This window comes from Haliotis rubra, unplaced genomic scaffold, assembly GCF_003918875.1.
Source record: "Haliotis rubra isolate DU_JTF1 unplaced genomic scaffold, ASM391887v1 Scf343, whole genome shotgun sequence".
Lineage (NCBI taxonomy): Eukaryota > Metazoa > Mollusca > Gastropoda > Lepetellida > Haliotidae > Haliotis > Haliotis rubra.
In genome coordinates, this window is record NW_025767017.1 from 410,897 (window position 1) to 482,985 (window position 72,089).

The 72,089-nt window shown below is 38.8% G+C and overlaps 1 protein-coding gene and 1 pseudogene across 1 annotated transcript; one reads left to right on the forward strand and one right to left on the reverse strand.

The window, feature by feature from the left end:
• Nucleotides 1-9,429: 9,429 nt before the first annotated feature.
• LOC124284731 lies at nucleotides 9,430-9,530 on the reverse strand (annotated as a pseudogene).
• Nucleotides 9,531-20,317: 10,787 nt separating this feature from the next.
• Nucleotides 20,318-59,467, forward strand: LOC124284713 (cholecystokinin receptor type A-like). Its single transcript, XM_046720819.1, has 3 exons — nucleotides 20,318-20,660; nucleotides 55,883-56,269; nucleotides 58,776-59,467. Exons 1-3 carry the CDS (start codon nucleotides 20,324-20,326, stop codon nucleotides 59,378-59,380), a joined length of 1,329 nt encoding a protein of 442 aa, XP_046576775.1. The 5' UTR covers nucleotides 20,318-20,323; the 3' UTR covers nucleotides 59,381-59,467.
• Nucleotides 59,468-72,089: the final 12,622 nt, after the last annotated feature.

The window sequence follows — 72,089 nt, forward strand, 5'->3', positions numbered from 1 at the left end:
TGTGGGAAAGAAAGTGGGATTAAGATCTCACAGGATTTGCTTGACATTTGCATTGTCAGAAAATGTAATTTCAATATGGTCAGAACACTTTATTCAACACTGTCCCTCATGACAAAAATTGAGGTAGGATTCCATTCCTAGATCAAAAAGAAGATAACACTTTCCAATAATTGTGACACGCATGAGGTATATCAGTGATCTCATGTGTTCAATGACGATCAATTAGCCAGTTCACTTCCTCTGAACTAGAAATACAGGGAAACAGTGAGACCACCTCGTCTCTTTTATATATAGATTCATGCGTAAAGATTAAGAATGACAAAACACTCTCTACAAGACTTTATGACAAAAAGGATCATTTCAACTTTCTAATAGCCAACTTTCCCGTCAGTGTCGTGCGTAGATTGCTACATCGCTTTTCGTAATTGTATTACACAACTGTTGAGGTACACTCGAGCATGCTGTATCCCTCAAAGACACCCATACGACTAATGCTCGTAATTGGATCAAGGCTACAATATTTTAGGCCTCGGTAAAGCTTTCAAAACGCTTTTTGGTGGACGTGTGAGAGATATTTTCAAATATGACATAAATCATTTCCAATGCTTTTCCTTCTTTTGACTTGTACAATCCGTTCCTGTGTTTTTGTTGTTGTTTTAGGTGACCAATTCTCTTGGCTTTGCATGTGGTGGGGATATTTGCAACCGATCGAGAAGAATGCGCTCACCTTTTCGCGAACGCATGTATCACCACTATTTGGTAATGATTCATAAACACACGATTATGTTGTTTTTAATCATTCACTGAACTCTGCATTCCGTAGACAAATCTTATAATTATGGAAATAGTAAACTAGATAACAAAGAAATATATTCAAGGTGCGATACAACCATTTGACTTGGGGCTGATCGCCCACTTCTGAACGTCTATTGCCGGATATTAGGTGCAAACATATCATCAGAGAATTGACATACTTGTGCATGCATGAATGTCACGCGTCTCGGATCGACTTACGTTAAAACATTGTTGAGCATCGTTGCCCATATTGCTCCCACATGCTACAGAATCTCGAGTATCTTCATGTGAATAATTTAATGGATATACCATACTTAAAACCTGTTTTTAATGCAAACTTACTATATATAAACCTACAAACAAAAAATTATAAAATATGTTTTTATGCAAACTTACTATATATAAGGGCACGGGTTTATCGTCGTACTGGAGAACGACAGGCCGCCTGTTGCGTTCAGGAGGTCGTTCCCTATGGAATGGGAAGTGTGATGGTGTGGGGAGGCATTTGTGGAGAACAAAAGACGCCACTGGTCATCGTCAATGGCAACCTGACGGCCAGACGGTATATCGATGACATTCTTCGCCCCACATAACTGCCATTTATGCGCAATCGCCAACAGGGCATCCTGCTTCAGCATGACAATGCAAGACCCCATGTGGCAAGAATTACACAGAACTTCCTTCAAGCAAACAACGTTAATGTTCTTCCGTGGCCAGCATGCTCCCCTGACATGTCACCAATCGAGCACTTGTGGGATGCTCTTGATCGTCGTGTTCGGCGCCGTCAACATCCCCCAACAAACCGTCAAGAACTCGCTGACACCCTCCAAGAAGAATGGCGGAACATTCCACCTGCTGACGTCAGACGACTGACGTCATCAATGCGTAGAAGGGTCTATGCATGTTATGATACATTTATCTTTTGCAGTATTTTATTTACTAATTACCCTGATTGGAGCATAGACAAAACCTGCTGAGCGTCCACAAACAATAAAAGGAAAATCTGAATGTGATTACAAAGCGTTTTAGTTCTGTCATAATGAACATTTGGGATTTTTTAAATTGTTGCTAACAATACTCAAACTATTCAGCTATATGTGACATGGTCAACATGAATTCTCTTTCCTGGAAGAAAGATGCAGTTGTCAATAACGTCTTCCTTGCTCGCTGAATGCACATGGTCGTAGAACGATTGAAAATATGTTTGACAATAACTGGAAAATACAGTGAGATTATGCAATATTCTCTCAGTTGAGTTCATTAAATGAATACGTGTTATGTTGTTACGCACAACATGCAGAAAAGACAAATGCCCTCTTCATAGTTTCACTGGATATAACCTAACGTGTACATATATATTAATGTGCCAGTAACGCACACAAAGTGTATGGTTAAGTGCCAACAATATCATTCTTGGGGAAGTGTAAAAGACCACAATGTCAGATGTACGTGCTTGCAGACTGATCTCGTCAAACCGTATCCGGGCGTCGCCAAGAGGAGTCGACGCGAATCAATACAAGACAGAACATGACACGCTGACCCGACACTTAGACTTCTATAATGACGAAACAGTTGGCACCGGTGGAGCATGATCTGCTCAATGCATCTGTTCTCAGTGAGCGAATGAGTTGATTGAACGCGGCTGAGAACAGTACTTCTGTTGTATTGCAGCGTGTCTGTTTGATAAGTATCAAAAGTGTGATATGGCGGTGTAATTTATTGTTAAACAATTATTGTCTTGAATTGGTTCTGGTAAAGTTCAGTAGGAGTAAAATATCATTGTATTTTCACAATAATTAGTTGTCAAACATTTATGATGTAAACATTGGTTTTGAGGTTACTGATTTTGGAGTCACGTGCAAACAGGTCTCTTCTAGAAGAGAACAAGAAATAGTTCAGACCTTTCTGTAAGGTATTAAGACTGTATACTGTATAATGAAGTACATGCATCTCTTATCTCAAAGTGTACGCTTTACTCTGGAAAATACCTCTTAAAACAATGCACAGTAGTTGGAAAGGGAAATAAAAAAATATATTATTTTTTGTTTGATGGCATATAAAGGCATGAACGTATGGTGATCTTTCACGACAGGTGGGTATGTTTGTACACACATATTGATAATAACGCATATAAACATGGCAAATTTGATAATCGTTTTTCATACACGTAATTCTTTGTTAACCTTGTGGATATCATGACTTCTACACCTAAATATATAGTACGATACTCATAAAGGATTCATTCAGCAGATTATTGTAAGGTCGGCATTTCATGACATGTATATTCTATAAATGTCTAAAAACATAATACGAGCTCCTAACAGTATGCAAGAGGTGAGACGTATGTAAAAATATTATGATATGCATGGAGTCTCTCAACTCACTCACTCAGTCACATGGGTTATCTTTAGACACTTTTTCATCGGATCATTCTGACTAAGATTGTTCTAAGGCTACAATTTTGTTGATGTGATATTCGCAAATAATATGGTTACAGACGATTTGGTAGTCAAAGTGAATGTAATCATTCAATTTTCTTCTGGTTTTTATAGTTTGATGGAATCATTTTAAACTTCTTACAGAAACTCAATGACATAGGAATACAGAAAGAGAGACTCTTCCATGTCTCGTTCTGGTAATGGATGGCCACAGGGATTCTAAGAAGCCTGCTATATATTCAATGAGTTCATGAACGTCTATTCATAAACGTATGAACCAAGCCTCAGCTGTTAGCTTGTAAGTAGTCTCGTAAACATAATTCCAATACATATCAAAGGCAATGTAAGTGTTTAAACGTCCAACAGAATATTTAATATGCTTCCGTTATGCGTCTGACCTCATACATGTATCTTACCAATGTTGGGTATTGATGCTCCTTACCAAACTTACTCTTAACGGAAATTGGATTAAGAAAATAAAGTAGAACCACTTATGATTAACTGCAAGTAATGATATTGATACCAGAATACGATCATAAACTACAGGGGTTCTGTATGTCTTATAACGGCGAAATTACACTGCTATCACCTGAACTGCTACTTTGTTTCAATATCTGGATATATTCTTAAAATACAGTAACTGAAAACATAGGTTAACTTGAAGCAAAGGCAAATGTAAGCCAAGCATGAATCTCTATACCAGAGTTATCGTTTTGGTAATTTGAACATGTTAACCGAATACCAACTGCATGGTTAAAGTATATGTACATGATACAGCAAGAAATATCCCCCTGTAACCATACTGGTAACAGCACAAGCTCCATCGCTGGAATGTCAGTCTAAGCGTAAGGTTTTTCCTCTTCATCTCAACTATCAGCTTAGCTACAATCCTATACGAAATGAAACATTTTGCTGGCTGCATAGACACATTTGATAATAGATGTCATTTTACAATGTAAGTCTAACAAGCTCGGGCGTTTTTTATGGGTTTTATAGCCTTTGGTAATCTTGCTACAGTGAAATTGTCGATATTTTTTATTGTGGAATGGTTATCTTCTTTAGACAGTAGGTCCAATATGTTGAAATTTGAAAAGGAAAACAATTTTTGTCAAAAAGTGCATTGGACGAGTTATCAGAAATCTACAGTGATTGTGCGTGAGGCATGTTGACAATCATCAAGACGCCGCTGTTAATGTCCATCTGTATATTTCTGCTGTTGGACAATTCCTGCTGTCAAATGGACATCCCGAACAGAAAGTAAACGGCATCTTTCGACACAGTCAACGAGTTTAAATTACAGGCACTCGCTATAACAATATATTACTGTCCTCAGGACTGGGAACTTAAAAACTGTCATTCCGTAAAAGGAACGAACTGACACTGCCTGAGCTCTACTTTCCCAGATTAGGTAACTTGGGCATTTCTTTCTGTTGATCGAATACTCCTATTCCTGAACGCTTGTTGTTTTTTTCCTTGGCAAGTCAAGTGAATTTACAAATTTGCTGCATGGCTTACGGAGGAAAATCAAAAAAACGTGTCGGCCCACGTTTTTTTAAAATACTTGATTGCACGGTAGAAAAAGTATGCTATGGAATTTTAAAAGTTGTGAAATCCATACCACACAGAGCTGATAAAGTATTGCTCAAATTAAAGCACAGCTGACTGTTGGAAAGTTTAAGTTATCCCTCTTGTTGGTTTTATTGTCATTCTTAAACTCAGATCTGAATATGAAACATATGTTGAGGATTCACTGGTCTATTTTTTATAGTTCAGGTAAATAAGCGGGAGGGAATCGTCTATTTCGACCATTTGTGAACGATATTATGCAATTCATACCTGAAGCTTAGCCCTGAAGTTAAACTTCTTGACCAAATTCCTGTTTTCTATATTGCCTGAGGATTCTCTGGGCAGCAATTTGGTGTGGATCAACAAAACGGACAAACAAGAAGCGGAGCACAACGGGGATTCACACTAAGTCTTCTTGCCGTAATGTCTTCCCCGAAGTTCGAATAACATGTTCTTTCACTTTTGACAAATTGTCCGGATTCTCTCGAGATACAGAACAAACAAAGAAGATAGGTGCGTTGAAACATGTACCCCAAAGGGCAGTATTGTTAATTAATGACGAATTTGTAGGAAATATAAATAGTAGAATGTTTACTTACAACTTTTAGAGTCTACTGCCTGTCTTGTGCCCTACGGCATTCCTTCCTTTCCGATGACGAACATGAGTTGCAGAATTATAATGAGGTCACCAATGACCTTTATGTCAACGCCGAGGTTGAGAAAATAATGTTTTGGTTTCACTGTCAATTTGTTCAGATCTATCTTCATATTAACATCTATAATGTTGAAAGATGTTTGGGTGTCATACATGGTTTTATACATAAAGACATGCATTCAGTTATAATTTACATACTCAACGTGATAATATGGACAGACATCTTTTTACATGACATATATGGATGGAGATGGAAAACAGAGGGACAATAAGCATGTTTTTGACGATGGATTCGCCCCAGTGATACACAAATGGGCGTGGTTTATTACCCAAGGTGAACACTGCACACAGTGACACGTCCTCAGAAACAGGAAGTTGAACGTCACACGGAATGGCTTATTTAAGTTTGACAGTTTCCACGTGTTCCGGATTCTTGAGGATTTCCATGATAAATGTAATTATGAGGTTTACCATTCCCAAAGCATGCCATACACGATGTTTGGGTTTCTTATCGTACGACAGTTTGCTCTATCGCCTGCGTTCAGAAAAATTAGCTGCTTGCAAACATCTGTAAAAAAACAGTTTAGATCGGCATTGCAAAATTACAGATTCTTTTTAATACGGTGATTTGTTTTATTTCTTCTCTGCCAAATGTAATTTAAACAAGAGTAGTTTATGAAAACACTATTGACATTGAACTATACCTTTGGTTTCAGTTTTCATAGAAGCTGTCTTTGTGCTAGCCGGAAGTTGTCCATAACGAACATCGTTATATGCAGTTGACTGTGAGTGTGAGAGTGAGAGTGTGTGAGGCTTTTAGCAAAATCCCAGTGATGTCATGACAGGAGACATCAAAAAGCTTACAAGATTGTACCAATGTGTGGAATTTAACCCGGACCTTTGGCGGGACGCTTAAACTCTTCGGATACCTTCCCTCTTGACCTTGACTATAATAATAGACTACTGAAACCTCCATTGATATCATCTGAAGGAAAATATTACGATCTCGCTTATTCGGTTTTCAGTAATCATAAAGTGAGTGTCTCTTTACGTCGTTTTAGCAACAGTCCAGACAGCCAGGACGTGTTACACGGGAAATGGGCTTCACACATTGTACCCATGTTGGGAATCGAACAGGGGCTTTCTGTGTGACGAGCGAATACTTCAACCATTCAGCTGTCCAAAATTATTATTATTATTATTTCAATGTATGGACTGTTATAGGGGTGAGGTGAATTAGGTTTTACGCGGCCTTTAGCAATATTCCAGCAATAACACTGCTTGGGATACCAGAAATTGGCTTCACACATTGTACCACGCGGGGAATCGAACCCGGGTTTTCGGCGGGACGAGCGAACGCTTTAAGCACAAGGCTACCGACCCGACTGTTATATATATGAAGCACTGGGACTTTAAATAGAGTCCTCGCAATAAATTAAAGACCTTCGAAGTTCGCGTGACATCGCAAAATCCAAGGATGGATACACACGTACTTTATAAATAAAGGCTTCCACTTTATAGTACTTAACGTGTTATTAATATGTCAGTATCGCAGACAAGGTGTATGGTTAAATGTTTCAGAGATTATTTGGGGAGGCATCAAAGACTACAGTCTCATGTTTACGTGCTTGAAGACAGTTCTTGTCAAACTGAGTCCAGGCATCGTCAAGAGGAGATGAAACGAATCAATACGATTCAGACCACGACATGCTGTCTCGACACTTTCAGAGACAGATAATGATGTACCAGGTAACACTGGAGAACGTGAATCAGCTAAATACAACTGTTTTCAGTGTTTGTTTGTTTGTTTGTTTGTTTGTTTGTTTGTTTGTTTCTTGTTTAACGCCGCACTCAATAATATTACAGCTATATGACGGCGGTCTGTAAATAATCGAATCTGGACCAGACACACCTGTGAAGAACAGCATGAGCACCATATACATAACTGAGATACGATGACATATGTCAACCAAGTCAGCGAGCCTGACTACCCGATCCTGTTAGTCGCCTCTTACGACAAGCGTGGGTTGCTGAAAACCAATTCTAACCCGGATCTTCACGGGTAACTGTTTTCATTGAGTGACCCGATTTGAACAATAGTTCTCTTATATCACGGCGCGTATGCTTGATGCGGATGAAAAAACTTACTTGACTCGCACTTTATTCGGTGGCAGATCTTCCATTGACAAATTCACACCAATAAGAATAATGATAAAATCGATGTGCACTTATAACGGGTTCATCTAATAAAGGATCATGGGATTACATTTGTATTACCACAGCAAATGAATTAGTTAGCGCTCGGATTTCATAATAAGCTAACTAGAAAGTACACATACAGGCTGCCTGTCAAGTGCTAGTGCACTACCAGTAACATTGCCATTTTCTCCTACCGGGTACCCACTCACTGATTTCCATCAACGTCACCTGCATCAGGAGACAGTACAGGCTCTATATATGCCTTGAGTAGTGGCGAAAAGCCCAAGAAACCCGAGGCGTCACTGATCCATCAAAGGACACTCCTTTGTTGATTATTTTCAACTGGTTCATGATCTGTGTGCTATCGCGTTACAAAACTAGCTGCCCTCCATACCTTTCAAAATGATCTGAATATTCAGGCATCTGTGTATGCCTTCCTCTTTCATAAGACATTAACGGTTATGATTAAGAATAGAATGTCCGACACGCTGAACATCGCTACACTAATAAACGCCAGAATCCAAATGCTGCCATATTCATTCAAATTTCACGGAATATGACAAACATATATTATCTATCAGGATACAAATCGGAGTGCTGTATTGATATAATGCTGAATCAATTTCTGTTTAGTAAAAAGCATTCAAATTCATCTTGGAATGCAAAGACCTAGCAAATAAATCTTTGCATAAAAAAAAGTAAGAAGCAACAAAAACTGGGTAAACTTCCTAATTTTATGGAGATGGTAGGTTTCAAGACTTTCCTTTCGATATTTGCCATAAAGATCCATATACACCAGATTCGAATTTCAAAAGTTGCAGGTCCCAAACACAGTGATAAGGATCAAATCGCTCATGATTTTACAACACATTGGAGCAAATCAAACACATTGGAGTACACAAAGAATATCCATTTACTGGAACCAGTCCCGTCAAAGTGTTTGTAATGGATATGAACAATGGCCTCTATGTATTCAAAGAGATATGATTGCTCAAATATGCTAATAGGTTACGACTGGTCGTCATAGTTTAAATATTATGTGAAGTAACTAGTGTTAGCATCCTGTTAAAAGATATTTTAATTATGTAAACGACATCCATTGAATATCTATCTTAACAGTACTATGTTCCTGTTTCTCTTTTGAATTTTCCTGACCATGTCATTATCCGAAAATGTAAGTGTAGCAATCGTTGTGAACGCTGCGTTTATGTGAACAAATCTATATACATTTGATGCACTACATGTTAAGCAATCAAACTGGCTGTCACGTAAGTAGCTGCTGACCTATTTAAACGGTGTGATCTCTTTTTGCTTGCATTTTGATTGGCTATAAGCGGATTATGATTAACAGTCCAGGGCCTAGGTTTTCGAAGCTCTCTTAGCGCTAAGATAGTCGTAAGTTAATGTTAATGTATGGCACTTACGACTATCTTAGCGCTAAGAGAGCTTCGAAAATCGAGGCCCTGAGCATGCACAATTATAGTCTGTTCGAGTAAGTGGAGGTCACTCACCACCAAGTTCACTCACTGACCACACTGAACACAGTTCATAATGATTAGTGAACTCAGTAATTAAAAGTAATCAAATATGACATGAATTTAGTATGCAATGGTGATACGTTAAGAGTGAAATCATCTGACATTTAACGCATATCTGTGTATTTGTTGATGATATTTGAAATAAAATTTTAAATTTCACCATATTTGTCAAATAATTCATATTCGTGCATTTGTTGATGTTACATGCAATAATAGTAAAAGTAACCATTATAGTTAAAGCACGAGGACGCTTGCGTCCTCGTGGTTTGGTAGACTGTCAGTTTTACCTGAAGTCATGGCGATGCATACTATAGAAATGATCCCTAAAAGTATGAAAAGTAAACAATATGGGGCAATATGAACGTCGCATTTCTATTACCAACGTAAGTTTAGATCAGTACATCCAGATGAAGCTGAGTAGTCAAGCGACATTCCACGATTGCATTGCGAACGTTACCGTGTCGCTGAAAACTTGTGAGTGGAATAGAGACATTTAAAACGTCGGAAAACATAAACGTAATGTTTCCACCAGTGACGTTAGCTGCGTGAAGCAACTGCAAACCAAGAAACGGAATGCAACGGAGTAGTTTACTGTAGGAGACTGTACGAGTCGATGGCAACTGACATGCATCGTGACGTCGCTTACATTGTGACGTAATGCAAAATTGTTCGATTACGAGGGGGCAGACTAGAATGGCATTACATTGTGACGTAATGCAAAAAGTGAACATTATCGTCTGATAAAGTACTGTCGGCGCCTTTGATCTCTCACCGAAGCATCTTAGAATTCACTTTAATAGAAGTAATCCAAAATGTCCAGCAGAGTTTTCCCAGTAAACTCAGGTGACATTTTGTGTTATTATTGATACATGATCCCGAATCTTTGAAGACGGACTTGTACCCATTTATATGATCACCAAGTGTAATGAAATGTCCAGTGAATCAAGGAGTTACAAATTTACGAATTTCCTAAGCTATATTATGTTGGTTATTTGCATTCGTAACTACTCGTATCCCTCTCGAAGCCATGTCCGAGAGAAATATTCCCCCAGCCAATCAGAATGCGCGTATGCAGAGAAGAAATTGGGTCAAAATATTTAGTTGAAAAAAAATACATTTCGGCTTGCATAATTGATTCCCAGACACTTCAAGTATACTCAAGGCCAAAAGAAACGCGAATTGTGTGAAATAATGATACTGATAATGAATGAAAACATTGCGTTTTTTCTACTAACTTTACTTTCACAAGAGACAACGATAACTCGAAAGAAAACACTAAGTGTTTTTATTCTCCACATGGCATGAAAATCCAATAAATCAATATGGAAACCACATAGCACATGACTTAAGGAATTGTCCTTTTATAGGGAAACAAACGTAAGCGTCAATAAGCTGCACATCGCCTCCCCATGCTGTTGATGAGACGTCAAATAAACCTCCTGGGAATGTTGATGTAAGCGTCAACAACACTATGTTGCAGTTGCATTCGTAACTACTCGCCTCTTTCCGTGACCTACAAGAAGACTCGTACCCCTATCGTACGCCATTATTGCCAAGAATCGTGGCAAACCAATCAAATCTCGCGTAGTAAAACGCATTTCGAAGCATGAAAATAGCGGCACCGTTGAAGTTTGAAACTTCGCTAAAACTAAGCAAAGCACAATTTAAACATAAGCTTTGAGCTATTTTAAGAAACTTTAAACACTGAAACATATTTTCAAAGGAAATGACTGTATTGCTGTTTTGCCCACGGGATATTGGATATTCTAGTGCCATGTTTGGAAATTCAGAGTTATCTTTCCTTGCTAATAGTACTAGACTATTTTCATCTCCATGCCCGCTTGCGCTTAGACAGGGCCCAGTCGTAAACATGACCACGAGAGGGGTACGAGACGCCATCCGGCTTGCCGGAATGACACGAGTAGTTACGAATGTTGCAGTTGTTGCAAGTTGACTGGACGTACTCGCTGTTCGTGAATTCGCCTTTCAAACTCATCCCAAAGGTGTTCGATGGGGTTCAAAGCCGGACTTAAAGCTGGCCAATCCATGGTCTGGATGTTGTTGTATTGGAGGAATGTCTGTGTCAGTCTTGCTGTGTGTGCTCTCGCGTTATCTTGCCGAAAAGCAAGATGACGTCTTTGAGCAAAGAAATGTGCGAATTACTGGTCTCAACACTTCGTCGATGTAGCGCTGAGCAATAACACTCCTACCACGACCTTGACCATTGTTCTGAAAGATTATATGTTGAACATCCCCAGCTTATGGCACCCCAAAACATGAGTAAAGGCCCTCCCCAACGATCTCTCTCCAAAACACAGGGTTCTGAGAATCTTTCACCTTGACGATGCCATATCTTCACTCTGCCATCTGCTGTATCAAAGCAAAAGCGACTTTCATCTGAGTAGACGATGTTCTGCCAATGTCCATTGCGCCAGTTGCGATGGACTGCTGCCCAGTTCAGTCGAGCACGTCTATGTCGTGGCGTCAAACATGAACCAATGTATGGTCGACGGCAACGTAAACCAGCCTGAGTGAGACGGCGAGGTACAGTGTTGTCGCTGCTGGGTCTTTTGTGTCTTCCTATGGTGTTACGAGATGGTAGCTGGTATGAAGCGAATTTGAGTGAGAGGTCACAATGTAGCGGTCTTGCCGGCATGACGTTACAAGTGGACGCCCGCTACGAGGGTGGTCAACGAAGGTTTTTTGTCTGCTGACAGCGGTCAAGCTGACTGTAGAAGGTGGACTGATGTGTTCCATAATGCCTGGCGACACGTTGGATGCTCCAACCTGCCTCAATATTCCCTATTGCTCTCTGCCGTTCGTTATGGCATGCTCACTGTTGCATTAGAATGCGAATCCAGACGTTTAGCAGTATCCAATTCAATTCTAACTTCACGACCTTTCTTTGCACAAGCAAAATGAAAACCACTTAGTTCACATTTTAGTGATGTGTGACGTCACGTATGCTGCGTTTGTGGTAAACATTTTTCTTTTGCCCTGAAAAACAGTATTCACGTAATCAATTACATATCAGAAACCTAGTTAACACTGTGGATTTACGTCACAGTAGATATTGATGAATATCTCGTTTCTTTTGGCGGTGAGTATATATTTTAATTATTGCATAGTCCTCCTGGGTTTCCTGAATTTTTTTATAACCAGGATATCTTAACATTAGGGTGTAGGAAAGTATCTAAGCATGTTAAACATACCCTTCCTTGGCGTCGATGCCATGTTTGTTTTTCAAGTAAACTAGAGTTACATGCCCTTGAAAATAGTTCGGCGACTAGACTATTTCTTGCTCTCTGCGCTTTTGCGCTCAGACAGAGCCACGTTCAATAAATTGGCTACGAGAGGGGTAAGAGTCTACTTTCAGGTTACGGAAAGGGACGAGTAGTTACGAATGGGTTATTTGTTTACATCCATGTTGAAAAATGAAACGTTTTTACTTGATTCTACTTCGTTCATTTTTATATTTTACAAAAATGGTACTGACTTGGTCCACTCCGTTTGACATTTTGGGGTCACGATTGGTCCAGTGGTCCAAGCGGTCGTTGTGCAGAGTTTTGCCAGATACCAGTCAACCGATTGAAGTTCAAGGTTTGTCTGCATCGTAAATCCGTCACGTGGGTTTTACTAAAGAACCGCATCACTTTGATCTTGCCTCACACATCAAGTAGTCCCGTCGCGATGTAAGTGGAATGCTGTTCAAAGCGGTTTTAAACCAAACTCAGTCACTCAATCTGACAGACATTCATAAGGTTTACTTTCTGTCATGGTCCATGGTTTTCGACGTTTCGACAGCATCCATAATGCTTTTAAGGTTAGTCGTAATAGGTAGCATGATGTTTTAGTCCATATCTGAAAAATTGACGAAGGTTTTGCATACCTTCTACTGACTGTGGTAACTGCATCTGAGCCCCGTCCTGCGACACATTTCGATGGACACTTCAAAGGGGCTCTCCAGTGAATTATCAAATATCTTAGAAATCAGACATCGTCTTTACATGTTATATAATTCCACCCACAGCAGAAAAACTATTCTCTTTCGTTTTTATATGTCACAATAAATTTTGCCCTGGAGTAAATTAATTAGCAATTTCAAAGGATTCTGTAATGGGTAATACATGTTAATTTCGTTTTACACCGGTCCGAGATATTCCGTCAACCAGTTGCCTGCAGCACATTCTACGGCATTCAACATTGATTGCATCAAAGACATCATGACTACCATCGAATATTTGCCTATTTCACATTTCTTTACTTGTTAACGTTAGAGGCTCAACAACTTCCTGATCTGAATGTTTGGATAATTGTTTCGGCAACCTCGAAGCCAGCTGTCCTCATTTACTCTGTAAATCAAGATTTGCCTGACTGATCGCATCTTTGTCCAACCCCGCTGGGTTTATTTTACTTCCTTCTGTAGTTTTGTCTTACCAGATGGAGTGTCTTTAAATAGTTATTTCCTGTTAAGGGCATATGAGGTATGTCGGAAGATAAATATGGATCTCAGTTTACGTATATTTCACCAATGTGCGTCATATATTTAACCCCAGATCACTTGCAATTATTATTTATTCTGTATCAGTGAGAAGCCTATTTATGGTGTCGCATACAATAATCTTGTCAATCGTATATCAGCTTATTACAGACAAAGCAAAGACCCATATGTCATTTAGACCATCTTAACGTGATCTGTTATGCAATTTACACGAACCACTGATTTCAATGCCTGCAATATTAAATTTATTGTAAGGGCTGATTCTAAAGAATTTCTATGATGAGGCTCTTGAGATCCTGGTATTATTTCATCTAGACTGTGATGTCTACTAGACGGGCGTAAACCAGGAAGGGGACTCCTGTCCAGTCGTATAAGGCATATATGCCTAAATTCCATCTGCTTATGATGCACTCCTCCACCAAGCACAATCAACTTTATAAACGTCTCCTCCGTGTAAACTTCCCCCTTTCATTTGTACATCTCTGAATCTATGCCTTCCCCTCTTTGTCAACTCACTGGCTTTATGAGCTTACTGCCTAGCCAATTACATGTATTTATTTTGTTTTCTTTGTTACAAGCCTCCACTTCATGTTACGTTCATGCCACTCTATTATGAAATGACACTCAAGATGTTACCAAGAAACAGGAATTACAAATTAATTGTCAAGTATTTTAGATGTAGTTTGTTCCTTATATTATACATTTTTCTTTCAGATGAGGTACAAAAACTGCTGATTATCATCTAATTCCACTTGTATCTGTGTTCGATATGGGTAACATATAAGACATACGTGTCATTAAACAAAGTAAATAACATGTCTTCTGGCAATATTGGTCAACCTCAATGCAATTCAACACGAACAACCTCACCTACGGGTATTGTCAGAAAATTCGAAAAAGTCTGTTGGTTTTCTCCTCAACCATTAAAATATCCGTGTTCATATTGGCAACATACCAGAAATACAAATAAAAGGAAATAACTTTTCGATTCCACTGAAACAAGTTCACCTATATGTATTTATCTTGTACATCAACTCTAAATCGTGTCCCAGGAGTTAAATAAACTGATTCCGAAAATGTTCAGGACACGACATGGTTTTGTCACTCTCCGGTTCAGTTGAGTCCTCATCACCCTCTTGTCGCTCATATTCTAATCTCGGGAGAATTACAACGACCATCTGATTCGGATTGCGCCTGTGTTAAAACTGAGAGAACGGAGGTCTGCATGATTCCTCTAAATGCCAAAGGACATACAAGTAACAAAAGCTTGATGACTCCCGATGGAGTGCGTGTCTTTTCTGCCAGTAGTTCCTCTTCATCATTCCCATATTCCGGCACAAGTCTGGCATTGAATAACAAAGAAGATACATAGTTTTGTCTTTAAGTGTTGTACTTATTTCAGCAAAAACACCAAAGGTACGTAGCCACCGTGACGGACTGGAGGTTATGTCGTGTTACTTAATACACGTACCCGGTGGATTTATCGAACCTTTTTCTTCTGATGCGCTTGCATACACTACTGATCACAACAAACCTCCTTCTGGGGACATTTGCCATATTGGTCAGTTTCAGTTTTGTACCTACAAATGTATTTACGATTACATTCTGTACCAAGAACACCGACCCGTGAAGATCCGGGTTAGAACAGGTCTTCAACAAACTATGTTTGTCGTAAGGGGGCGGTGGGGTAGCCTAGTGGTTAAAGCGTTGGCTCGTCACGCCGAATCGCCGGGTTCGAATCCCCACATGGGTACAATGTGTGAAGCCCATTTCTGGTGTCCCCCGCCGTGATGTTGCTGGAATATTGCTAAAAGTGGCGTAAAACCAAACTCAGTCAGTCAGTCGTAGTCGTCAGGGGCAAATAACGGGATCACTGACGTGACTGACACACGTCATTGTATCCCAATTGTGTAGATCGATGCTCATGCTGTTGATGAATGGATTGTCTGGTGCAGAATAGATTATTTACCGACCGCCGCCATATAACTGGAATATTGTTGAGTGCGGCGTTAAACAACAAACCAACCAGGAAAACCAGTTTAAATCGACCCTATTTCTAGTAAATGTGAATGTAATATACTACACAAGTTCTGATGGTGATACTGATATAAGCCATACCATATACGAGCTATGAACAGCAGTTTAAGGAAATAACTTCATAACTAATAATTTGAAAGATGTGGAAATTAAAACAATTAACACGATACGGTGTTTATACCTCTGAGATTTAAAACATATGTGCTGAGCATTCCTTGAGAAGAAAAGCACTCACAATGATGTTCTCTACATCAACTACAAATACATAAGGTAATATACTGAGAAAAAAACACATAAAATAATGTGCTGAGTACCTTTGAGAGGTAAAACACACACAGTGATGTGCTAAACATTCCAGCTACTACAAATACATAACATATGTACCGAACATTCCTTGAGATGTAGAACACATAAAAAATTATTTAGCTGAGCATTCCCGAGATGAAACGCATAAAACGAATTGATAAGTATCCCCGAGATAAAAAAAAGCCACATGAAGTGATGTGCTGAGCATCTTTGAGATTACAAGCACATAAAACGATATGCTGATAATCCCTCTCAGATTACAAACACATAAAATGATGTGGTGAGCATACCCGAAATTAAAAACGCATAACATTGTGTCCAAGGCACCCCCAAGAGTAATAACAATTAAAATAATATGATGAGCATCCAAATAGACGAAAAAAACATATGAATTGATAAGGGTGGCTTGAGTTTCGTACTTTTTAATCGGGATTCATTTCTCGCCAATTAGTACACAGCAGCCACTTTCATCCTTAATGATTCCAAACGTATTTCATTTTCTTGACAATGTCATCACCACTTGCTGTGATTGAACTTGACTTCATTCCGTCAGACCTGCGCTTAAGGGGGCGCCCGTGTTGAACTTTTATCATCTGGGTTTGTCTTAACCCTCGCTGTATCAGTGATTGAAATCGAGAGAATGGTTCCATGGGCAGTTAATCGATGGCGAAAGTGTGATTTGTTTACAAATGCTTCCTCTAATTGACAGAATGAAGCACTCATCGACTCCTGTCGCCACAGTGAGTGATGCATGGCAGTTTTAAGTTAATAGTGACGTCCACATAAAGCTGTAACCGTATTGATGTTCACATTTATAGAGAAAACATAATGGACATAATCTTCTTGAAGAACCTAACAATAATAAAATAATCATATAATTAAAACATGTCTGTGTGTATAAAGAGATTATTTGTGAGTGTGTATTTTATTCCTAGTCTATAAAATTTAAGATACCAAAATACACGAGGTTAATGAATACACAATGCCAGGTGGAAAGTGGTCAAACGCAACACGTGTTATATTTGGAATTACACTATCTCAGTAAAGCAGACCCGGGTTCGATTCCCTACATGGGTACAATGTTTGAGGCCCATTTCTGGTGTCCCTCGCCGTGATATTGCTACGCTATTGCTAAACGCGGAGTAAAATCATACTCACTCACTCTCAGTAAAGTACAGATGTCAGTAAGTTTGTTGGGTTGAGTTCCATCCGGGATTCGAACCCACACTCTCAGAGACAGGCACCTAATCACTCTCAGAGTGTGGGTACTGGAATCTGTATTTTACCGAGAAAATGTAATCCCAAACATAACTTGTTCCACGGGGTTAATGATGCACACACATGCCATGTCAATTAGTGGTTGGATCACAGTAGGTCAGTGTCCCAGAGCGGGCCTAGCACAGAAGAAGCAACATCCGTACATAGCTATACAAGTGAAGTAATCTTAAGCTATTAAACCTCATTTCTCCTCTTTACTCTCAATGAAATAGGTGTTGAATTAGCGCCCTTCATATTCGAGTGTATTTCAAAGATGCTCTGTGTCTAAATATTGTCGTTTAGATGAGGTGAGGTGAAATTGGGTTTAACGTCGTACTTGAGAATATTTCGCTCATATGACGACGTGCATGCGTGTGTATATGTATGTGTGGCTGCTTGTACTAGCCCAGACTTAAGCTGGTTTTGATAGTGCTAACCCACTGAGATACCATACCAATACCCCACTCAGACACATTATACTGACTCCGAGCCGACCAGTCCTTGTTGTACCCATTAATGCCGAGCGCCAGGCAGGGACCAACAAGTACCATATTTTAACGTCTTTTGGTATGACGCGGTCGGGGACTACACCACGGAGGCGGTCTTGTCGTTTAGAAACTCATTTCAAGTATGTAAAGAGTTAATTTTGTTTCTTTTTTGGTTTGTTTGTTTGTTTGTTTATATATTTGTTCGTTTGGCTGGCTGGCTGGCTGGTTGGTTGGTTGGTTTCTTTTTGGGGGGGCAGGGCAGGGGCGGTTTTATTTTAAATTTCATTTCTTAAGTAGAGATTAAAAGATTGACGCTTTTGTCGTTCTTCTTCTTCTTGTGGCTACGATGTTTGTTCCCCAGTCTGATCCTATTTCAAGAATTGTCGGGAACACTTTATAAGATGTTCCGTCCCTTATGGACACTGAATCGCCAGATTGTTGTCACTCATTATTCACTGGTGTTGAAGTTTTGAAATCACCGCGTCCTGAGCACCATTCAATATTATCGCATTTTACAAACAAGCAATTTAACGTTTTGTGGATCGGTTTTGATCCAAGTACCAATTGGGATAGAGCGGCGACATATGGCATATAAAGATATTGTTAATTAACTGAAGCAAATAATGCAAATTATCATGCAAATTATTAACTTCACTAAAATATTCTGGGTCAAAGTGTGTTGCATTTAGAGCTAAATAGGCGAAAGCCTTAAGGATATTTCTACCTAACTATCCACATTACGCCTCAACAAATAACTGCATCTATCAGCATTTATATTTAAAACCTATGGAAAACTCAGGAAAAGCAACTATATTTTAACTAAAAATCACTACAATTGGAAATAATGTATAATTAAATCAGGACCCAAGGTGATCGTTATACATATAATCATGTCCTGTTAAATTTTGTAAAACAAAACACCCTGATGTATTTCATCAAACATATTTACGCAAAAACCTTTTGTAAATATTTGTTTTCAGGAAACCCTCCTAAATCCTCACGAACAGCCACAGGCGTAAACGCCTATCCAATCACATCATCTCCGTCGCCTATTTTTGACTTTCCGCCGACGAAAACAAATCAGATTGATTTGCTGAAAGATTGTTGAAAACATCTAATCCCCAAATTGACCGCTAACCACTGACTTAACCAATTACGAGTATGATCAAACGTTAACAAAACAAAAAAATGAATAACTCAACAAAAATACAGCAATAAGTAAAGAAAAACTGTGCTCTTACGACTGTTTCTGGTTTTAAGGTTTTCAGTACAGTCGGCTGCAGTTGCGTAATCGGATCAATGTCTCTGACTGAGGTGTTAGTGGAGCGAGTTTCTATTGAAAGCTATTAACTAATAGAACGCTATATGTTTTCTATCGTTTGATCTCCCTTATCACGTACATCACAACGGATATTGAAGATCACATATCATCCGAAGCATGGATACACTTCCGTCCTGTTTCACCTGTTTTCGCTTTAAAAATTAAACAGTGAAAATTTAAATGTTCTTTTAAGTAATGTATTTGCCAAACACAACAAGCAAATCCTATCATGAACAGTTGCAACAAATTGCATTCTAGTGTATCATTTTTTTTCCGTCATTGAAACTAAACTAGACGCAATCATCCTGCAATAGCCAAAACATTGCCTCACATAAATCAATATTCTGTTATTTCCTTGGACCCCTCGAGCAACACCTCCTTATTGAATTCAAATCATCATTTAGTCTTTGAAGTACAGACGCGCATCATATGAACTTCGGATGATGCGCCTTAAAGTAGCTCAATCACATTTTTTAAGGAAGTGGATTGTTGAAATTGGCAGAGACTTGTTTCATGGAGCAGGTACAAGCTGGGAAAAAGTTTTTATTCCACGTGAAGTAAATTATTCGTCTTCTAATGTGTCGTATTAAAATAACGATATGGCGAAGTGTTTCTCCACCAATCCTTGTCGATGTTAATGATGTATGTTTGTTGGGGAGACAATTGCCCAGAGGTCCAATGGTTTGAGGCAATAAGTGACATTTCTTCTGTCCAAGAAAACATGCCGTCTTATAACCCTGAACAAAGACTAAAGACTAAAGACTGTTTACTGTCTTCTGAGAAGTAACTTTTCCATCGGCGCTGCTCAAGGGTTATGTCCCGGAAGATATTTTCCCATCACGTCCTTTCATATACTTACTGTCTAATTGACACATCCTATTAACTCTAGTCCTTAATTGAAACGGCATTGTTCCACGACTCGGGGCGGAAGCAAGCTTTTGATAGAAGAAACCCGCCTTTACCTTCCCTCCCAAGGAGGCCTGCGGTAGAAGGAAGGCTAGGGAGGTGATTAGACACAGTCACCAGAGTCGCATCGACCAGCCAACTACAGCCTGCCGCACTGGTGGATGGATCTTGTCAAGTGCCTTTACATGGTAAAATGAACTCTATGATCAACGAAGCAGAACAAACGTTCACGTAGCAACTTGTCTCCGATAATTGTTAAAGGTTGGCTCGTTTTAGTGTTGAGTTGCCTTTGCAAGGGATTACTTTATGTTTCGTCATGTCTGTCTCTGGAGCAGGCAAGAATGAGAGTGTGTTTCACAATAGCACGTGGTCACGGGTCTACAGCAACAACCCCGGTTTGAGACTTAGTGCTGAGATACAGATAGCTTTATATTCTATCATATTCCTTCTATCCGTCGTTGGCAATGTGCTTGTAATTGTGACATTAATCCAGAACAAGAGAATGCGTACAGTGACCAATGTGTTCCTTCTGAATTTGGCGATCAGTGACCTTCTTCTCGCCGTCTTCTGTATGCCTTTCACGCTGGTACCGGTTCTACTAAGGGACTTCATATTTGGCGGTGCCATGTGCATAATGATTCGCTATCTACAAGGTAATACACTGTATTGTTCTCCAGTAAAACCAACGCTGAATATATCTATTTAAAATTAATAACTTTCAAACAGTAATTTAAATTTTATCCTTAAAATGCTATCTTCAAAAAGTACTAAATCAGCTTTGGTTCTTACATATCATGATTGTTACCTACATGTATGTATGCTATTTATATGCTCCGTGCTTGTGGGTATTTAGACAAAGTAAGACGATTTAGCTGCAAGAAATTGATTTAGAATTGTGTTCAATTTGTTTTGGGACCCGGTGAAAAGTTTGTTTTATCTCATGTTATATCAGATTTCAGCAGACTATCGTCTTAGAATTTCATGAAGGTTATTTGTTGCATGTAGGACTACCGGAGATATGTATTGATAGAAGGCACAGGGAATGTACCAGATAACGCTTTTTCTTGCTGCTTCAGTACCTTTTCGCGTGCTCACTTTCCAAATGAGTACTCTTAACTGTTGAAAACGGCAGCAAAACTCAATGCAACAGATGTTCATCGGCATGAAAGTACATGTTTCATGTATAGCCCACTCCGCAACCTATATCCGCTCATTCTGCTATATTCGTTCATTCTGAGATCCGTGTTACAGATGCGAAAAACATTCTTGTCCTATTTGTTAAGTGGATATTCTATCCCCCAACTTTACTCGTCTCCTCAGAAGCTTAAGCTTTAAAATCTTAAGTAACTATGTAAATTAGATATGTTAGACATCGCAGTGCATTGAAATACAACTTGAAAACTACAAAATGGCAACATGTCAAATAAATCACTGGTGAAGCCTGCTATCAAAACCATGCTTTTGAAGTTTATATGTAGCTGATTGAAGGAACGCAGTGAAGTATATACATTGATGTGGAAGGGCGACGTTTAAATCGTTTTGATGCTTTGAAGGTCTGATAAAACATCAATGTGTTGTTCCACTTGGACAACCATGGGACCTTAGTTCTGAGTGTTTATCAGAGTCAAGTAAAGTGGCTTGGATGGTCAGGCTCGTTATTGGGCAGATGGTGTGGAAGCTTCTTCGGGCTTTGGGTCACCGGATTATTGAATCCAGACTGGTTTTAGACGGGAATAATGTAGAATTCGAAACAAAATTCTCGCATCTACTCTCTGATACACAATTGTTCCACCCAATAAAATCCGTAAAAACACACATTTTGTTGCATTTACACATAAATAATTCGATATTAATACAGTCACTGGAAGAGGTGAGTTAATTACCTTGATGACCATTTATTTTCAAATTTGCATTATAACATTCGACACACATTTCAACCGGAAGTGATCGAAGACTGATGTGCAGAGAAATTTTAGAGCTCAATTGCATGCCTTGGTATCGTCAGGATCCTCATGTTGTGGCTGGAATCTCACTAAGACCCACTCAGGTCCTTGCTTTGTAAGCACTATACCCCGAACTCAATTGTTTTACAAATATGGCAGTACAAACTGATATCATTATGGACGTTTATAAGAATCTGACAAAATGCGATAGTTCTGGAATTGTGTTCAAAGACGCGAATAGCAATTTCAATGTCTCACTGAACAAGAACTTAGGGCATTGCATGTCATCGTAACCCAAAGGCTTGGATTGGTGTTCATGCTTTCAGTCACTGGTTTGTTTGATTTACACATCCCCGTGGCAAAGCTGGAAAGAATGCTGCATTAAACAACATTTACTGCACGTCTCGATGACGTAGCTGGGATGAATGCAACATTACGAAACATTTATTTCATGCTCATGAAACAACATTTACTTCACGTCCCCATGGCATTGTGGAATGAATGCACCATTACGAAACATTTACTTCCTGCTCATGAAACAACATTTACTTCACGTCCCCATGGCATTGTGGAATAAATGCACCATGACGAAATATTTACTTCATGCTCATGAAACAACATTTACTTCACGTCCCCATGGCATTGTGGAATGAATGCAACATTACGAAATATTTACTTCCTGCTCATGAAACAGCATTTACTTCACGTCCCCATGGCATTGTGGAATAAATGCAACATTACGAAACATTTACTTCATGCTCATGAAACAACATTTACTTCACATCCCCATGACGTAGCTTGGATAAATGCAACATTTAACAGCATTTATGTAATGTCAAATAGTGTCTACGCAAAATGCTTGACAAAAATGTTCTCATCGCCGACCATGTATTTGAAACAAGTGGCGGTGAAGAAAGCTTTCACCCACTCTTTCACTGATGGATTCAAGCCTCGTATCTGTTGTGTTACAAATGAAGAGACATAAAGAGCGTGTAATGTTCATGAGGTTTTCTTCTGTCACCAGAGATACATGAGCGTCACGAACTGGATAGTTTAAGTAGCAAAATGAACACCACCTTCGCATGTGGACTTCGCATACGGACGATCAAAGCACCCCAGCAGTAATCAATCTTTCATATTGGCGTCTAAAACCATTAAATTTTACATCAGGGTATCATGTTTTTGATAAATAGTTTTATACGTAAGGGATATGCCTTATCAATAATGCACTGTCACAATCATCGTGCTTTTATTACAGATAGATAAGGCAAGCTATTGTCAGCAACTGAATTTGTCAATATGATGGCCTCCATTTTGACAATGAATTAATTATAGACGGCGCAGTGTAATCCAACTCGTTTGCCACATGTTCTTATCAGGATCCACGTCCGCTGGTCTTTATGTTCCCATTCATCATGTCTTCAATGATATTTGTATTAGTAGTATCAATGGGTTTCTAACCGGTCGTGAGTGCACCTGGTATCTTGGCTAATTGATAGTTATTCCTAAATGTATATCAACGATGTAGTTCGAATTGTACAATGGGTTCTGTTTTTAGAGGAGATTTGTCATCATTATGGAAATGTTTTTTCTTTTATTTATTTGATAACAACAGAATATAATGAGAATGTTCCTTAAATACTGCAAAGATTACATAGAAGACTCATTACGGGTTTGTTTTTTCGTATTACTTTGCTGTCAACGATGAGGGTTACCTTTGATTTATTAGTTCAGGTGTTTTGTGATCTGGTCATCGAGTTTCATCGTTGTAGCATTGTTATTATCTAATTAATGTCCCAATAGATGGAAATATGTTTAGTGCGTGACTGTGTGGGAGTTTGTTCTGGGATAGTTTTGAGAAACGTGACAACTCTTGACAGTGTGGTCGTCATTTTCAATTAGAAATAGTTTAAGTACCCTGAAGGCCCTGACAGAAAGTGCGATGTGCAATACTTAAATCACAAGGTTACCGAGGCCAGTAACCGGGTCGGTTGACGTGTGGGTATTGGAGTGTGGATATTTGAATGAGTGAGTGAGCAAGGATGAGTGTGGGTGGTTGGGAGGGAGCGCACAAGGGAGTGAGTGGGTGCGTGAGTGAGTAAGAGATCGAGGTTACGTGGAAGGTAATGGGTAGATGGGGGAGGAATTTGGTTTGAGGTTGGGTGAGAGAGCGAGCAAAGGAGTGAGTTGGTGGATGAGTGATTGAGCAAAGTGAGTTAATTGGTTGTCGGGTGTGAGTAGTTTTGTGAGCAAGTGAGGATGGTTGGGTGAGCAAGCGTGATTGAGTGCAGGGTGTTTGCGTGTGTGAGTTTGGGCGTTTTATTGTTACGGTCTATAGACGGTTGGTTGGTTGAGTGGTTGAGTGAGTGAGTGAGTGAGTGAGTGAGTGAGTGAGTGAGTGAGTGAGTGATGAAAGGAAGGGAAGGAACAGGAGGCATCAAGCTGGCTAGTTAGTGACACATGTCGCAATCATTTACCATTTTCTTGAATGCCACGAACTTGGATCCTATGTCCACATTACACGGATCACTCTCTGGGGTTCGACCAAATATAACTCACTTATTCTTAGAGCACGTCTCTTGGCATTTGTCACCAAATACAACAGCAAACCATTAGCTTATTTCTGACTCAAATTATACACACTCAAATAGGACGTGTATCGTCAGCCCAGCTCGTCTAACTAAAGTGGTTTGGTGCAGGAAATACACTATCACCATGTTTATATTCAAGAAGACGCCTTTGGGGTACAATGAATGCTTTTAGACTTTTGTCAAAATTATCAATCGGTCAATAGGCGTATTGATTTTTAAAAAAGACAACACTACTTTGATATCGCTTTTTTATTACCCACTATCATTCGTAATCAATATTTACCGTAACTTTGAAGTTTGATTGTTGGGGTTGTCTTGGAATTGCTAGGAACAACCAAGCGCACGGAATAAGAACAATGAACTGATTTTATGGGATTGAATTCGTTGTCCTCGTGAAAGCATCACCTACATATTGTCTTTCTGTGGTGGTTCAACACATTCTGTCTTCAAGTTTTATCGGTTACAAAATGTACAATTATTGATCAGTGGATTTTGGGTTGAAGAATTGCCTCCATTCAGTAGAGAAGATAGTGGTACCTTCAGATTCCATAATTGACAGTGACTGTGCTGCCCCACTTTGCTTCAACATATAATAACATTCACCATTGGTTTTGTGACGGTGAGTTTGCCAGTGTGTTACAATTCTGCTGAATATTAGAAATTAAAGTACAGCAGTGGAGGTCACGGTATTATCATATAGAAGGTCAGTGCAAAGAACGCCCAGTCTTCGCTATCCTCGGAAACAAAATGATGTGAAAAGGAAAGATAGCTGGGAAAATTGTGGAAATGGATCCGTAAAAGTCAGTGAGGACACCAGGTGTTCAAATAACGTATTTGGCAACGCATCGCGTGATGGGAGGGTACATTCCCCCTCCCTCCCCCTTTACTGTTATTAGCATTACATGGTTGAAGACGTTTCTAACTTGGTCGTTCGCCAGAGAAGTGAGTGTAGTTTTAGGCAGTCATTTCGCGTTTGTGTCGAACATTCGATTACTCGAATGTTTATTTCGACAAAACGGCGTTAGACTGTATATCGAAAGCTTGCCTTCCTACGGAATGCCATCAATGATGTTGTTGTGCGATCCGGCATCAGTAGTGTTTTTTTTGCTTTCTAACACGTCATAGCCTCGTCTACCTCGCTGACTCCAACAACGGGAAACAATTCAATATGGGTTGATCTCTCAGACACTTCGTGGATCATGTAAACTGGGGACAAAGATATGCCACACACATTTTGGGATCAGAGAGAAAGTTGAGTTTCTCAAAACCTTGAACAATATTTCTGTTAATCATATCGTTACAACGCAGGTCGTGTTGTGTGAGACTGAGGTTCATAATTAGGCTTTCTAAAACTTGCTTCATGTTTGGACAGCCTCAAAGGACGGCTAGGACTGGACCAAGAGATACGACGGCCGCTAAATGAATGAATGAATGAATGAATATTCACAGTTTTAGCAAAAGTGAAAGTTTCAATAGGAGTGGGGTATTTGAAACCAGCACAATCAGTGGTTCTGATGACATGACAAAGGGAAGTTCGTAAACTCTGTCCATTGCGGTTGCGTTCGTACAGCTGTCAGCATACCATGTACAGAGAACCTTCACTTTTTTGGTACTCAGCATACTACATCGGCTTCACTGTCCATTAGACAGCGCTGTACAGAGAACCTTCAACTCCAAGCTTCCCTGCAATTAGACCGCTGTGACAATCAAGCTGCAATGAAGTTCAGGTGATCAATAGTTTCCTCTGTAACAAATCAGTTTCTTCGAGAAACTCCACCCACACGTTAGCATTACATAACATTTGTCAACTTTTACTATGAAAACATATCAGATTTCTAAAGAGCAATATCAGGACACCTTGTACATGCGTCATCATGAAATGTATAACTTTGCTATCAGAGTGAAGGCTATATCCATTAAGAGTGTTTTTTCATATGTTATCTTGACAATTTATAAATGTCATGTTTTTCGAATTTCTTAAAAAAGAAACCGCCGTTACGTCATTGTACATGTGTTCTAATGATGATGATATGGTCACGATGCCATTTCGGGGGAACATTTGATGATATCAGGGAATGATAGAGCACAACAACTACTTGAGCAAGACAGCTTGTCTCCAACACGGACCGATATAGATGTAACAGGATGTAATGGGCTTGGGTCTAGATCACGTATGATGCGTTATTCTACTTAAAATGAAAATAGATATGCCCTCTGCTGATGGTGTAATCGTCAAGGAAGTATATTGGAACATTAAGTTCTGATGCTGCAAGAAGGATCAACTAGCGTATGCCTATCTTATTTATATGTTAAACCTTGTCTTTGATGGAGCAAGATACAAACACTTTAAACCTTAGAATGTATTTATATGTCCCTTTCTTGGTTGTGTTCGATAATGCGGTCTGAAGAATTTCATCCTTTATTCGATTTTCAATTAAACACTGTTTTGGTTGTAAATGTTCAAAGAAATCCCGAAAGAAAATACGATAATACAGCTTTCGTGAAATCAAATGCCTGTGAAATTTCATTCTGAAATCAACAATATCTCCTGCTCTGGCCATGATTTAATGACAAGACTGTGACTGACAACGGGAAATGGTTATAAAAAGTCTTTTCGGACGAACAATTTCCAAAGTTTAGTGACTTGTAAATGGATTTAATCCCTGTCATTTCCATTGCGTTCACGAATCCATATCTCCAGAAATAAGTACCTCTAGTGGAGGAACTATGTGCTCACACACGAACAGGTGATTTACTTTTCTAATGGTAATACCGTCACGTTGATATTGAAAGTGACTTTGTGGTTTGGGCTTAACACCACTCGTGCTATGTAATTATGATCATTCAAGGAGTAGTAATGGGAAACGGTAGTGGAATGTAGATAGATATACGCTTTAAATGTTGTTCGCTGTTGAACCATAATTAATAAATGGGTTTTCGAAAGCATATCGTGTGAAGAATATCACCAATTCTGACCAGGTCTAATGCAATTGATGCATTATAATCAACGTTGCCATGATGTAGTTCACAGAGACGGAATTAGAATCGAACATCAGAACAGGCTTAAAATGATAAAATTACGCCGTGAACAGAATGTCAAAGAAAGGACATTCTTTTAAATTGTGATTTTTTAACAATTTGAAACTAGATATTAATATGACACCGTGGTTAAGGAATGAAATATGGCTAATTAAAACTACAAGATACCACTGACGTTCCAAACGGATGTACATTTAACTGTGTATCGTTTTCTTTGCCGAGTACCTTGTTGATCAAAAATGTGTTTGAACTGATGAAGATGAAGATAACATGCTATTCTTTACAATAAACCAACCAGTCCTGTGTATGCATCTGTAAAGCTAGGAATGCTACCAATAACACCTGGTCAGTGTTTAATGTGTAATGAAGAGTGCAATGATATAATAAAACACCAACTAGTATACTGTACAGCTTTAGCTGATGCAAGAAACATTCTTTATGAGCATCACATTAAGCCTGGAACAGTACATGTGTATCGAAGACTGTGCAGATGACGAAATTAAATTGTGACATTACTAGGTGGTATAACCCCTATTGTAGAGAATATGAGCCTTGACACCTGGGCTGAATTCATAGGATGTGTATCACGTGACATAAGCTCCAGGAGCCTGCTTTATCTATAGACTATGATCTATAGACAATGACTAAATTCTCACCAGAATCATGTAAATATTTGGAGTTTCCACTGAAATGTACTTTAACATCTATCTGAAACTGTGAAAACGTGTTGTATAATTATTCGAAATAATGCGAAGCCCATTTCTGGTGTCCCCCCGCCGTGATGTTGCTGGAATATTGCTAAAAGTGGCGTAAAACCAAACTCAGTCAGTTCAAATAATGCGTTTGTAATCTTTGCACCGACACTTGGAAGAAATACAGAATCGCCCTCAATCCCATAAGTACCATTAAATCATGCTTCTTAGGCTAGGATAAGGAAGTCTGGTATTTTGTGTTTTTGGTGTGTTTCTTCCTTGCTTTACGCCGCCTTCAGCAATATTTCAGCCACATGACGACTGCATAACAATCCAGTAACTAAAGAGGTTTATCCTAACCCTGTAAGAAAACTTTGATCAACAGTCATATGACGCTCTCTGAACTCTCCAAAGACAGAGTATGATCAATTGTACCTCGAAGGTTCTGAAATGCTGACATAAAATGCTTGATCTGCAGGAATATTCCTTCGACATATAGGGACAAGTATAAATAGAAAATCACCCCTCCTGTCGCACAGTGTTATGAAGAGTATTTGGTCATCCTGAATGTTTATGAGTGAGTGAGTGAGTAAGGTTTTACGTCGCTTTCAGGACTATTCCAACAATATCAGACTACGCTTTCACCACGCTTCTACTCACCACCACAAGTACTGAATGGTATCAGATCATCGTTATATAATCGCTGTCCAGATGACATCTTATGCTGTCTGTATGGAAATCATGACGAATGATAAACGTTATAATTATGAATCTGCTGATTTCTAAAACATAGTCATTATAATTCGTAATCTAAGATGCCCGTTCGCTATTACCAAACGAGGATCGTGATTTGCCTTTCTGGATCATTTTACGATATTTAATACCCATGGCTTACCCACCTAATGTATTTAATGAGGCTATTGATCGTCTTAATGAGCTTTTCCGCCTACGGTTTTGTACAATGTGGCCAATATACAAGAAATCAATGCAAAAGTCTTCATAAATCGCATAAAGTATCGCCCATTATAAAGGGCACTTCATATGTAGGAGTATTTAAAGACACATCGACCCATCCCATAAGTATTGTCTTTATGCTACATTTATCTTGAAGCATAATGTATAATATGCTGGAGCAATGGTTATCGCATCAGCACTTACGGATGATCCAAGATAACACCGGCCTGGTTATAACATCCTTGAACTCGTATCATCAAATGACCGTAGTAATTAAAGTGAATGTACCATGTGGCCTAGACTAACAACTAGTCTCTGAAATGAACATATTTTACTGAAACACAAGTTCATAGTAAAAGAAATATATATGTAACGAAAAGGAGCCCTGAGACTTTCTTCATTTTCAGATGCCACATTTTCTAGACTTGCGTGGGCTTTCTTGGATATATTTGCTTCAGGGTCTGTACGACAGACTACATGTGGCCATATGTTTACACATCAATGTTTTACCCATGAGAACTTAATAAAAGGCAGTGGAACATTGAGATAGAATGATTTAGTAAGTATGAAGACAAGTCTAGTGTGATCATGATGGATTGGAAAAGCCCGTGTTTTTTTACCAATAACAAATGGCAATATATTAATGTATGTTATTATTTAAGTAAAGCATTTATCAGATAAGTTTATCGCATGCATGTCATACTTAATGACAAAAGTATGCTAATTGGATAAAAGTTGTACTTTGTTTTCTAAAGCTATCAAATGAAACGGAATCGTTGTTCTTACCGTTATTAACGTTTTAGGTATTCTGCAAAACTTTGTATTTTTAAATATTCCGAGGAACTTAAATATGCCCCACATGAGTTAACAGGATGTTTTTACTGGTTCACATGGCAGTGGCCAATATAAATAACTACGCACGATACAGACATAAGATATCAACTGGTTTCTCGTGTTAATTTTGATCATCGTTTAGGCTGCAACATTGCAGACATGACGTAACATTTTGACACACACACTCACTCACTTTCGTTGGTTTGAGTTATGACAGTAATACAGTGAACTACGGTTGTAACGAACTCAAAGGGACCACTAATATTACTTCGTTATATCCGTCAGTTCGATATAACAATGTTCGTTATATACATAATTTACTGTTCTCGGTTGATGGTTGCATCTAATGAGTGATAAAGATGGTTGTTCTTGGCTAAGGATTTGTCGACATCTATCCATGTATTACCATGACGACTGATAACAATGTGGGTGTCACCGTAGGGAAATTGTTGCATAACTGATTCTCCGCATCACTTCAGATACCAGGCTCTTGCATAGTAAATTAGGCTGGGTTGTCTCCGTCCTGGTCCCTTGCATAAGGATTTGTTGATCTGTTGATCTGTTGATCTGTTGATCAGCTGTTAATAATAGATGCTTGCAGAAAATTGCTATTTGCATCATGTGATGATACACGTTGTACGTTATGTCACTAACCTCCTTGTCACCTCTCTCAGACCAGCTAATTTCGTAGTATCAGCTTTCAGTCACTGTTTGCGTTGCCCTGAATTGCCTGAACTCGATACTTCACGTCAGCAGTGTTGTATAAATGTGTAATAAAAGTTAGCAGCTATGTCTAGATGTACTTAATTAATTTAATTAAGCACCCCTGTATTTTTGCAATGATGGGATTTTCTGACCCGTATGATCCGTTGACTCAAAACGACAAAATGATTAGAATCCATGTTGACTTTATGATGATGATTGCTCATTTAAAAAACAACAACACTGATTTTCATACAAAACCATGTCTGTATGGCCCTGGAATGTTTAATGTTGTATTTTTGGGTGAATGTGAACGTTCAAAATGTCATTTTGCGTGTCTTACACGATTCAAGGTCAATACCGAGTGTAACCTCCATGTGACTGTACAGAACCTCGTCTCCCATGTCTACATGTGTACAGAACATCCACACCAGTCTACATGTGTACAGAACATCAACGCTTATGCCTACATATGTCAAAAACCTCAACACTCATGTCTACATTCGTACAGATCATCACTTATGTCAAAAGGAATACAGAACTTCATCACTTATTCTACATGTGTACATAACATCAACACTTAAAGGTCACATGCAACCAAAAAATCAAACATAATTAAAACACAATTATCACTTCTTCATGACATATAATATGCATTGCTGATTATGAAAAAACAAATAAACAAAATTATAAGCGTATAATCGCAAATCAAAAGTGCAATATTTTGTACTTGGGTTTACCTCCCTCGAAACGAAGCAGCCGGGATACCGAACCCAGTCAGAGCGGGTGGGTGTGCACTCAAGTGTAACGGCTGGTTCATTAGCAGATGCCGCCTTCACGGCTCATTGTGGGTGTATATATAGAAAGTTGGGTTTTGTAAATACATGCTCATTTTTTGTGTATAACATTTTGCAATCAACAGACATCATAACATGTCATGTGTTCAAGTATCACACCTGCCTGTCTGTGTAATTACATAATGTGACAGAGACCGAACTCGGGCCATAAATCAATGCGTTTTGTTTATGGTGTATAGTCTGATTGGTGTTAAGTTCAAATTGCATGTGGTCAGTGATCGCAGTTGTGTATTGAATATTGTCATTAGCAGACAGGCAGGCAGACACACAGGTGTCAATAAAACAAGACATTGAGTTTTGTCTGTGACAGCGACATATCTATATCACAGTTAGAAATTGTGTCAACTCTAAATAATGACATTGCTTTTAAGTATCGAACTGAGAAAGTGACTCGGTAAGAAGAACGTGTGGTGAAATAGACAAATGAAATTATATAAACAGTTTATTTACTGTCATAACATTCAAAAAGCTCGCGCTTGTGAGATATCAACAAAACATTATGAAAATAGCTCACACGGAAGCCTTCACCGAGTATTCACCAGACAGCCCGCTTCCAAGTTGCGCGAACCTATTTCACTGCGCACGTGCTATGAGCGCAGCCCAGCTGTTGAAACCCGTATTCCCCAGAAAAGTCTGGGGAAAATTAGTGAAACGTTTGAACTCCGATTTCGCGCGTTTTTTTGCATCGCGTTATTTTTCAACTTTATAAGTTGAATTTGCATTTTTGACGCTTTGTTTCGGTAAGTCCATACCGAAAGGTATCAGAATCTGCAAAGTTGTGTTTTACGTTGCATGTGACCTTTAAGCTTACATCTACATGTGTACAGAACATCAACACTTACATCTACATGCGTACAGAACATCATCACTTATGTCTACATGCGTACAGAACATCAGCACTTATGTATCCATGTGTACAGAACATCGACACTTATATCTACATGTGTACAGAACATCAACACTCATTCTACATGTGTACAGAACATCAGCTCTTATTCTACATGTGTACAGAACATCAGCACTTATGCTACATGTTTACAGAACATCAACACTTATTCTACATGTGTACAGAACATCAACACTTATGTCTACCTGTGTACAGAACATCAACACTCATTCTACCTGTGTACAGAACATCAGCTCTTATTCTACCTGTGTACAGAACATCAGCTCTTATTCTACATGTGTACAGAACATCAGCACTTATTCTACATGCGTACAGAACATCAACACTTATTCTACATGTGTACAGAACATCAACACTTATTCTACATGTGTACAGAACATCAACACTTATTCTACATGCGTACAGAACATCAGCACTTATTCTACATCAGAACATCAACACTTATTCTACATGTGTACATCAACATCATGTGTACAGAACATCTTATTCTACATGTGTACAGAACATCAGCACTTATTCTACATGTGTACAGAACATCAACAATTCTACATGTGTACAGAACATCAACACTTATTCTACATGTGTACAGAACATCAACACTTATTCTACATGTGTACAGAACATCAACACTTATTCTACGTTTTAGAACATCACATTCTACATGTGTACAGCATCACTTATTCTACATGTGTACATATGCACAGAACATCAACACTTATTCTACATGTGTACAGAACATCAACACTTATTCTACATGCGTACAGAACATCAACACTTATTCTACATATGTGCAGAACATCAACACTTATTCTACATGCGTACAGAACATCAACACTTATTCTACATGCGTTTAGAACATCAACACTTATTCTACATGTGTACAGAATATCAACACGTATGACTAAAATGAATACAGAACATCAACACTTAATCTACATATGTGCAGAACATCAACAGAACATCAACACTTATTCTACATATGTGCAGAACATCAGCACTTATTCTACATATGTGCAGAACATCAACACTTATTCTACATGCGTACAGAACATCAACACTTATTCTACATGTGTACAGAACATCAACACTTATTCTACATGTGTACAGAACATCAACACTTATTCTACATGTGTACAGAACATCAACACTCATTCTACCTGTGTACAGAACATCAGCTCTTATTCTACATGTGTACAGAACATCAGCACTTATTCTACATGTTAACAGAACATCAACACTTATTCTACATGCGTACAGAACATCAACACTTATTCTACATGTGTACAGAACATCAACACTTATTCTACATGTGTACAGAACATCAACACTTATTCTACATGTGTACTGAACATCAGCACTTATTCTACATGTGTACAGAACATCAACACTTATTCTACATGTGTACAGAACATCAGCTCTTATTCTACATGTGTACAGAACATCAACTCTTATTCTACATGTGTACAGAACATCAGCACTTATTCTACATGCGTACAGAACATCAACACTTATTCTACACGTGTACAGAACATCAACACTTATTCTACATGCGTTCAGAACATCAACACGTATTCTACATGTGTACAGAATATCAACACGTATGACTAAATGAATACAGAACATCAACACTTATGTCTGCATGCATTCTTAAAATCGTCTCCCATGTCTACATGCGTATAGAACTTCAAGACTTATGTCCAGAGGACTTTAGCAGTTCAGTCTACAGTGTTCTGTACTCTCCAGACAAACTAAAAAGTCTCCTTCTCGACAGCGTACCTTAGAAAGAACCATGCACATCACCGCAATGGTTGTATTTTTTAATTTCCGGTATGGGTTAAGCTCTTTGTGAGACAGATCTTCTCTTTTTTGATGGCGAGCAACCACTTCTGTTGCCAGCCTCATTCACATCTTCAATCGCATCCTCCGTTCTTCATAATCCATACCTGTTCTAACTTCACAATACATGACAAGTATTAATCAAGCAAATGTATGTTTTCAACAGAAGTATGAACCCAGCCGTTGCAAACAAGAAATGTGTTCAAGTCTAAACAATACCCACACATCAGGTGTAATGCTTCCATTCCATTCCAAGCTGATTGTAATCACGAAGAACAGACGCTGCGACAAAACAGTGCATCATTCAACACAATTTCTGATCAGCTAATTCGTGTGTAGGATAACGATTTAATTGTAGTTTTGATACGAATAAGGTTTAGAAATTCTAAGCCAGCTTCTATGGGACACCGGAGACAGTGGAATCAAACGTATGAACCGTTCCAAACGTACACACGCAAAGCTGAAAGAACACCAGACATCGAGCAATAATAACAACGCAAGTGAGTGGCCGTTTTTGCGCGTTTCCCAAACGACCTTTGAGTTAAAACCAAACAAAAAAACATGACCATGTGTATCGTCTCGGCTGGCACATCGATTCATATTTTAAAGTACGAAAACAACGTCTCCACCTGCCATCGCCTCTTGAGGAAACTACCCGTGAAGGTCCGGTTTGGAATATTGATCTTCAGTAACCCATGATTGTCGTAAGAGGCGACCAACGGGATCGGGTGGTCAGGCTCGCTGGCTTGGTTGACACATGTCATCGGTTCCCAATTGCGCAGATCGATGCTCATGTTGTTGATCACTGGATTGTCTGGTCCAGACTCGATTATTTACAGACCGCCGCCATATAGCTGGAGTATTGCTGAGTGCGGCGTAAAACTAAACTCACTCAAACACTTTTGAGGAAGCAGGAGCATTTGGGTAGCCTAGAAGGTTCAGGTTCGATTCCCCTAATGTGTGAAGTCCATTTCCGGTATCCTGTGCTATGATTTCGATGGAAATTACTAAAAGCGGTGCGAATCAATATTCACTAAATCTTCAGCCAATCACGTGGAGAAAAGCATGTCATTACATTTATGTACAGTAAAGAACCGTTATTTCGACCTTAAGGTTTGTCTAGAAGTTTGGTGCTGGCTTATTGCTTCTTTAGTCATAATGTGCGCCTCTGTCAAACCTCGGATTACTCAAGGTATTTACGGAAGCCCCTTCAAATTTGATTCAGTAGTATTTGACTGTATATCACTGACCACACGACCATGTGTAACCTTGGGCAGGTGAATCAAGTTTATCCATTGAATGCCATGCTTGTAAAGGAGCTACCAAATGCAATGAAATAAGCCTAGGTAAAACCCAGGGTAAGGACAGTAACCATGAGTATAGAGTGCAAGAGCGAGTGACCAAAAATATCCACTAGAATCTCCGCACTAATACAAAGTAGTCCTAACTGAAAATTGATATATCGTGTTCATTATTTTTTAACAAAATCAGAACTTACACTGTCGCGTAATTTGAGTTTCCGCTCCATCGATTATTCGACTATCTGGTTTGTTTACAGTCCGCCACATTTAAATAGTACTGAAAAAATTTCTACCTTTTTATGACAGTTGTATTAGTGGCGTGCTACCGTTAGGGAGAGGAAATGCTAGTTTTGACGAACACCTGGTGTTAAAACTTCTTTTCATATAATTTTTAGAGTTATGTGTCACTTTACGCCAAATGCAACCTGTTTCGGCATGTGACTCCGTTGACTAGACGTTGCGTGTGTTTGTGACTGATACCACAGGTGTGGCAGGATACGCACACCCTTTCTTGAACACCACTGTTCCATAGGGAATACTAAACACACTTTCAGAACACATTCGGAATCTTACAATGGACCCGATTTTAGAAGAAGGTTCTTACTTTTATGGAAATGGTTTGTCGCTATTACTTACCTCGCTGATTTTGTTGCCACACCCATCTCCTCAAAGACCGAATAAGACGCCTGTTATCGATTAGGGCAGCATTTTATTTTCTGCGTTTCTCATCGCCCGACCGACCCTTCTAATTTTATTGCCGACACCCCACCTCCAAACCCCACACACCCCAAAAGAAAATAAATAAAAAATAAAAACTTATTTTTTCATTCCAACATCGCCGACTCAAACCTTTTAATCAGTCGCTGCCACAAGTCCAAAGACCGCGAGATATTGTAATAAGAATTACAATTAATGAGAATCAAGACCATTATTCAGGCAATTTTTTTGTTTTTATTAAGTTTTTTTTCCCGACCGACCGACCCATGTTCAGAAATTGGTGGCTACGTAAAACACATAATATATGATGCCCTTACAATACATTCACTATCTCCTCGACAATAAACGTTCAGTCAGTGGGCCAGTCCTTTTCTACACGTATCTTCCTGTGTCCGTTGTAGACCGATATTATTATTATTTGAAGTGACTCTGCATCAAATCTTGTGATGATAATACAAGCTGCAAAACCCCATCCAGCAAAACAGCATTAATGCGGGTCCGGTATGAGAAGGACATGACTGGGACTTTGTCTATTTGGCCATTAGTATATTTTCGTGTCGGAACAACGATAGGGCTTTGTTCTGGTATCAGAGATAGAGAAAAGGCAACCATTCCCGTACTGCATTCCAATAGAGTCAGATTTATCGGCGTGTAGAATACTTCTTGTCATGCAAACCTCTTATAGGTATGGCGTTGTGGCATCGTTAACATTAGAAGAATCTGTTTTTAATCTTGAAGTAGGATTATCTACACGAAGGGTGACATTTGTGTCGTGTTTGTTGACTACAAAGCAAATTATTGGTATTTGTGCCGTCCTATCTGCGGTGTTTTCCATATTGACTTGTCCCTTCAGAGGTACTGGCTGCCCCATAGTGTTTACTTCCTGGAGTCCCGATCTAAATACTTTGTGTTTGCTTGTTGTGTAACGTCACATTCAGCAATATTCTGTAAATTCTCGGGTATGGATTATTCTTGTGAATTCGTGAGCATCGATCTACGCAATTGGTATACGATGACATACATCTCTCAAGTCAGGAACCCGTGAAGGTCCGGGTTAGAATGAACCTTCAGTAACCCATGCTTGTCGTAAGAGGCGACTAACGGAATCGGGTGGTCAGGCTCGCTGGCTCGGTTGACACATGTCATGCTGCATGTAACATGAAATTGTAACTTGTAACTGTAAAATGAAGCCATGACAATCATCTAAAATCAATGTAGTGTACACACAGTACAATCTCTCAACCAGTTCTTCGAAGCATATGAAATCGGTCTAGCTCACCTAACTACATCCAAGCACCAAAATTTGATTTATTTCACTTGTGTCCAGTTTCTTGTCTAATGTGTTTAAATTATTGTACTGCCTATTCGCATAATCTCTATGGTCACTCCTTGGTCTTTAATTGGCATTCGATATGAATAGCATTGCTATATTAAAAAAACAGTACATGTTACATATAACCTTCCAGGGACGGTTGGGTGGCCCAGTGGTTAAATCGTCATGCCGAAGACCTTGGTTCGATTCCCCAGATGGTTACAATCTGTGAATCCCATTTCTGGTGTCCTTTCCCGAGATATAACGATAATAAAAGCGGCGTAAAACCATACTCATCCCAGATGTCAATGTTCCCTTTGGGTTAGGCAAGAGGCAATGTTAACAGTTCATGTATAGCGTTCATGTTTAAATATCATTATACTACTATCAGAATCGTTGATGACAGTGATTCCACAACCATCACACTCTGCCATTTATTCACCGAATTTACAGAGAGGTGCATTACAGGTTATCGAAAGGTATTAAAAGATTACGGTAAACAGTGCAAAATGACATGTGGACTTAATAGATCTTTGACAAGAATAATCACAGACGCCATTCCACCCTTTGGTGCCTTGAACGAATTCTTTGATGAGCGCAAGGAAGTGTCTTGGACTTTATTAATATTTCACGACGTTGAACACATTTTTGAAGGGACAGTTCCAATACAACAAAAAACGTGTGCAGTGACCAAATAGCCTTTGGGCTTTTCCTTCTTCCGGACTCATTGTATTCTTGTGATGTCCCACCGACATTCTACTAACCATTGACACCAAAATCCCCAAGGATGTATCTGCAAATTAATCTCACGACCTGCTACAATTTTAGAATAGCAACTGTCCCATCTTGTTATATATTCTTTCCTGAACTTGGATGATTAGAGAACGTCGAAATGTTTGACATCAGCGATCACCGTGGATATTGTCATCAGGACATGACACATGGCGCTATGTCACCGTCACACTTACGTTTTAAATTGTTTTATCAAACAAACGTTTGAGAGAGTGAGTGGGTTTGCTTTTACGCCGCTTTTATCTATATACCATCAATATCACGGTGGTGGACACCAGAAATAGGCTTCACACATTGGGAAATCGAACACGGGTCTTCGGTGTGACGCTTTAACCACTAGGCTACCCCACGCCCCAAGTAGCGTTTGAATTAACATCAGCAGCATATAAGTAATGTTAAGATCTAAAAACAAGGTTTATACATAACAGTCTTCGCGAACTGAAAATGTACGCCACTTTAAATGTTGACGAATCTGTAAATCTGAATATAAACGTTAACGTAACCTGGCTTGTTGAGGATACGTGCACGCTTAAGTGGCATCGATTGAATACGTTGTATTTTACGCCGCTTCGAACAGTATTTCAGTTATATCGCGAATTATTACGTTGGACTGAATCAGAATGAATCTTCAATTCGACTCGAGAATCATAGGATCGTGACGCATATGCGTGACAATTTGATAACGTCATCCCTGCAATCAAAGTTAGTGAGTGAGTTTAGTCTTACGCCGCAATCAGCAATATTCCAGCTATACGTCTCCGCATCTTCCGAATGCTTCTAACCCGATGAGTACAATGAAAATAGCATGGCGATATGTTCTGAATCGGAATTTATTATTAACACACTTTTATACAAGCCCGTATAGTAACCGTGTTGTTGGTTTGCTGTTTTACGCCGCACTCAGCAATATTCCAGCTATATATCGGCGGTCTGTAAATAATCCAGTCTGGATCAGACAATCCAGTGACCAACAGCATGAGCATCGATCTAAGCATTTGGAATACGATGACATGTTTCAACCAAGTCAGCGAGCCTGACCACCCGATCCCGTTACTCGCCTCTTACGACAAGCATGGGTTACTTAAGATCAATGCTATCCCGGATCTTCACGGCTTCCCTGCAATCGGAACGACAGAAGGATTACATATAGACAAAAGACCTGTCGGCATACCATCAACATAATGATTCACAGAAATGCCAATAAGTCTGTACATCCTCTAATCTATCGCGAACACTGGTCTGTAGGGGGCAATATAACACAAGGTCAGAGTGGTATTTATTATTCAATCATTGACACATGAAAACAACGGTAAAAACAAAAACATCCCCGTGGACTAATGAAGGTACTAACGTGGCAGGGCCTTCAACACTATCGTGGTTTACGATTTCTTATTTCAATCGTATTGTATTTTAAGAGTGAGCAGGTTCGCTGAGTTTATACAAATAGCCTCTCACGTTTTCAAAGAAAAAAGGCTCACTTGGTCTGTTATCTTTAAAAAAATCAATAGGATAGTTCTTTCAATTCTGTGATGTTAAATACACACCAAATTTAGGTTCAAGTCAGATTGTTTCCGTTTCATTTCCCAAAGGAAACAATTCCCAGAGATCATTATACAAAGGTCCCATTCCGCAAAGAGACTTTGGCACTAGGACTGCTGTAACCCTATGTTAAGGTATTGGCACTACGATCACCCTAGCGTTAAGATCGTTCTGTAAGAAGGGGTCCTTCTGGGTGAGTCTGGGGCCTTCTGAGCAAATGTTGACAAATTGTGATCCAACAAATATGGATTGGAACGCAAGTCACCGGTCAACCTGCCAGAAGGAAAATGCAAGGAACGGAATTTGCTATTCCTTTCATAAAGAGCTGATAAATGTTTCGCTGGTGGGTAAAACTGGTCTTCTGTTGATAAAGCATTCATTACAGGAAGCGAATTCCGAACGTGGAGGAGACAACAGAAGACTCTTCATATACGTGGAATCGACTAATACAGGGTGTAAAAAAGATGCACCTTGGCGCATACAGAAAATAATACCCATACAACAACGGTTGATGCGGATGTAATTTTGATTTGAGAGGAAACGTAGCTTATCCCATTGGTGTTGAAGTCTCTAGAAGAGGTGGTTTTTCTACTCTAATATAGCGTCCATTACTCACGTTAATAACAGTTCCCGTAGGCATGACGGCACGGCGGTGACTGCAGTTGGTGATTACACTGTCGAAACACCCAAGATTGGTCTGGACTCACCAGACATGCTGAATAAGCTGAATTTGATTTACACACACTGGGCATGTTAGGGCTTGCACAATGAAACGTTATCATTTCAGAAAATATATCTATACATTTTGTAAAGTGTCATTTAAAGCTGAGTGCTTTGTGTTGCCATTGTTGTCAAACGCTGAACACCAGCAGCACACTTTGTTTAGTCGTTAATCTGTATCCCCAAGAGCGCTGGAATTAAAATGGACGAGGCTGTTGTCCGGACCCGGAGACAGCTATGTCAAATACATCCTATGCAAGTTTGAATTGAAAAGCGTCACTTAGTTCCCATTTGTACTTTATTACGATAATTTAACATTTTTTTGTTAAACTATTTTTATTCGAGAGTGAGTGAGTGATTTGAGTTTTACCCCGCACTCAGCAACATTCCAGCTATATGGCGGCGGTCTGTAAATAATCGAGTCTGGACCAGACAATCCAGGGATCAACAGCAGGAGCATCGATCTGCACAATTGGGAACCGATGACATGTGTCAACCAAGTCAGCGAGCCTCACCATCCGATCCTGTTAGTCGCCTCTTACGGCAAGCATGGGTTACTGAAGATCAATATTCTAACCCGGACCTTCACGGGTTTTTTATTTGAGAGACTAGATAAATAATCTATGTTTTCGTTCTGTTGGTGATGGTCCTTAGTTTTCTGGTTAACGCCGCAAGTTATATTCCAATTACACCATGGCGTCCTGCAAGGAATCGAATATTGACAAGGTAAACAATGACTGACATCATGAACAAAGTCCCACGATGTCGGGACATGATGGCACTCAATGAGATAAGTCACATGACAACCTGATCTATTACCACGACAACCTGTTCATCTGGGAATCAAAGGCTGCTAGAAACCAATTCCATCCCGGAATCTCCAAAGTGGAGACCATTCTTACAATTTCTCTTTATGACTTTATAACTAACAGCACCAATCTTCGCAACAGGCATCTACGAGGTATGTACAACAGACAAACGATCAGTGGCGATGGGGTAGCCTTGTCGTAAGAGTGTTCGCTCAGGTTCTATTCTGTACAATGAAATCCTGGTCTTCCTCAACCCATGAGTGATCGGAAGAGGCGACTAACGGGATGGCCATGCTCCCTAACTTGTTTAATGCATGTAATCGTATCTCAGTTGCGTACGTCGAAGCTCATGCTGTCAGTCACTGGATATTCTGGTCCAGACTCGATTATTTTCAGACCGCTGCCATTTAACTGGAAAATTGCATTGTTAAACAACAAGCAAGCACACTATGAAGACCATTTCCCCCCTCCGTGCTTGAATGTAGCTATAAGTGGCGTTAAACTCTACTAAAAATCAAACACGTTAATCAGTGTTATACAGTAATTTAACGCTACTTTTGTGTCTTATATATTAAGTTTAGCATACGTATACTAATATAGGGCCCCTATACTAATATAGATGGACGCAAACCAATGCTTGATAATACCATCCTTTCTCTCCTCTATTTTCTTACTTTCCTACATCCCTATACCTCTTTCTTTGTACTTTATTCATACACCCATAAATCATGTTGTCTCTCACTTATCCCGCAGCTTGGATATATGTGTTTGTGTGTATTATCCAACTGTATGAATAATAAAAAATAAATAAAATAAAATAAATATTTAGCATACGTAAGTAGCATGTTGATGTCTCGGTAATAATGATTACATATGTTGGGTTTGAATTCTTTCCGGGATTCGAACCCACACTCTCTGAGTTCGGCGCCTAATAGACAATACACAAAGTCAGCGATCTAACCCACTCAGCCACCGTGGCTGCCAACCGTTTATCTAGATCGCCTCTCCTTCTGGCAAGTGTAAACTGGCACTGCAATATGTATTTTAGGGAGAAAGTGTAGTCTCAAACATGTTATACCTTGTAGTATTAACGTACATGATGTTGTAATAACGCACTTTTTAGCACAGTTTTTAATACAATACGACTTACGTTTTTAATACAATACGACTTACGTCTTTAATACAATCCGACTTATGATATTGTACCGAACTTTGCGAAACAACACCATATTGCCACGATAAACACATCTGTCCATATCAGGCAGGTATTTTAGATAAGGAGGTGTTTCTTCTTGAAAGATATGAACAGGGATTTATCCGATTGATCATTATCATCAATATAATAAACAGTAGCAAGAAAAAAATGTTGTGAAATGATTTGATCACTGTGGTTTTTTTTATATTTCTGGATGTGGATATATCTGTCGGTGCTCAGAAATTGTTCGAGAAAGACTAAAACCTTCATGCCCCCAGTAAACCTTCACGCGGTTCCATAATGTGGGAAATTAAAAAACATTTAACACCAGTGACAATTATAATGTCCAATGTAATACATTGTTTTAACTTGTCCCATACGTTACCTTTTTGTCAGGTCAACAATTGACTAGCCTTTGTATGTGTTTATGACCAGTGCCACCGGTGTGGCAGGCCATGCCAAATTCTGCGAACATCTGATGCAAATAATATAGTCGAAATTGCATAAATCATCTCTGCTCTTGGCAGAGATTTCTTCTGTATATGGAAAGGGTTGTGTCGCTTTTTATTTTCATCACAATTGAGACACGTGACAGATAAAATCTTTGCTTTTTGTGCTCCCAATGTATTATAATGCATAGACGGGGGCGGTGGGGTAGCCCAGTGGTTAAAGCGTCCGCTTGTCTCGCCAAAGACCCGGTTCGATTCCCCACAATACAATACAATGTGTGCAGTCCATTTCTGGTGTCATTGCTCGAATATTGTTAAAAGCGGCGTAAAACCATACTCACTCACTCACTCTCTATAATGCAGATACAACTTTCACTTAAGAATGCCAAGTTGCGTTCAAAGGTTAAGCTATACTCTATTTCAGTTAAACCTTTAAACATTGGCCCGTCCTGACAGAAACATTGTCGATTTGATATCGACTGTCGAAGCCTGTCATTTAAGCACGTTTGAATTCATTATATATGAGTATTTATTGAAAACAAAAATAGATTGGGTGAATCGGATTCCAAACTCATTGTCATAGAACACTGGTACACCCAAGGGATACATATAGCCGATCCACCGTACCACTAATGCTGACAATAGATCTTAAAACATATAACAGCCATACAATAGCTAAAATGTTCGGATAACGAAATCCAATAATAAAGAAGACCTACACTTAAAAAGCACACTTTTAATGCAAAGAGAACATAATGAAATGAACACAGATATATCCATGACTACGGCAAAAAATGTATACCTACGTCAATGATGCAGTAAATATATTATGCTTACATATATAAGTCACAACACATGGCTTTTCTCAATTATGCAGAACTATTTTGGTCTTTATTTGACGTGATAATATCAACTTAAGAAAACCAATTAGTTGAATTCGTAATTGTCTCTAAAATAGATACTACGAATCCACATATATGTAAATTGACTTAATACTTGTAACATTATATAATTACAGCGAATAGATGATGCCAAACTGCTAATTGTTATGTACACTGACACCAGAGTCCAATCTCCCTCATCAAAGGATGATCATGTTTTGTCTTTCAAGGAAGATGCAAATGGTGAATGCTATCACAGTTTAATGTTGTTTGCTCACTGCTCATGGCTATATGTTACAGAATCAATCTATTACCGGCTTGCTAATGTAGAAGTCGCAGGACCAGCTGAAATCACGAGAATGATTTGCTGCAATACAGTGAACGTGAGAAATTGACTAATTATCTCTAATCCAAAATAGAAGCTATTTTAATACCAGGCCATAGTCCCCCAATGGAACAGCACAAAGCTAAGTTTACCATTTCATCTAAGCTGAAACCAACAGACTTGTCAGGTTCCGGGTACAGAAACCTAGCTGAAACCTACATTACCCAGTATCCAATATGTTTCCGCAACAACGGAAACTAAGTCATTTTGCTGTGAATGTTTCAGCGACCTGAAACTAAATGGAAACTCATAAAGACAGTTTCAGTTGTAGAAACCTGACGGGAACCTAGATTTGTTAGTTTCAGTTTTGTAAACTATGCGGAAACTCGCATTGTCTGTTTCCTGATACTGAAACCTAGCGGAAACCTACATTACCCAGTATCCATTAGGTTTCCGCAAGAATGGAAACTAAGTTATTTTTGCTGTGATAAATCTCAAGTATAAATATTTCAAAGAACAGTATCACGAAAGTACATTAACCTTTAAAATGAATGGCTGGAAGGATACAAGCCTGTGTTTTTGAAAGTATGATAAAAAAGTATGATATTACTTTCTGATCATATCAGACCAGCGCTCATTCATTATTTTCTTCTTGACCTTTTGTGGAAAATAGTCACATTGAGTTTTAGATCTGTGTAATATATGTTTACTTTGTTCACCCTACACGCAAATTCTCACGGGATTCGTTAGAGTTTAATTCTCTGATAAAGAGAAGATAGGGATTGTTTTTAAATATTTAGACTTCCTAACAAAATCACATACTATCAGTAGCATGTTATTTTGTTCTAAAGTACACTAAAGTGGAGCATTCTAAATGTCAAAGGACACTGTTAGATATCTTATGTAAACGTTCATGGAGACAGTCAACGATTTTCAGCTTGGCTTGTGGAAACAAAGCCAGCCAATCTATGACCGCTATCGACTATCATTCTGTTAGCAGCGGAGACGAATGTAGCTAAGAAAATCCGATTCCATGTTTATCACATGCTCAATAAGAGTACATAGTTTTACAAAGAAAACGTGACACTGACCTCAAACCCATACCAGCAGTAACTCCATGCTGTTTTGTTGACATATTAACGCATGTTAAGCTTATTAAATGTCTCACCTGCCCTCGGTCAATATGTGTTATAGTACATGAAGACATTGAACGACGTTTCATCCAAACCAGACCAACGCCTTGGGCGGAACAGGCCGATGAAAGGCCGAAGCGCGTTTTCAATGTTATATTCAATGGTTGTTTTTATTCAAAAAGTTCATTATTGCAAACAATGAAGTTCATTTTCCACATGTTTCCGAAAATTATGGAAGAACGAACAGCGTTTCTCAGCGCTATATTCAACGGTTGTTTTTATTTAAAAAGTTCATAACGAAGTTCATTATACGTGTGTTTCCGAAAGTTATGAAAGGACGAAGCACGTTTTTTCAACGCTGTATTCAGTGTTTGTATTTATCTAAAATGTATGTATTTATTTTAAAACTTCAAAAAAGCAAACAATTAGGTTCATGTCACGCGTTTCAGAAGGTTATGGGGTGCAAGAAAGTGATGGTTCAGTGGAAGATTTCAACTGATCTTACAAAATACTTCGTTGTCCTCCTTTGATACTTATTTGTAACCCTTTGCTGTATGTCCCCACAGAGCATCCTGTACTTCATCCCTGTATCAATGCATCGAATGACTACGTTGATCAGGAGGGTAATCAGAGCCCTATCCTAAATAAAATACAGGGGATATTCCCTTGGGAAATAAACTCGTCCCTATCTAAACTCGCCGCATTACGGTTACTGCCCGAGCTATTTGTCAGCTATTTACAGGCTACATAAATAAGTAGATATCACTTTCCTTGTAGATTTACCGTTAGAATCGGATGGTGTATAGTTTAAATGCTTGCAATGAAAATATTGATTGTGGTTATGGTGTTTTTATCATTGTGCTCTTTGTATCCAAGGATACTTAAAGTAATGGATGTGAGTATTTAATCCATCGTTGATTACAACGCATTTAAACCATCCTTGATAACAATATTTTAATCCATCGTTGATTACAATATGGGTGGAGAGATATGGTGGGATCAATCATTTGTATCCAATCCCGCTTCATGGTTGGTTGGGCATGAATTATATATCGACCTGCCATCCTATATGCAATGTATATCATCACCATAAAGCCTGAAATGGCACTAAACTCAGCTATGTGATTCCGCTTCTGATGTAATGCTAAGCCTCAGAAATCATCATTACCTCCAATGAAGTTATCCGTATATCCCAGTTGATGGCAACGCTGAGGATAAAGGAATGATAATTCATGTTATTACACTACTATAGGTTCCTTTCTCATTTCATGAGAAGCATCTGTAATGGTTTGCTATATTGGCTATAAGACCGCAATTTATTGGCTATTTGCTTGTGTGAACGTCGCTAAAACCATTTTGTAGTGATGCTTTGATAAGACGAAGAAGATACAATTTACTAACCTGAGCGACTGCATTACATCCATGGCATATTAAAGTACTCATCACAGGAATCATGCTGAACATTATATACTCATGTCGTTCAAAACATATTCGTAAATCAAATCATCTTTGACGAAAAAAGCCCTAACTAATCACTGACCCGATCGGTTTTGCTCAGCGATAGGTTTCTCCAAAGTTGGTCAAGAGACCTGACCTTTACAGCTCAGCATAAACCCTTAACCTGAATGTCCAGCAAAGCATGGGCGATTCATAATGGTATTACCCTACACGAAGTACATATTGGTATTTTCGTAATATGGCTCGGACAATATTTGCAGCCGTTGAATGCAGTTCCAATTTATCATTTGGTCAGTAATTTGCTGAAGACATCACGGTAACTCATTCTCATCTGGTTCATTTGGCTGCATCGAACAAGGGCTGATTAGACGGAAGGGGTCAGCTTCAGAAGGTGCTTCAGAGTCTGAGATTGTCAATACTGTGTCACATCATGTGATTGATATTGTACATGCAGTCAATTTGGTTTCCTAAGGGAGCACACAAATCCCATTTATCAGATTCTCCAACCTTTCGTCTTTGTATAATGTTCCATTATTCTAATGTTTTCGAAAAGTTGAATTTGTCCTAAAAAGGTTTCTGATGAATGTGTTTCAAGTAGAAAACGAGTGATTGAGAGAGTTTTGTGCTGTTTTCGAGCTCCTTGTTCAAATACTTGCATATGTTGTGTGTCTGATGTGAAGTTGTGTGAATCCTCAAATTGATTAATTTTGTGGGTTTTGTTTAATGTTGCAAATCAATAATCCGGGACATAAACGCTAGCCTGTCATTGGTTGACGTTAGGTCACAGGGGACGAGCCTGTCAATACGGCTGTAATCAATCGTTCCTGAAAGACTTGTTTCAACACGAATGCAACTTAAAAGATATCGGGGAAAGTCTGTCTTAAACACACATTTTAAAAATATGGTTAACTTCAGTTTTTAGGTCCACGAGTGTAATGATAAATTTTATTCACAAACCGAATAAGTGTTTCAAGTTTCATTTCTCATACGCATGTCCACTAAAATGTGCAACAGGTCGCCTGGTCAAAAAAGCAAGTTCGGTATATCCCTCAGTTTGATATAATCGTGTTCGTTATAAACGTAAGATTATTCTATTCAATAATACATTATCAACGACAGATGTAGTCAATTAAAGCAGTAAGATCACAATGATGAAACATAAAGCCACAGATACTACGTTGAAGACATGTCTTTCTCCGGTATGTCCAGAATGGGTGAACCAGATTTATTGTCGTATACAGATACAGTTGATCGTAACTAACACCGGTTCCTCTGACGAATGTTCGAGATACATAAACCGTCGTGATACAGCTTGAATACAAACTTAAGCGTAAAACAACAATCGCTCTGATCCTTTAAACTTGACATTTGTTTATCAGTGTGCAGGTTTTAACGCTACTTTAAATAACTTTCAGCAATATTGAAATGTAAAAATCAGTATCAAGATAACAGAATGAAGAGATATGATAATATTTTGACCATAAAGTAAAAAATAAACGTACGACTTAGTTATGATCAATAAACTTGCGGATTTTGCTAATTTTCTGCAACAGAATTGATACGCAGATGCCTAGAGAGATGATGCGTCTATACCTGGTAAACAAAACACTGTCAATATCAAAAGTCAACCAGAATAGTAAACTAACAGGCAAATCAGATTTGTTAATACCAGGTCCCTGTTAGGGTGATAAAAACGTTAGCGTTATGTATTTTGCATCTTGGTAATAAATACATTACAGCCTCAGAATATGGACAGCGTATAATTAACAGCATTATAACGTGCTGTGTTAAAACGTTCTTAGTTAATTAAATTAAATAAATATAACATGGATGATTTAAGTTTGCTGAGACATACCTATTAGCTTGAATATTTGATAGTGATTCGTGAACACATGCTAATGATACCGTCAGAATCATCACAGTCGACTCAGCCTTTGGCGGATATTTCTAAAGAATGTGGGACGATGTATTTTTGTCGCTGTTATTTATTCTAATATTCTCCTAACAGCACATGAAAATACGATATATTATAACAAAACTAGATTTTATTATTTCAGCATACTATATATTCTCTTACATCGACGAGCCACTTTTCTTTTTCAAAGCAATTAATTCCAGTTTTCCTGTCATCCTGTCATAAGCGTTAACAATGCGCTTGTAATTGCAGTCATACGAACTGTTTAAGTACATATCGGAGAGGTAAAATGTGGTATATATAACTGACACACGTCGATTGATTACAGTTAAACGGGTTATTTAAATGCTGATAAATTAATTATCACGCTTATTTTACGTCCTGGAAAACCTTTGCCAAGGTCGTTGAAAAAGCTGAAACATGTTTGTGTACCGTTCGTGTACCACTCGCTGCAAATAGCTGCAATATTTCTAATGTGTTAAGCAATATTCACCTTTAACATTTATTCTAGCAATTTGAATAACCCGTATGGAGAATTATGAATTATATATGTGACGTTATGCCTCTTTGTATGTAAACGTTCCCAACGGTGATCGTACGGTAAGGTAGAATTACGTATGACTGGGTGTATTGCCTAATAAGGTCATCTTTTCGCAATAATCTATTCAGCAGTGATCCATAAGTACTGTAAAAAACGATCTGGACGGGACCTTTAATTTTAGTTCGTTAAATGCATTTCACTAAAATATACAGCAAGTGTCCGGAACTAAAACATTTTATAATATCTGTCAGTCCGTTGTACATTCAACGTCAGAGAAGAAACACTCTCTATTAACTGCCAAGTAGATTCCATTTGACGTTAAAGGCAAAATAGTGGTGAAAATATATTTGAAAGGATAACTAAAAATCCGCTTTCGTATGACACAAATCTATAATGAACTAAGAGTTTATTATTGTAAAATTATTTTGTCGATTCTGTTGATATTCAGAGTATATCTGATGAGTAACTCTGTAACAATGTTTAATTTCCATAGTTATTTCGATTTATTTCCCATAAATAGAAGCTGAAGTTCTAAATTGACATGACTGAGCTAAAAATGTTTCTCTTCAGACATTCAATGGATTTTATGATGGGATTTGCGGGGACAAATTATCTAAATCCCTAATTAGCCTATCTGGTAACCTCGTCAGTTTGTCCACTCGAACATAGACATGAATTCGCGTATGTTATCTCCTACCGATTAAAGAATCAATTTATATTACTGAATCCATTTATATGTATATTGACAAGATTTAGGCTTATCACAAACAATAATTGCCCTATCTGTGGCCAAGTTTAACACAAGTCTGTAGCCCTCGGGGCTAGCTTCCGACCTATAAGGATATTGGAAGTGAGAACCAAGTTGTTCATAGCCAGGAATGTCTTGACCAGCGAACGAATAGGCAGATGCTTTCGCTGATCAATATTGACTCTGGGTCTTGACAGCCTGCCCCAGAGCATATAGTGATCCAAGGCTTTTGATTGAGATAAATGTTGTGACTTCTCCCCGACGCGAATCTCATACTGCAATGGTAAAAATGCTATTGTTGGACTGGGTTAAGCCGTGACGAGACACATATTACAGCTCGCTAAGACAGCACGCCATCGGTCTTTATAGGAAATGTATCATAACTGCTTCCGCCAGAGTGCTGTGTGCCGGGCATTGATGTTGTGGTTTCAGCTCAATTAGCAGAGAGTCATTGCCTTGATGGGGCGGTAGGTTAGCCCAGGGGTTAGCGTTCGATAGTCACACCGAAGACCCAGGTTTGATTCCCATATGGGAGCAATTTCCTGAAGCCGCTTTCTGTGTTCCTGTCGTGATGATATTGCTTGAATATTGCTACAAGCGGCGTAAAACATAACTCACTCATTGCCTTTGTGCATTGCAACGACATTCACGAAGGAAATCGTCAACTACAGTAAACTAAGATTATAGGGAACTCACAGGGACCACTAATACAGTTCGTTTTAACCGGAGTTCGTTATGGACATGTCCACTAAAGTATACAGTAAGCGACCGTAACCCAAAATACAGTACGTTGTATTGATGAGTTCGTTTTAAACGTAGTTTTCAGTAATAGAAGGACCTTTTTCCAAATTCTAACTTAGCAACGATGAACTCAGCTATGGTAACTACTTATATCAATGAATTAGTTGCCAGTTCGTTATAACCGTTTTACTCTGTATGTAAATACATACATATACACAGTAAAAACGGTTATAACGAACTGGCAACTAATTGGTGGTGGCGCGTGGTCCTGTGCTCAAAGCTCAGGTCACAAATCGGTGAAGTTAAGCAGCGTCGAGCTCGGAGAGTCCTTGGATGGGTGACCGTGTTTGGCAGCTTGACTCCTGAGAGTGTCTAGGACTTGAGTCCTGCCCCACAACGAAGCACATGTGACACATGTGGTCTCACCTTAGGCAAGTGAGTTTGTTCAAAATTGTCTCTGTTCACCCAGCAGGAAAATGGGTACCCGGTGGAAAAACGTCATATGACTATAACCTTCTAGCGCCTAACAGGCAGCTTGGGTTATCCGGGGTAATAATGTGCTGTGCCTTGATTGTTAGCGCTATGCGCATACCTAGTGTGGAGTTTGGCGCTATATAAATGGACACATTATTATTATTATTATTATTATTATTATTATTATTATTATTATTATTATTATTATTATTATTATTATTATTATTATTATTATTATTAATTCCAGTTCGTTAGAACTTTAGTTCTTTAAAAAATATTCAACTAAATATACGGCAAACAACCGGGACTAGAACAACAGTTCGGTATATCAGCCAGTTCGTTATAAACGTATTTTATATTACATGTGTATTACATCAAACAAATATTCTTGAGAGGAATTCCGTTATTCAAAATTCCTTAAAAAGGAACATATGGATCGTGTAACCATGAATGTTAAAGTAACGGCAGTAAATATGTCGTTCATATTGATTGGGGCGGTGGGATAGCCTAGTGGTTAAAGCGTTGGCTCGTCACGCCGAAGACCCGGGTTCGAATCCCCACATGGGTACAATGTGTGAAGCCCATTTCTGGTGTCCCCCGCCGTGATGTTGCTGGAATATTGCTAAAAGCGGCGTAAATCCAAACTCAGTCAGTCAGTCAGTCATATTGCCTTAGTCTCATTCACACACACGTTCATTTGCCCAAACACAACGCTCAACATGTAAATCCACGCACACACGCAAGCACGAATTCACACATCTCTGTTCTAATCAGCCTCATTACCCGGACCAACATTTGGCATTGAAGAAATAATTGGTAACAAGTTAAAATGCTAAAAAAGCAAATTATTATCACCATTTTCACAAATGATTGCATGCATAGCGATGTTGAGATGTCAAAAACTATCATTCTTCTGAGGTATAATTCCTTCCTGAATTGAGGTTTGGTTCACATTTTCAAACAGCTTTGTCAAAAGTTTTGCCACAGGAATTATCTTCGAAATTTCAATTTTGGTTTATTGTCTCCTTGGAACTCTTGACTACCGGTTTGCAGTTCCTATTAAACACTTTTATTCCTGGAAGTCATTTTCTGATGGAAGTTCTTTTATTGTCCAGTATACAGTCCTTGCAAGGAATGTTCCTACATGTCTGTCTGACACTGTATGCGTTGCTGTTTTTGTAACTATTATGTCCAAATGAGTGTACGAAACCCGCTCATCAACAATCACATGAGAATTATTTGACGCAAAACTGATGATAACGGCAGCCAAACAGAGCCTATGCACGCATTTAGATTATTTATTGCGTGTGTTTCATGTATGCAATCCAGTGGAAACATTTGTTGCTTTTTACAAGATTGAAAGTACGAACTATTGTCAATGGTGAAGCCAATAATCCTGGATGCATCCTCCGGGCTTATTGCAGCACCGAGCAACATAAAATCACAGTTTGGAATTTTTATTAACATTCATTTTTTAAACGCTTTTTCACTTCTCAAATGTTTATCTGAGATATTTGACAAAAATGTGATATTTTATTGCTACTGAAAAAAACTTCTTTAAAGAAGTGATTTCCAAATTGAGACGCAGATGTTGCACAGTAATATAAAAATTGTAAAATCACCAAAGAGCTAAAGTTGTCAAAATCTATGGCTGACCACTTCTTTATAATAGTGAAATAACAGGATTGTATATATATTGTAGATAGATTAGATAGATACATAGATAGATAGATAGAAAGATAGATAGATAAATAGATAGATTAGATAGATAGATAGATTAGATAGATACATAGACAGATTAGATAGATAGATAGATAGCATTCACGTTTTATATTTACAATATGGTGTCCTAAACACACTTGGCAAGAGTTCTGATGACAAAAGGTGACATTGCTTGATATAAGTGAGTGAGTGAGTATGGTTTTACGCTGCTTTTAGCAATATTCCAGCAATATCACGGCGGGGGACACCAGAAATGGGTTTCACACATATTACCCATGTGGGGAATCGAACCCGGGTCTTTGGGGTGACGAGCAAACGCCTTAACCACTAGGCTACACCACCGCCCCTGCTTGATATAAAGTGGAAATAGCATCATAATAGTTGATCATTCGTCTGATCAAAATTATATTATAAACAAAATCATTGCCAAAATACCTCAAATAGAACACACAACGACACGACATAGAAGAGGTCAATATCGGGTATGACCACCCTTTGCGTTGACACGGGCAAGACATCAGCACACAAACAAGACACCAGATGATTGATACAGTCTTGGAGATGGTTAGCGTTAGATGTCCCGGCTGCTTCTAGTCCTGTCGTAGGCATCGCTTCATCACAACCCATACATCCTCTGTTGGGGAGAGGTCTGGAGAAACACCCTTCCAAGGCATTGCAGCAAGGTTATGCTGACTCAAAACATCTGTTGCATCACACACATCATGTGAGTGGGCATTACTCGGTTGCAACGTGAAGTCGCGTCCCTGCATTTTTGAAAGGGTAGTTTTTTAAATGGTGTCAAAATGGCATTAACAATCATGGTTGTGTTTCCAATGAATTGTCATGCCATCCCATACATTTACATTTCCAATCCCCAAAATTGTGGCAGTTTTGTATCGCTTCAGTAGATGAAACAACCGTATATGGTTTTCATGCTGACGTGACATGGCGTTTTTGGCTCTTTTTACATTAAAAAACCTCAAAGTTTGAATATCATGCCCCAAACAAGCATGCAAACATTCAAATTGCTTATCATGTAAGTTGAAATTGTGAAGCAAGATATCTTTCGAAAGATGCAATATTGGATTTTAAAATATACGTATTTTTACACTTTATATAGGCACACTTGCAGTATTGATAAGACAAAAGTCCGGTCAAAAAAAAGACATAGTTTTCCTGTCGTTCTTATATGGGTAGAGCCAGCCTCTTAGAAAACTGTACCATCCCGAAATTTCTCAAGCTGTTTATGTTCTAAAACGAAATCCAAGAGCAGCAACTCTTCATTCACTTGACCCCCTGCTGTTGACAGCTCTGAATATTTTACTCGCACTTCGATCATCTGCTGCCAGTGAGATCCCATTTCGACTGCCACATTTCACAGGGATTTTCACTAGACATGATGATTAAATTCACACTTTCCCAAGTCCACTTGTGTATCCGATGAGTTCTGTTTTTCTTTCGTTTCAACTGTACTTTCATTTCCCCAAATTGACTTGCCAGACTTTTAGAATTTTGAAAAAAAAGGTTTGATTCGGATAGTTTATATGCTTTAACGATTTCAAGTTGAAACCCTTCCGGTCGCGGTTTTCTGGCCCAAACATATTTACTTAAACAATGTTGATCGATTAGTCAGATTATTTACATTTATTCCTTATACATTAAGACCTGATTTCGACCTAATTTTCACTCTATACTTTCCCTTAATATAATAAGGATTATCATCACCTTTGTACAAGGAAGTTTTGTCAAGGGAAGCACGTGTAGGTCAGCTATCCTAAACTGCCATAATTCACCATACTTAGTTGCAACGCGTTGGCCATGGGTTTGAGGTTCGAATTTGCAACATATATAACATATAATTTATATGTAATCGAAACTCGAGTCTCATATTTGGAAGAAGGTAACCTGGGGCCTTCCATGAACAGAAACATTCTTGGTAAACTGAAATCTTGTTTAAAATAGCGTAAAACCTACTCAGTGGCTTGTTTCCAATTCAGAATTTACCGTTGGTTGCAATGTTTGGAAAATGCGCATTTTGAAAATGAATGGTTAAGAAACAATATGATTATCGGTACTTTCTCATTTCATTACGCCCTTCAAAACGATCGATAATGTTGCGTGTCATGGATGTTAGCTAATTTAACTTGCCATTTGTGCATTGCCATCGGGCCATCGATAAATGCATCAAAAATTCCACCAATCAGTTCTGTCCCAAATTATTAGGACGAAATTCTTGCAGTTCACGGGAAACCAATTTTAGATTCAGGTACGTTTTTGTACTAAACTAAACTTTCACGATTTTTACTACATCTTTCACTGAATAACAACACTATATATTTCTTTCTGGTAATAAGACTTTGTAATTCTGCTAACTCTCCGATTAGGAAACGGTACGAGTCTTAATCTATCAAACCAATTCGCCTAATAACTCTGTAGTTTCTCTGATCCCATGAGAGAATTATCACAGTGGTTTTAATCCGGACCTGTTCAGACTGCGTGTTAAACGTTGAGTAGACTCTGATTCAGAGCGCCATATCTGTGGTTCGTTTGTCAACACAAGATCATTCCTGATTCAAATGAAAATGAGTGTAACAGATTTTCTTTGTAGAGACCACTAGGATTGAAGTCTTCTGAATTTTTTTGGTATTATATTGTGGTTCTTACGCATTTTTGTTTTAACCGGTTGTATGAATAAATATGAATAAATAGCTACCAGCCGTTCTGACAATAAATTCTTTCTCTCTGCAGCAGTGTCCGTCGGTGCCAGCTGTTTCACCCTTGTCGCCATCTCATTGGAAAGGTACTACGCCATATGTCAGCCCCTCCACTCCAGATCCTGGCAGACACTGTCCCACTCCTACAGGTCTCTAGCAGTGTGTTGGATCCTGGCGGGCCTGGCAATGACCCCTGTAGCCATCTTCCAGCGCCATGTGAGTCTAGCAAGGGGAAAACACGCGTGTAGGGAGGTGTGGCCGCACGTGGACTTCGAAAAAGCGTACACAGTAGTCCTGGATCTAGGCTTGCTCATTATTCCCGTCATCGTCATGAGCGTGGCGTACGGCAGGGTCATTACGACGCTGGCTACTGATGTACGTACATCAGACTGCTGCAATTTCCAACTGCAAGAAAAAAGTGGTATGTTGGTCATGTTCCTTGTTCAGTTTTTGTCTCTACAAGAAAAATTGGTATGATTTTTCTATATTTTGTTATGTTAAATGTTCAGTTCAATTCCCTGAAAGACAGAAAGTTGTCGGGGTTCTCTTTTGTCATTATACTTGTTAAGACTCTTCTCTGCAAGAATGAAGTAGTACGTTATTTTAAGTTCCTTGTTCAATTTATTTTCAGTTCTCAAAAACGGTAACATTAGATTCTGTACCAGTTTAACGTGTGTCTTTAGCACCTGTGTTATAAGAATTGATTCTGTAGCACGCTCAGTACAAGTTTAACAGGATAGTTGATTCTCTTGCACGATAAGTAAGAGTATAATGTGGTGCCTTTATCTCAGATATAACAATAGATTCAATTCTAGATCTGTTGCACGCTATGTAAGAGTTGCTGGGACAGAATCTAAAATGAAACGTAACTCAGTGTACTGTATTTGTAGCGCCAACAAAACCTAATTCAACTGAATCCCGAGTTGACTGAAAATAAGTGACAGCATGTCTATTAATGATTCCATATTATAAGGAGGCTCTGGTAATGGCGTTATCACTACTTTCAGCATCAGGGATTTCACAAGTGCCATTAATCATGTTTCTGTGTGATCTGTTATTTTCAAACTGATGATCTGACATCCCCGGTTTGGTAAATGGATTTGACGTGAACGTGATTCTCATACAGAAGTAAAATTCCCGGATTCTTCTTGTTTGAAAGCTAGCAAACCAATGTGATTCAATTTCTATTACGAAACACTGGCATATTATTATTAAAACTGATGTAAAAATATATTAGTATCAAAGATAAACAATTTAGCTAGAGGGAGAAGAGTTAGCCTTTCACGTGTATCTGCATATTGAATTGAAATACAAGAATTTGATAGCTGTATTGCTAAACGATAATAAGTATTTCAAGTCAAAATGAAAAATTCAATTCATAATTATAGTAATGGCAAACATGTTACTGTTACTCTAAGTAAGAGTATAATGTGGTGCCTTTATCTCAGATATAACAAGAGATTCAATTCTGTTGCACGCTAAGTAAGAGTATAATGGGGTGCCTTTATCTCTGATATAACAGGAGTTTCAATTCTGTTGCACGCTAAGTAAGAGTATAATGTGGTGCCTTTATCTCTGATATAACAAGAGATTCAATTCTGTTGCACGCTAAGTAAGAGTATAATGTGGTGCCTTTATCTCAGATATAACAAGAGATTCAATTCTGTTGCACGCTAAGTAAGAGTATAATGTGGGGCCTTTATCTCTGATATAACAAGAGATTCAATTCTGTTGCACGCTAATTAAGAGTATAATGTGGTGCCTTTATCTCTGATATAACAGGAGATTCAATTCTGTTGCACGCTAAGTAAGAGTATAATGTGGTGCCTTTATCTCTGATATAACAAGAGATTCAATTCTGTTGCACGCTAAGTAAGAGTATAATGTGGTGCCTTTATCTCTGATATAACAGGAGATTCAATTCTGTTGCACGCTAAGTAAGAGTATAATGTGGTGCCTTTTCTCAGATATAACAAGAGTCAGATTCTGTTGCACGCTAAGTAAGAGTATAATGTGGTGCCTTTATCTCAGATATAACAGGAGATTCAATTCTGTTGCACGCTAAGTAAGAGTATAATGTGGTGCCTTTATCTCAGATATAACAGGAGAGTTGATTTTGTTGCACGCTAAGTAAGAGTATAATGTGGGGCCTTTATCTCAGATATAACAGGAGAGTTGATTTTGTTGCACGCTAAGTAAGAGTATAATGTGGAGCCTTTATCTCAGATATAACAGGAGAGTTGATTTTGTTGCACGCTAAGTAAAAAGAGTATAATGGAGAGTGTTAGTAAGAGTATAATGTGGTGCCTTTATCTCTGATATAACAGGAGATTCAATTCTGTTGCACGCTAAGTAAGAGTATAAGGTGGTGCCTTTATCTCAGATATAACAGGAGAGTCAATTCTGTTGCACGCTATGTAAGAGTATAATGTGGTGCCTTTATCTCAGATATAACAGCAGAGTTTATTCTGTTGCACGCTAAGTAAGAGTATAATGTGGGGCTTTTATCTCAGATATAACAGAAGAGTTGATTTTGTTGCACGCTAAGTAAGAGTATAATGTGACGCCTTTATCTCAGATATAACAGGAGAGTTGATTTTGTTGCACGCTAAGTAAGAGTATAATGTGGAGCCTTTATCTCAGATATAACAGGGGAGTTGATTTTGCTGCACGCTAAGTAAAAAGAGTATAATGTGGCGCCTTTATCTCAGATATAACAGGAGAGTTGATTTTGTTGCAGGCTAAGTAAGAGTATAATGTGGCGCCTTTATCTCAGATATAACAGGGGAGTTCATTTTGTTGCACGCTAAGTAAGAGTATAATGTTGTGCCTTTATATCAGTTTCTCCATCTCATTGAAGATCCAAACGAAAGTCGAAGAATAAATGTCAAATTATCATTTATTACTTATAACTGGTTCTGTTGCAGATTCGAATCCGCGGTTCGTCCTCCCTAACTACAGAACTCTTGAACTGCGCTTGATGAACAGGGAGTCTGTGAGAAGCGTGTCCTCCCAGTCCTCCACAGAGGACGGAGGAAGCATTACGCCTCCGTTACACAAACGGAACAAGAGGATACATAGAATCAGGCACTCCAATCCCCAGAAAATACGTGAAAATAAAATCCGAGTGATTAAGATGTTGTTCATGGTCGTGTTGGAGTTCTTCATCTGCTGGACTCCTGTGTACGTCGTGAATACATGGATGATGTTTGATTTCAGCAGTGCCAAAGAACATCTCACGCCCTTGACAAAGACCCTGATCCATCTGCTGTCCTATGTGTCTTCGTGCTGTAACCCTATAACTTACTGTTTCATGAACAAGAAATTCAGAGAAGCGTTCGTGAGGGCCTTCAGATGCATGAAGTCCCCACAACCTCTGAAGGATCGGAGGCGTATGATGATTATGCAAACAGGATCCAGGCGAAGTGATATGTTTCAGCCTATGTCTTCAACCTCAACTAGAGCCAGTTCTATACGTCAGACCGATTATGACCATATTCAGGGATCAGATGACCTCACGGAGTTGGACTGACTATCTAGGGGAAGGTCGCGAATGCGATCACTACAGAACAGTATTACAAAACCTACATCAGTGATACATAAGCTCATCCTACGCAGGCCTGACACACAAATATAGTGATCTGTTTTTGGTATTTATTTATTTATTTATTTATTTATTGGTTTAGAGGCTTAAGGTAATATACAAAGACAATAACAATAATGACATAAATCACTCAACGTTATTACTTTCGGATTTACAGAAGGAAAGTTCTTGGTAAAGAGCATCAACGCTTAAAACCTTTTTTATAGACAGACTCCATACAACACAGAATCTACATAAACAGTAATCTTTGGATATTTTTGTTCTTATCACAATCGATATTAATTGTTAATTGATAATTAAGACTAAATATTTTTTTAAGAATATGATCCCTGGAATCATTCCAATTCAATGGCGGAATATGCCAACCTTTTCAAAGACAGAAACAAAGTGTGTGGCGAATATTATATGTATGTATTCGTTAGTTAAAAGCTCAGTGCGCGAGGCCATTGTACATGGTGATTATTGAATACGACTGTCCATATTATTTTTATGATATGGGAGTAAATTCGTCGTCTCCACTGTCATTAAAACTGCTAATGCTGCCAATGTCAAGAGAAGAAATCTTTAGAATGCACGGACAGAAACGGTACTTTGGACACTATACTTTCAAAGAATTATTAATGTTACATATTCGGAGGACCTCTAAACTAATAACTGGGAATATGGATAGTGTGTTGGGAAATGTTTCTGTTTCTGGACAATGTGTCTAAGCACAGCTGTTTAAGTTATATATTATCTGGTCCCTTCACGTACTTCACAAAAGAAAATGGACCTGTTTTGTGTCAAATCCAGTAAACTGAATAAAATCTAAAAAAAGCTTCATAGGCTTGGAAACATATTTCAAAGATCTCTAATACATTGTTTCTCTCTTACCAATGCAAAGAGTGCGGACGAAATGTCTTTCTGTGAGATTGATTTATGTGTTCAATACCACAAATTGAAACACTGAGTTATATGTCAGTCAATTCCATCGAGTTTAACACTGTGGGACGTCAACAAACCTTGCGTCATTGCTGAATATGAAGAGGTAAATCTTCATTTGAAAAAAGGCCGTGACTGTGAACAGACACTGTGAATAACACGGATGAAATACAGAAATGTGTTCACAGGGATGTGTCCAGAATACTTTGGTGTACATATTTTACTTTCAATTGATGTGATGAAATCATAATGTGAAACTATGAATATCCCTGTTACTTGAGAATTCAATTTCACTGTGCAATTTCAAGCTGTCTTGAGCACCGATGAAACGATTTCTTTAAACATGGATAAAAAGTACCAGATAACTTTTTCATTTAAGTCTGCATACATGTTATTCGTCTCCAGCTACAGTCATTATTATTGAGTTATTATCCAGAAAAAATACATTCGAATGTTATGTGAGCCTTCTCATTCCGTGCGTGACATTACATTATTTGTCAAAACTCGTGAACTGAAGCCATTGTTGGTGATAATTGTGTTTCAGAATTGTTATTGCATGCAGCAACTCTGAAATGATCAAAATCACAAGGACTTCTGGATATGTGTTTATCTGGCGCTCTAATGCAGCACCAATCTTGCTCAGTATTCATCTTTGTCATTTCTGTATATTAAACTGTCACGTATCTGTAATATCCAAGTGTAAGCCCCACCTCAAGGCATTGTAGTTATTATGGGCTAAATGGAGATTACAATGTAGCATGTTTTAGCAATCCTTCTTGAAACTGAAATTGAAACCTCCAATGTTTGTACCAGGCTGTGATTCATTAAACTATACCCAATGTGCATCGTCCTTAATTATACAAATGAGATTGTTTGCTTTCTTCATTTCTCATTGATAGTTGGTGTTCAGAGATGACAAACCTTTATGGATGATCAACTTCTTTATTTGTGGATTAGGTGGCTGTAAGCTGATGGGATGTAATAGCCCTTGAAAACGGTATAAGAATCTATACCGAAACGTCGCCATTGTTAAAATAAAGAATTTGATCATCCATAAAGTTGTATCATCTCTGTAACCACCAACTTCTAGAATGCCACTCAAACTATTCAGTTGGTGTTCATTGCCGTGAAAGGTTTTAAGGCAAGACACAGTTCCTCGTCACTACTTCCTGGTTGGTAGACACTGCATCCCTGCATCCACCGCAAATATATGTACCCGTAAAGATCCGGGTTAGAATTGGTCTTCAGCAACTCATGCTTGTCTTAGGAGTCGACTCAAGGAATCGGGTTGCTAGGCTCGCTGACTTGGTTGACACATTTCATCGTAGCCCAGATCGATGCTCATGCTGTTGATCACTGGGTTGTCTGGTCCGGACTCGATTATTTAAAGACATATATCTGGAATATCGCTGCGTGCGGCGTTAAACAACAAATCGACGGATGAAAACAATGCAAATATATGTGAAGACGCTGCAGTGGAGCCAAAAACTTTAACTAAGTGAACGAATTAGAAAAGTTCATGTTTGGAGCAGGGCTCAGGATTTACTTCCTTGGGTTGTATGCTCTTTTCAGCGATGACCATGATCCTTTATACAATCAAGGAACGACATTGTCTATATTCACAACTTTCTGGGACAAGTGGAATTGTATCATGTGGATTCTTAAAGACTAAAAGAATTCTGAAGTTTCTTCTACAATTTGAGAAACCTCAGAAAAGGATCAAGCAATGTCAATCCGTCTGACTTTTCCACGATATGCATCACTTTCCTACACGAGAATATTCATTCCTTGATCCATGGGACACTGTCACTAAACATGATGGCTTGAAAGGTTCGGGATAATTTGTCAGAAATGAAAAGCTAAATGATATCTGAAGTTTCTTCATAAATAGTGACTTATAGTTTACGCCGCTTTTAACAATATTCCAGCAATATCACGGCGGAAGAACACCAGAAATGGGCTTCACATATTGTACCCATGTAGGGAATCGAACCCGGGTCTTCGGCGTGACGAGTGAACGTTTTAACCACTGGACTACCCTCTAGCCCCTCTTCATAAATAACATCAATGACATGACATTTAGGGAAAAGGTTAGCTATGTCGTGGGAACAAACGGTGTTCCTGTCCATTTTCTGATTGGTTTCTTCATGCACATGAGTCTGCGCTACTGCCTGGAAGAAGTTTAACTTTAATTTCACTCCTTGGGGGGAGGGGGGCGGTGGGTAGTCTAATGTTTAAAGCGTTCGCTAGTTGTAGCAGAAGCAGTTCTCTCGGTATAAAACAATGCTCACTAATTTGTCAATGTTGTAGAAACTACTCATGGGCCCAACACATGAAGGTCAAGGAGGACGTTTTCACTTCGGTAAAGACCACGGATTTTATGCTGACAAACCAATATAAACAAACCACGATCATAAGATTTTGTCACGCTTACGGGACGCAATTATACACAGCAAAATGTGGCGTCTTAGACAACAGGGACGCCCTTGACCACGACAACCGCATAGACGGACGAATAATCCTTGTACACAAAGAAATAAACAGCGATTTTCAGAATAATATTTCGGTCACATACCAGTCGTGTGTGTGATGTTAGATGATGGTTGAAGACAGACGAAGTCTCGCCGCTTAATGTTTATATCACAAATACCCCAGGGGATTTGACTTAGGGACTCAGTGTATTTAGTTACCCAGAATGTGTGCTCAAGCGATTTCTATTATCAGGAGTCAAATTAGTATAAATAAAAGGAATCTGTCGGGATCCACGTAAACATGTAACTCAGGTATTCTGGTTATATGCAGTGTGTTATATATTTGATGGTATAAGCATGAGATGAATATCAAATTAGTATAAATAAAAAAGGATTCTGTCGGGGACCACGTTAACATGTTGCTCAGGTACGCAGGTTATAGAGTGTGGTATATATTTGATGGTACAAGTATGAGATATGAATGAATAGCGAATGCCAGATCATGTTTTGTAACATTCCAATCACATACTATGATGTAGTTCAGTTCATGTCATTTATGATCACTTGCAATAAAGCTCATTATCTCGACGTCCTGGGGAACAGTCGACAATTCTGCAGTAATCAAAAAGTTACACCGTTTTAATTGACATTTTGTTTGAGTTAACGAATCCTAAGGGCCTATTCGATTATGCTAAACCGGTTTTGGTTTCTGGAAAACCATGCACTCGATTATGTCGAAACCTGAAACTGGGTTTTGAAACTTCGAAACCATCTCCGAGGCAGGTTTCGCAGTTTCGGTTTCGCGTTCTCTCACAACAAACATGGCGGGAACGAAGTTCAGCTGATCTTGGTGGCAAAATAGAGCATCAGTTTCTGTGACCAAAATAATGATAAAAATCAACTGAGAACTAGGAAAATATTATTTGAAACCCCAGTCTATTGGACATGACTATTTTATGTAACTTGTATACATATGATTACTTGTAACAGTATACTTACAAATACGCAAATATTTACCTCCAAAAGCATCTCACCTCTTTATTATTTGTTAATTCCCTGATAAAATGACAAACAATATTACGGTAATGCTGTCATCCAATTCATTCCAGATATATGGTAGCTGAGACGTTTGTTTTTATCCATTTTGAAACCCGATGGTGAAACCATCCACTCGTTTATAAAACTAGAAACTAGTTACACTTTGAAACCATGTATCCGAAACTGGACATTCGTTTATAACAGGAGAAACCAGTTTCAGAAACCAAAACCAGTTTAGCAATAATCGAACAGGCCCTAAGTGCAGCACAACCAGTTTACAAGAATATTTAAGCATGTGTTATGAAACATGTCCGATTTGAGCTTAACTGAACTAATCGTTAATGTGTAGCGTCCATAAAATTTCCGAGTCCCCTGCGGGATTCGAACCACGGACCTTCTGATCCGAACTCGGACGCCTTGTCCAATGACCAAAGAGGTTAACCCCGTCAGCAAGCTGACAAGGTAAGGATGTCATCTGTGGGATGACTCCACGCACTGCTACAGCTTACAAATGATTAATTCGGTGTGCCGAGTTGCGTCCCTTAGATGTGGCGGAAACATTTCCTGTGTTCATCGCCCATTCTTTACTGTACATAAAAAGAACAAGCCTTGACTTTCTGAAGCACCAGCGGGTGGAAGAACCCGCCTAGACATCTAAACATTACTGTAGTAAAATCACCTCCCCATGCATAGCAACTACAGGTCTTGCACATTATTTTTGGAGAAGAGTTCGAGTCTTGTAATCATATTGACCTCCAGAACAATGTCAGAGCGCTTTTGCACAGCTTCATTGTGTCCCTCCCAGTGGGTTTGCTTGTTCTAGTTATTTCAGTTTCATTATAAACGTTTTCGAATGGAGATTATAATATTCCAACCTGGATCACGGTGAGCTACCACAGACTCAGCTTTAATTCAGATGCGATCGATCAGATAACCTTGCTCTTCCATATAATCAATCCGATAACCCAGTTATCTAGCTGATTCCAACATTTTGTCTTTCACTCTGAGCCCAATACTTTCTTCATAATATATACCAGTTTAATCAAGGCTTTTAAGGTTGTCAGCTATCGTGGTCACTACAATTCAAATAGACATGTCGCCTGATGTTGTGTGTATTTGTGTTGACGAAAGACTTACACGCTGTTTGCATTTGTCTATCACAAATAGCAATGTCCTGAAACCATGACTGTGGAGTGTAGACTGAAAAAGGTCCTTGGCCAGTTTCTTTGAGCCAGCTGTTATACTGGGCTGTAATGTAAGGAAGATTGAAACTTTTTATCAAAGACTCGCCTTTCCATTACGACACTTATTGTGTCATTAGTCTTCCTTTTATGTCTCTGAAACTTCGTCATGAGAATCACATATTGTTTGCTGTCGTATGGCAAGAAGTTAAATAAGATCACCCAAATACGGAAAGTATGGATTTACGGTGACTATAAACAAAAGGATGCAACATTGTTTGGGATCGACATTCACTTGAGACAATCACGCTACAAACGTATTTTGACTAAGACTGACCGTCTATATGAACAATATTGACACACCAATATTTAATTCGGGACGAAAAAACATAGTGGCTAGTCTGTAGAGCCTTCGAATATTTCCAAGTATTTCCCCATACCTGCAGTGAAGTCGGATACACATGCACATGAAGTTCGGGTATTGCACATTTTGTTGGAGAAGAGTTTCCGAGCTTTATAATGCTGATCAGCTACGAGTTGCTACGACCTCAATAAGAAAAGAGAGCTTCATTCACAGCTTCATTGTTTCCCAGTGGAATTACATGTGCTAGATATTTCAACTTTATTACAAGCTTTACTGAATAGGGATTTTAAGTTCAAATCTGAATCACAGTAAGTGACCTTAAACTTAACTTTTGCTACGAAGCGATCGATCAAATAAGCCTTGCATGCCCATATAATAAATCCGACTACCCAGTTATCTGACAAACGCGCTGACAGCTGATTACAACATTTCGTCTTTCACTCTGAGATCAATGCTTCATTCCTGATGTATAGAAAGAAGTTTAATCAAAGATTTTCAAGGTTGTCAGGTATCGTGCTCTCCTGATTCTTTTGACATCGTCTGCGGTTTTTATAGTTTGGGTATTTGTTTCGGTGGTAGACTGTATCGCTGTCTTTGCTGTACTCAAATGGCAATGTCCTGGAAATGGGACTGAAGAGAGTAGAATGAAAAAGTTCGATAGCCAGCTTACTTTAGCCAGCTACCACATTACACTCGTAAATAAAAGAAGATTTAAAGTCTTCATCAAAGGCTGTTTTTTCCCGTCAAGACACTTATTGTCCTCTCTTGTGGCATAATGTATCTGGTACAACGTCATTAGAATCACATTTATCGTCTGATGTCGTACAGGTTGAGGTTTTATTCGATCGACAAAAAATGCGGAAAGTCAGTTGTGATTTACTCCAAAAGAAACATTAGCTTTGGATCGAAATGGGGTCGAACGTGTTATACAATCCCCTCAGAGTTATTTCCCTTGTTGCCGTTTCTCTATCTCGGACGAGACCTATTGTCGTTGGTACATTGAACGATATGACGTCACAACATTTGTTTATTCAAGCATATTTTTTGCAAGATTTGTTTCATTTCCCTGATGACATTCTTTTCCAGTTGACTTTGACTCCTACCAAAGTAATAATTAAAGGAATGTTAGTATTCAAGGGTCTTGAGGTGAGGTGAGGTGAAATTGGGTTTAACGTCGTGCTTGAGAATATTTCGCTCATATGACGACGTGCATGCGTATGTATGTGTATGTGCGGCTGCTTGTACTAGCCCAGACTTAAGCTGGTTTTATAGTGCTAGCCCACTGAGATACCATGCCGCAGTGAAGCGTGACTACCCCACTCAGACACATTATACTGACTCCGAGCCGACCAGTCCTTGTTGCACCCATTAAAGCGCCAGGCAGGGACCAACAAGTACCATAGTTTAACGTCTTTTGGTATGACGCGGTCGGGGATCGAACCCGCGACCTTCCGTTCTCCGGGCGGACGCTCTAACCACTACACCACGGAGGCGGTTCAAGGGTCTTGAGTGTTTCCACTTAATATATACACACTTTCATTATCTAGCAAAGATAAAGCAAACCGATACAAATGTAATGCCTGGCTGCATACAACCTACACCATGTAACCATATAACCATATCGCCTACACTAATCACTGGACTCGACCCATGCCGCTTCACCTAGACCTGTCAGTATTTCAATATTTTTTAAAAAAAAAAATTTCAATATCAAACATTGTTAAACTATCTTCATAAAATACTCAAAAGGGAGCCCAAATAAACTCTGCATTCTGAGAAACTCCAGGAATCAAGACCTGACAATTATTGTTTACCTGTATTGGCTGTAATGTTTGAATGTCTGCATAGCACACAGACGGCAGTTGATGACAGAGACAGTTGGCAGTTATGAAGACAAATGGAGGACCTGTGGAGGTAACTGCTACACACTTCCATCGTCTACCATACAGACAACTAAAGGACGTTGAGGAAATAAGATGTCACAACAACCTACGCTAATTGCTTGACTCGACCCATGCCGCTTGGCCTTAAATCTTGTCTTGGAAACTAAAGTATATTTCAAACACATATAAAAATACAAGTATAATATATGCACACACACAAAATACATTTCAAAAATATCTTATACAATAGGAAGGAACCCAGCCATTTTCTTCATTTTCAAAAAGTGCAGGAATCACGACATCAATTTTATTCACCAACAGTAAACAGTTCAAATGAAATGTCATGTCAAATGAAGATATAATATGTCTTCAGTGCTAATTTAGCATATGAAGCCTCGCAGTAGGCTTTGGGTTCCAAATTCATTTCATATATGTTTGTAACAAAGCTCTTTGTTCCTAAAATCATGTTATAAAAAGAAAACATGATGTTCAAATGAACTTGCAGCGTGCGCTGGCTTAACGGAAAACACGGCGCCAATATTAAGAGAGATGACCACAGCATCATCCCAGTTCTTCATCCAATTAGGGGAACATCGACGGTAGTTGCCGACAGAGATAGTTAACCAATGGCAGTCCTGTGGAGTAACTGAAGAACACAGACTTTCACTTGAGATAATCACATCACAAACATGTTTCGACTGCAATTGTCTGTCTGTACTATTAATATTGACAAAACCAATATTCAGTTCGGGGTGAAAAAACATAGTGACTTGTCTGGAGAGCCGCTGCATGTCTCTTGACACGAGTTAAACGTTTCGGCATATGAAAATCAGACTTGCATGTCAGTAAGCTTCTGTATATTGAATCAAGGTTCCAAAGTAACATCAAACTTGACATGAATGTTAAGTCTGTCAATCAAGATAGGCATGCGAGGAATCTAACGGTCTACCCCTGTCTACTTATGTCCAACCACATCATGAGATTATTCCATCTCCCCACTTCCATTAAATGTCTGGAATGTATTGTAGGATAATATTGTGCAAGTGTATAACATAAGAAGAATGCAGACAGTGGTCTCTTTAATTACCATTGTGCGTCAGTGTATATTTTTGTTTGAGACACTTGCACGAAACGTCATTGGAAACTGCACATGTATGTTTGATTGAACAATGTAACCTTTGTCGTTCTTCGAGAAGTGTCATTTGCCAGCGGGCTTACGAATCTTTCCAAGCCTCTTCCCATACATTTAATCAAGTCACATGCTCATGTGCATCAGGTTCGGGTCCTGCATATTTTGTTGCAAACAAATTGTCGAGCTGTGTAATTATGGACCAGATATAAGCTACTGGGACCTTCGGTAGAAAAAGAGAGAGCTCGTTGACAGCTTCGTTGTTTCCCAGTGGGCTCACATGAGCTACTTACTTCAGCCTTGTTGAATGGGGATTTAAAGGTAAAACTCATATTAAAAAATTTCTTACCAGTGCAATTTTTGTGCACAAAATCAGATTGTTTGAGATTTGTGTTTTCAGTACAAGAAATGAAACACGTAGTAATACATCAGTTCATTCAATCGTACTCAACACTGTGTGACCTTAACAAATCTCCCGATGCTGAAACGGAATGGCTAATCGTCACTTGAAAATACAATCGCCACTGAACACTGTTCAAAAATAATATTCATTGATATCTTCATGCAATTCGTCTCCAGCCACAGAGATTTCAATGATTTTTTCAGTCACATACAGAATTGTATTCGAATGTAGTGTGAGTCTTATTATTCCGTGCGTGACCTTACATTATTGGTAGAAATTCAGTGCAACACGTGAATTTATAACATTGTTTGTGATAATTTGTTTAGAATTATTTTGCATGTATCAACCCCAAACCTTTAACTTGGAACACAAGGACTTATGGATATGTCTTTATCTGGTGATCCAATGTATGATCGATCTTGCTCAGTATTCATCTGTGCATTAAACTCTTTCTTTCTGTAATACCCAAGTGTAAGCTAGACCTCAAGGCATTGTACTTGTTAAGAGCTAAAATAGAGATTAAGATGTAGCATGTTTCAGCAATCCTTCTTGAAACTGAAATTGAGTCCTCCAATGTTTGTACCACGATTAAACTATACCCAATATGGATCGTCCATAATTTTACAAATGATGTTGATGGCTGTCTTCATTTCTCAATGATAGCTGGTGTTCATTGCCATGCAAGGTGTTGTTCGATACTCATTTAGCAAACTGTTCAAGTTGCCTGTCCTGTACTTGGCGTGTACTGAAATGTCAGTATGTAAAGGTAACGAAATAAGACAAGAAAGTGTTCCTCGTCACTTATTCCCACTTATCAGCGCCAATACATGCACCCGTAAAGATCAGGGTGATCATTGGTCTTCAGCAACCCATGCTTGTCGTGGGAGGCGACTCAGGGCATCGGGTTGATATAAGTCATCATATCCCAATTGCGTAGATCGATGTTCATGCTGTTGATCACTGGATTGTCTGGTCCAGACTCGATTATTTTCAGACAGCCGCCTATAAGTGGAATATTGCTGAGTGCGGCGTTAAACAACAAACCAACGAACAACAAAAACGCAAATACATGTGGCGACTCTGCGGTGTAGCCATAATCTATAACCAACGAATGTTCATGTTTGTAGCAGGGCTTAGCATTGACTTGCTTGGGTTGTATTCTCTTTTCAGCGATGACCATAATCCTTTTTACAATCAAGGAACGACTTTGTCTATATTCACAAGTATCTCAGATAAATGGAATTGATATCATGTGGATTCTCAAAGACTAAAAGGAATTGCTGCAATTTCATAAGTCGCAGAAAAGGATCAAGCTCAATTATGTCAATCCGTTTGACTTTTCCACGATATGCATCACTTTTTCACACGTGAAGATTCATTCCTTGATCAGTGGGACACTGTCACTAAACCTTATGTCTTGAAAGGTTCGGGATAATTTGTCAGAAATGAAAAGCTAAATGTTAACTGAAGTTTCTTCATAAATAACATCAATGACATGACATTTAGGGAAAAGGTTAGCTTTGTGGTGGGAACAAACAGTGCTCCCGTCCATTTTCTGATTAGTTTCTTTATGCACATGAGTCTGAGCTACTGTCGGGACTGGCAAATTCTAAAAAAGGAAATTTGCCCAAGAAGTTGAACTTTCAGCTTCACTATTGAGAGTTTCTTGGGCTCAGGTCCCTCTTCACATGGAAACACATGTTAAATGTTCAAGGCAAAAGACTTTAATAGAACTATATCTTTACAGCAACTAGAGTAGTAGTAGTAGTAGTAGTAGTAGTAGTAGTAGTAGTAGCAGCAGCAGTAAAACACACTCACCTCGTTTACTAAGTACCACCCAAGTAGCAGTAGTAGTAGTAGTAGTAGTAGTAGTAGTAGTAGTAGTAGTAGTAGTAGTAGTAGTAGTAGTAGTAGTAGTAGTAGTAGTAGTAGTAGTAGTCGTAGTAGTACTAGTAGTAGTAGTCGTAGTAGTAGTAGTGGTAGTAGTCGTAGTAGTAGTAGTAGTAGTAGTAGTAGTAGTCGTAGAAGTAGTAGTAGTAGTAGTAGTAGTAGTAGTAGTAGTCGTAGTCGTAGTAGTAGTAGTAGTAGTAGTAGTAGTAGTAGTAGTAGTAGTAGCAGTAGAAGTAGTAGTAGTATTTGTAGTAGCAGCAGCAGCAGTAAAACAATACTCACTCGTTTACTAATGTTGGAGGAACCACCCAAGACCTGCAGTTCGAAGACGTTTTCACTTCGGTGAAGGCCACAATCATCGCCTTTATGCTGACAAATACAAATGCTGACAATATCAAATGATTAAGACGTATTTAGCATTCGCAACCATGATCATTAGATTCTGTCACGCTAAAGGAACGCAATTATACACAGCTAACTGTGGCGTCTTGGACAACAGGGACGCCCTTGCCCGCGACAACTGCATAATAATCTTTATATACAGAGTAATAAACATGGATTTTCAGAGAAAGATTTCGGTCACATACCAGTCTCGTGTGTGATGTTAGCTGATAGCCGAAGACAGTTAGACGAAGTCTCGCCGCTCAATGTTTATATCACAAATACCCCAGGGGAATTGACTTAGGGGACCCAGTGTATTTAGTTAGACAGAATGTGTACTCAAGCGATTTCTATTATCAGGAGTCAAATTAGTATAAATAAAAGGGAATCTGTCGGGATCCACGTAAACATGTAACTCAGGTATTCTGGTTATATGCAGTGTGCTATATATTAGATGGTATGAATCTAAGATACACATAGGTGTCGAATGCCAGATCATATGTCTGGTAAAATTCCAGTCATATTCACTGGAAGCGGATCTCGGAATTGTCTGTGCTCTCAGTACGGAAGGCGTGGCCCAACCAATCTGCTCAACAAAAAACTTTGAAATCGATAGGTATGGAATGTTTTAGGCTCGCCAAGAACATAACAAATCACAATGATGATTCATGACAAAATTATGAAATATGTTTCTCATCATTCTTTTAGATATGAAATCGATGGGTATGGAATATTTTGAATGTAACCCATCACAATGATGATTCGTGAAATATGATCAAATATTTTGCTCATCACTCTTAATCAATTCGATCAACGTGTTGTCATCACTAAGCTCCGGAATCGAACCTGTTATGGTTTTCAAACAATCTGGATTGAATAGGACATAGTAATTACATTATGCTAAAAAAATACGCACGCTTGCGCTGTAATTCAATAGTTCGTTGTCTCGATAGTTTCAAACCGAAGAAATATCTCA

Coding starts and splice junctions, on each gene's coding strand:
- LOC124284713 (XM_046720819.1), top strand. CDS start 20,324: ATGTCTGTCTCTGGAGCAGGCAAGAATGAGAGTGTGTTTCACAATAGC. Junction 20,661..55,882: donor AATGATTCGCTATCTACAAG/GTAATACACTGT, acceptor TTCTCTCTGCAG/CAGTGTCCGTCGGTGCCAGC. Junction 56,270..58,775: donor CCAACTGCAAGAAAAAAGTG/GTATGTTGGTCA, acceptor GTTCTGTTGCAG/ATTCGAATCCGCGGTTCGTC.